We start from the raw sequence: 72,089 nt of genomic DNA, 5'->3' as shown, positions 1-72,089 counted from the left end.
CTAGGTAAGTGGATACACACCCGGGCCACCATCTTTGTGTATCGTTTGTTAAGCGAGAAAAACAATCACACAGACCAGCGTTGAGGAGGCCACTTCTTTAGCATATTACTGAATTTTGACTCCTGGAACAACGAACCCTCTAGTTCTTCTGTTCAAGCAGCTTATTATGGCTCGTTGTTATGTTATAGTGTTCAGTGACCTCTGGCAGCTGCAGCAATTATGAGGGGAGCAAACGAGGAAGATAGATGATGGAGTAGATAAAGTGATAAGTGATCAGTAAAATTGTCAAGCACATGTCTTTCTAAGGCATCCAATCCCTCCTCCTGCACTATGCTGAAGTTTGACGGCCCACACAAGAAGGGGAAATAACCTCCGCACAAAGGAAGGCATTACCTGCTTACTTTCAAATGAGCCGACTTGTAAACCTTTAGCTGTATAATACTGCTGCTGGCCTAACTGTGAGGAGGAAGACTTTAACCAAATATTTGACCTTCTCTCCATCACACTTCTGCTAGAAAGAAGGAGACATTTTGCCTGTCCAGCTAACAGTAGTAGGGACAACGTACACCCCAAGATCCTCATTCAAGTATCGGGACCAAGGAGAGAATTTATCAGATTTGCCCGACAGCCTGAAGCTCCAAAAATTAGACCCAGGGGTTTCTGCTGCAGAAGTCCCCTGCCAGGCCCATTCGGTCAGCCGCCAAAAGTTGCCCGGGAACGGAGCATGAAACACCAACGTTTCCGAAGTCTGTCTGAAGTCACATGCAGCCAGTAACATGGGGCTAAGCTCGGGCAGAGATCTCTGCGCCGGCATGAGGAAGTGGATGCCGGCTGTTGTTGCAGATATATTAACCGGAAAGCCTTTTTTCTTTCTTTTTTGCAGGGACAGTGGGGGGGGAGTCTCTTTCAGAAATCTTCAATGGATCCAGGAGAGGAAAGGTGCCTCGCTCTCCACTTCAATGTCATCAGCTTCTAAAGAGCACCAGAGAGACGGTGGTTGTTGCCAGCATGCACCGCTTGTGGAGACGCAGTGAAGTTGTCATAGTTGCACCACGAGATCTTCGGGTTCAAAAAAAATTGTTCCAACTGCTGCGGCTGATGAATTTGTAGAAACACCCCGCAGAACACGACCGCCTTCACACACCAGCCTGTTGAGGGGTGAAGCCTTTGTGAAACAGAGCTGCAATAACATCTGTGTGATTGACACGGACAATGGGCTCTCAGACATGAGAATCAAGGACAGCATTTGGTAATGTGATGTGATTATCACCGGGTGAGTTTTTTTTCTTCTCTTTAAAACGTATTACTCTATTCCTATGCTTGTAATTCATGATGAAGACAAAATGTACCCGATCTTATATTTCAAGAAGTCAGAGTTTGGAATCTCAAGCCTCGGAATAACGACATCTAATTTTTCAATTAATGTTTTATTATTACTCCATCATGAAGCTGACCTGCTGTCTCGAATTACTGCAGATGATACAGTCTGAGGCGTAATTAAAACACAATTAGGAGAATGTGGCAGGCTAGGAGCACCTTCACCTCCCCTCAACTAAACAAGGTCATTAAGCATGCTGGGTATGACTTTAAGGAAATATCCAGGTGTGTGTAGGCAGACGCAGGGACATTTAGAACTCAGTGCTGCAAAGTATAATATATATATATATATAAGTGGATTTGTGCGATTTAAAAGACTCGATAAAGGGTATAATTAAATGAATACAATGGGCTATTCTCAATTATATCTTTAATTGAATTGAAATACAGTTGGTTTGATAATAGAAATAAATAAAATCAGTCAACATCTGTTTCTATTTAAGCCAGTGTGGGATTTTATTTCTTAATGCCAATTAGTTCGGAGACAATTTATTCTCTGGAGCAGTACATCAGCATGAAATAGAAATCAAGCAATTCAAATCTATATTACAAAGGTGGAGAAATCTGAGTAGTTTTTAAGAGTTTAATTTAAAAAGTTTTTGCAGACAAAGAAAAGAAAATATCCATCACTGCGTCTGTTCTTTTTTTTTTTTTTTATTCCAACCGAGGTTGATGTTTCATCACTTCCATCTTTGCCTGGTCCTCACATTGATGATTTCAATCAGCGACTTGATTTTTTACCGCAAATTATATTTTTTACATATTAGGTTTTGGCTGTGGAACACAACTTTGTATTTGAAATCTATTGTCCCATTAACTGGGTAACATTGTATTTCTCTCAAATGAATCGCACACTTTTACCCTACAAATGATCACCTAGACACAAATCATCAAATCTACCACTGATACCTGCTGGGCTCAGTATTTTAATATCATATGCTTCTTTTTATAACTTCAGACAGTGAAGCGCAGCTAAAAATATAAAGGAGCATTCATATTACCAGTCATCCTCATCCATCGCTTGGAGGCATTTATAGGAATCTTTGGAGACTTTCTGTTGAAACCAGCTTCCTTATTGCCCTCCTTGATTTAATTTCTCAACCCAAGGAAATGAAGAGTAAAGTTTCTGTATTTTCTTTTTTTTCTATTCATCTTTTGTCTGTTCTTTTTTTGTAGCTGTCTTCATACCCTCCAGCTCCAGCAAGGTCCATAATTCCACCGGCGTATCACACAGCCTTCTCTGTTTACTGGCAGTTATTTTAAATTAAAAGTCACAATCTGCCTATCAAGCAATTGTCTCTGCCTCGTGGCAATAAAGACATGAAGTGAAGATGCACCCGCCTCCCCCTCGGCGCTTTGTATGTTTAAATGACAATTGCCTGCCAATATCACTTTGCATTAATTAGACCATTTGGTGGAGGACAATTTAACGTACATATAAACTCACACATACTCCCGACATGAACTGGCTCCTGTGCTCGCGTCCACCATGCCCAGTGCGGACCCTGTGGTTTTTCAGTGTCACACCACTTACCCACTGGATCTCTGTAATATTATACTGCACTGTCTAGCACACGCTTGTTCGACTTGGAGGAGGGTTACAGATCATAAGTTTTGTCAGTGAGCTGTCCGTGCCCTTTAAGCCCTTAGTCATTCACACGGTGTGACCTACAGTATACTGACATGACAGTGACATGGCTGGTGTCTCACAGCGGGACAACAGGTCCACAGGGAAGTCATAACATCGCTCGACTTTGAGAGTAAAACTTATCTCCCTCTAGTCCCTTTGGGTCAAGGCTTTGTTTTGTGCATTTCTCTCTATTCTGTGAAGCACGTACGCACCCTTTGCATCTGATCTCTTCAAGAATACTTGAGAATTAATCTGAAAGGTGCTTAGTATGTGTCTTGGCGGTACTAAAAAAGTATTACCAGTCGCCAACTTGTCAAGTCTATTTTTTTCTTGCTGGAGGTTTGATAATAGAAGTGCTTAATCAAACAGCACAGGGCTTTGAATAACATCACACTTCTCTTTGAAACTTCCTCCAGCAGTTCACGTGCATCAATTCCGGTAGGGGAGTCACAATGGGCAAATCGCTGCACTTGTTACTTTGGAATCCGCATAAAGGCATAAGCACCGAGGAAGTGAGTGGAATCAAGAAAGTCTCTTTTCATCTCATCTTGCCTTTACGAGGAACCTAAAGCAGTGTAAAAAAAAGAGAAAAGGTGGCCGCACTATACACCACGCACTGCTTCCCGAGGTCGCTCGTCACTTAAGTGATGCCGAGCCTGTCTGTGTTGGCGAAGGCGTGTCAACGCATACGCGATGAACGCTTTGACCCCACATGTGGACAAAGGACGCTTCCTGGGCTAATAACATGTTGTGAAACAGCAGGTCGTAATTATAAAGTCATGAGACCTAGAGTTACAGGAACACACAGGTACTTCGGCATGTTCTGCAGCCCATTATTACCTACGTTAATAGTCTGTTTCCTATTGGGAACATATTGTGCCATTACCTCTTGACGAGAGCCAATGTATTCCATTGTTCATTGTCCAGCTGCCATTCTACAAATATAAGTGTTCTAATATAAAATAGTTATGCCTTTTTATTACCGTGGCTTTATAAGCATTGCACTGCAATCGAGTGTCTCTGTATGAGAGGCCATGTTTAGCTGTGTGTGCTTTTAATTCCCAAAAAATGGACCATAGACTTATCATATTAATGTACAAATTGGGTTATCCTTCTTTCAAGGTCCTGCATCTTAAATTAATATGACATCTTTGGCAAGGAAACCAGAATGGCTTTTAAAAGAATTTAATAAAAGGCATCACTGATGAAATTAGCTAATGCCCATTGACATTTTATCCTGAGCTCTATAAGAATAACAGGATCCAGTGGTCATATTTCTCGTTGTTTCTGATGCTACCGTCCGATAGATTTCTATTTAATTTGTAAGTGAAAAGTTAGCCTTAAGGTCAGGTGTGGCACCAAGGTTTATTTGCAGTTATGCGATAATGCTTCTCTACTCCATTTGAATTAATTGTTCAAGCTGGCAGCTCTGTTCTCTCAGTTTCGCTCTATATTCCTACCAACAACAAAACATTTAGCGGTGTTATTGCCTAGCTCACACCACAGATAACAGGTTCCATATTTTCTCTCTGATACGTTGCACATGCCCTGAAAGCAGTTGCATGCATTCACGTAACTGTTCATTGCAAACGGCAATTACAAACATGGTGTTCCTGTCTTCTGCTGTATCTGAACACAATGTTTAATCTTGCCTTTTCTACGCAGTTTACAAAACTAGTTCAAATGACTCTGCTTGTTTTATATCACATGTCAGCTCTAATGATGGAGGCGCACAAAGAAGATTCCCACAGACAGAGCAGCAGAAGCCGCACGTCTCGGTAAACCCACGAGAGCAGCAGCCTGTGAAACAAAGCAGCCTTCACTTTTATGTCCTGTTTCTTTCTCTCTGGTTGTTGGTAAAGTTGCAACTAAATTTGCCATTAAAATGGCAGCAAGAACCATCGCTGTTGAGCTTCGCAATCTGTTTGAAACGTTCTAGCTGGTGCACAGTGGAGGGAGCGTCAGGCCTTTCATATGCAATGCCGTTTCTCAAGGATGGATGAAAGTACTGCATTTTTAGCACATTGTTTATTTCTCTCCTTCAAAAGCCTCTTTTTGCCTCACGTTATTTATACATAAAGAAACACGTTATATTCCTCAGCTGGTGTATTCCTCACAGCCACTGTCGTTTCATTGTGATTAAACTACATAAGGTCATGATGACAACAGTGCTAAAAGTGATACATTTACAAATGTCTCCCCATTTTTATTTATGCCAAACTTGTGTGATGAAATCTCACACAAGGGCTGTAATGAAGCACCTTTCTATGTCAGTGTTGGTTTTCTGTTTTTGAGGCAAACATTCTTTGACTCTGTTAAGTATTCCACAACAAATTGCTATCAAATGGAATACAAGTGTCTCTACTTGTTTCAGACCAATGCTGTTGTAATTTTCTCCCAGTATGTTGTAAATGGCAAAAAGCAAATGCAACTGAGCTCAATGCCGCATTGGCCCGTTGCTGTCTAGAGGCAGTGGCGAGCCACTGTTCTTTTGACGAACAAAAAACAGGTCTGAAGTCAATGGCTGGTTTATTTAGGGGCAGGTTGGGTGCATGACACAAGCACACTGTCTATTTCAAACACAGATGATCAGCTCATGCACAAAGTGTGAAGCAGAGAAGCCTTCTTTTCGTCCTAGCTGTTAAACTCACCTTTAAAATACAAATCTTCCAAGGTGCAAGGGCACCTGGAGGGAATAGGATGAGACACTCTGCTTGGTTATTGCATGTTATGCCAAACAACAGCAGGTTTGACATTTCTAACATTGAGTCTTCAAGGAGACCTTATTAGAGTACACCTCATTTGTACAGTTTGGCATCATATCAGAGGTGGTTGGAAATCTCCTCTAAACCAGAATATGCACTCATTTCCTCTCCTAGACTCCAGTTAGTAGGAGAGAAACGATATCATACAATAGCAATGGTAAGATTGAGATAAACTGAGAAGCGGAAAATTGATAACATGTCTGGATGTTGAACAGTATAAAAAGATTAAAAGAATAAATAAACTGTAGGGTTAGGGTTAGGGTTAGGGTTAGGGTTAGAGCTGCCACTCCGGCCGTGAAGCGAGTGAGGATTGAATAGCTTTTTATTATCGACTCTTTTTTCTAAACCTCATTATGAAAAACAAAGTTAATACATTGTGAAAGCAATTGTGCAAAATATAAACGAGGATGGCACTCAGTTGATCACATAACATATCTGTCTGGCTCTTATAATAGACAAAGGAAAGTAGCTTCATAATCTGCAGCAAACTCAAAACAAACTCACAGATGTCCATATAGATTTTTTTCCGTCCAGTACCACGGCTCCTTCCCTCCACCAACTTTGCTGCAGATCGGTTCAGTGATGTTTGTGCATTCCTGCCGACAGATAAAGAAACCGACACACCAGCGAACAGACATGGGTGAAAACATGCCCTCCTTGGTGGAGGTTATTTACACAGAATCTTTTTAGACAGTATTCCTTGCACATTACTTCTAGTTTACCAGGTCTTGGCAGGTGAGCCAAAAGTTATTTTTACACTCTGTGACTTGGCAAGATGATGACATTATCATTGACCTTGGCCTTCTATGCCTCAGTGTCTATAGGTTTTTAAATGTAAAACATTTGTATGCCTTAAACGCACTGAGCAGTTTTTGGGGTTTGTCTTTATCAACAAGCCAAGTGCTCCTGTTTTTTTATGTTCCAGATTAGAAATGACAAACAGAGAGCCATACTGGTTTCCTACACCAAAAAACATTGTCACGTACCATGTGGGATGCACCTATACTCATACAGAAAGCAAGCACTGTTATGTAAACTGGAAACTTTGTGGAAAGATTAGACAAGAGCCCAGAAAGAACCCATTAAATATTGGTGCCGATCCCTACAGAGAGGCAGATTCAAACTTTGCCAGATCGTTTTATTACTCATTAAATCATGGTATAAAATCAGGCATATCTAAGAGACTGGTCTTTAGAGTTTAGTTCTGCTTGATTGGACTTAAAGGTTCAGTGTGTAAAATTTAGTGAAATCTAGTGGTGAAGTTGCAGGCTGCAGTTGAGCACCCCTCACCTCACCCTTCCATTCATGCAAGAGAACCTGTGGTAGCCTTCAGTTGTCATACAAATTTAAAAGATGTTTAGGTTTGTCCAGTTTGGACTACTGTAAAAAACATGGCAGACTCCGTAGAGAGGACCTGCTCTCGATGTAATATGTATATTTAAGTATTTAAATACAAAGGGTCCATTCTAGGGTAAATAATTCAATTTTGAACAGTTTAGATGAAACAAACTAATGAAAGCATCACTAGGGGCAGTTCTCTATTTGAAGCCTCGGGGACTGGTCTGGGGTTAGCATTAGGGGCTAAGATACTTGGGTGCAGACTTCTGACACGCGACTCCCTGTGAGGAGTTTTAAGGACTTGGTTTTCTCATGCAGCTCAGGTTCACTAGTGACTGTCCATGTGTGCCTGTTGATCTATAAGCCATGTGATGGACCGGCAACCTGCTCAGTGCAAGTCTGAAGAAGTATATGGTTACCTTCGGCCTTCTGCCTGCATGCTTGAAGCCAATGTCTCCCCCTCCATCAACCTGAATAAGAATGAGCCTGGAAAGAAAATGAGGGAACATATGGGACATGAAGGTGTATTTCAGCTCTTGAAGCTCTTGTAGAAGTTTTTGAGCTTGTGACTGAAGAACCCTCTGTGAGTGATGGCATTGTTTTGACAGATGTTTCCTGTTATCCACTGCCAGTTAGTCACATGCACTCTCATATTTATATTTGTAAGGTTTCCCCCTCTCTCTCTTTCAATTTAGATATTATTCCATGCACTTCTTTTCCAATTTCTTAAACAAAACAAGACAGTAACAATAGTAACATCTATTGAAATAGATGCCCTTACATACACGTGCATTTATTAACAAGGTTACGTGTCTTGCTCACTTGTTATGGAGGAGAAAAGCTGCTGTCAAAGTCTTGATGTGGTGCCCTCCAATTAAAACATGTCAGTGATCAATAGATCATCCACCACTTGAGCTCTGTCTGGCTTTTATGTCGTACAAGACAACACATAATTAACACCAATTACAATAACCAAGGCAATCTTATAGCTGCTATTATGGCTCATGTGAGCTCAGGCACCCATCCAGCCAGATAATGTGAGATGATGTGTCACATTCACACACACACACACACACACACACACACACACACACACATACACACACAGTTGATATATTATAGAAGTAAAGAACGACTTTACCTTCAGATTAAAAGTGGATTAGCACAAAACCCTTGGTATGTTAATCCAGTTAATAGCACTTGTAGTCAAACTCTTTTTGTTCAGTATTAACTTTGGCCAGACACAAGGTTTCACTGCACTTTCACTTGTGGAACAGTCTGAGCACTTGTTACCAAAGATAACTGACAGTAAACTACAGTCAACTGCATTGTCTCATGTTCAGCAAAATCCAAGACAACTGTGATTATTATAATTAAAGTGAAATGAAGATTTATGTAATTTACAGTAAGTGCACAGTGAGGCGTTTAGGCAAAGTGAGGATCAACAGCAGGAGATACATCTAGTCAAAGTGGAAACATTTTTCTCCCCGGTTGTCTGTCATTTCTTAAATGTCACACATCTTTGTCATTTCAGGTCTTTAACCGTAGAGGAGTCATGTGTACGATCACAAGAAGCAGTTAGGATAGACTTTTGAATCAATTACACTTCTGGATTCCTCATTGGTTGTAATGGTGAAGCAGTTGCAGAACAGTAAACTAGGCTCATGCTGTACAGTCTGAACTCGTTTGTAGATGTATTATTGTTTATGCACACAAATCTTGAGGCACGGTTTACTTTCCTCTCAAAGTAGGATGCCGTTAAAGATGTGACAGGCCTCATAGTCGGATGACGTTTTTTCGGACTTGTATTTGCAGGTTGGTTCATACTTTTTATTTATTATGTTGTTTTTTTTCCTGTAGTTTTTATTCTAATTTTAGACATTTCAACTTGCAAAACGCAGAAGGCAGGGAAACTGTGGGCAGACGTACACTCCTCAGCGTCATGGAATGTGTGGTCATCCTTCATTGCACTCATCTTGCCCTGGTTTCCGACAGAGGCAGATGATTTCAGAATCTGCAGCAAGACACCAGGTGTGAAGGTGGTGGCATAAAATACACAAGAAATACCGTAAAAAAAAAGAGGAGAAGACACAAAAAGAAAAAAGCCCTCTGGGCAAATGTGTGTTTTACACAGGCTGAGCCTCTGAGACGCTGCTGGCAAGATACTCGACAAATGACAGTACTTGGTTGGTTGTTTTAAGGCTTTGAGGCCATTTTCCTTCATGTGACAGTTGTGTATCCCTCTCCCCGTTCTCGAGAATAGTTTGGCTGTGTGATTCTTTCACCAAAACCAGTGGGGGACCGGCTCCGTTTTGTAGGCTCTGCTCTTAGATCATTTTGCCTTATTTTCAATTCTTCTTCTGTTGTCTTCACGCCAGCTACACTTCAACCACTGATATGATTGATCCCCAGTCTGTCCTATGAGGGATTTTCAGCGTTTTCAACACTACGTGTCATCGTCGTCGTCAGCATGAACATATTCACCCAGAAGGATCATAATTCAGTACCCGTCAAATAAAGAGACAAGAACCTCAACCTGTCCAACTTGAAAAGGATGGCAAATGAACTGTAACGTAACTCTGCTGCAGCAAAGAAACAATTCATTTGCCTTTGACAAATCCACGCCCGAGGCCTATTTTTAATCACCAATTGAACAAAGAGCGGAACAGATGCCCGTATAAGACCATCAGATAAAACATCAAATTGCATATTTCAGTCGGTTCTTCAAACATCACAAAACCCAGCGCAACATAAACACAACGCATATGGTGCCATGAGGAACCACAAAAGATGCACCAGGCTGCATTCCCAAACAGCCAAACGCTTGAAGACTAGAAAGCCAATTGTAGCTCTTAAATGGGACACCGAGGCAGCAGCAGTGGCCATCCACCAGCGAGAAAATGGAATCAGTGAGACATTGTTCCTCAGAGAAACGCACTCTGCTTCTGTCTGTCTGTGGACAAACACTCGATTTTTATGACCTGGCAAAGTTTCCTGCAAATACCTCCCCTCCAGTGAGTTCCTAACTCCCATGCTGTCTGCAATAACCGGCATAAACAGCATCTTGTAGTATGGCAGTAGCTGTAGCAGCACAGAATGTGATTTTAGATCATTGGCTGTCATCATAAAGAGTGTGCACGTAAACAATGAATAAGTATATTTACTATCTTACTCATAATGAAACAATTTCCTGCATTTCCACAGAAAGTGTGAATATTTCAAAATGCAAAATTGGATAATATATTTGATACTTCAGATGCTAATTTTCTGATACCTCCACCAGGGAGGTTGTGTTTTCACCTGTTCCTTTGTTTGTTGGTTGGATTTGGCTCATGATTATACAAAAACTCCTGGACAAATTATCATGAAGTTTGGTGAAAGAATACATCTCATCTTTAGCTCAGGTCCAGGATCCTTTTCTTTCTTTCTTTAATATTATAAGATAGGGTGTTTTTTTAGTATTTTTCACATGTTCCCAAAGGAATAATTCACGGATCCTGATGAAATCAAGCCCATTCATGGAACTGATTCCATGAGTGTGTGCAATTTGTTGCACACACTGTTGGACCGAGGTGTTGGAGTGCACTGTAAAATGCATCTTACCTAAATTAAATGCTGTTTTCAATGAAAATTCAAGTCTGAAACGTGCCTCTGTGCTGATGAGTAACTTTAGAGCTTAAAGTGAAAGGTGAGATTAGTCAGTTCATTCAATTCTCCGACATTGTAGTCGTGTAGCTGGATTGAGAATCACCAATCAGCCGCCAGGTGCCTCTCAGCGAATCACACACTCCAGTCTCGCAGTGCGGATGACGTGCCCTCTCTATTTGCCATGCGCCTCAGATTGCTATCCACCCACGTGCACATTATGCTCATAAAGCCGAGGCTTGCATGAGCTCTCCGGGCCGGCTTCTGCACATCTGTATGTAAACCAGCAGGGACGGGCTCCGATGAGTAGATCAGGCAGACGCATTGTAGCCACTGTCACAGCTGTAGGCTGAGTCCCTGAGGGAGCGCTCCACCAGCCACCCTGTAGGAAAGTGCCAGAGCACATCTGGGTCCCAGCAGGTGCTCTGCGGTCCCATGATAGATTGTCATTCGCTGCTTAAGCCTTTGGACTGGTGTCCCAGCGCATCACTATGAAGCTTCACATTCAGCTTGGAACACTCAAGCACTGGAAATAAGGGTGAGAGAGTAGCCTGTAACATGTGCAGAATGGAACTTAAAGATGGAAAAAAACGTTTTTTGTGACAACAATGAGATGTGATTGTGATGTTGTCACATATTGTTACCAGGATACCTCAAGGCCAGATATCTGTCCTCTAACAAAAGCATTTTATCACAATGTGGTGTTTTTCCTGTCTTTTTTTTCTTTTTTCTTCCGATTAAATAATCAAATGTGGCATGCTGTCCCCTGGCATCCATCTATATAAATGATAATACTGTTGTGTCATGGGTTTTGAGCCTTTAAGGGCAGACTGTAAACATTGTTTACATTTTTATTGAAGTGAGAGAAAGGACAAAACAAGGATCGCTGAAAGTCATCCTGTCTCATCATTATTCTGCACTGCCATGTGCCAATATCATCAGAGATAAGCAAGTGCAGAGTAATTGCAAAGATAACTTTCATTTAAGGAAGCTCTAATACTCGGCCGTGGTTGTTAATTGACGATGTTCTCTGCAGAAAGCCGTGACCTTCGTATCCCTCTTTTGTTTATCAGCAAAACCATCAAAATGTTGCTTGACAGTATCCGTGAGAAGCTGTGATAAATGATTGACTCGGGAAGTCACACACTCTAATTGATTTCTATAAACATTAAAAAAGGTGCAAGAGTCACCTTTCCCCCCTGAATGTGTTAATTAGCTAAGTGTCATATGACGATAACACATAATAATCAATGTTTAATAATAAGTTTTGATTGCTCTCTGACAAACACCTTGAAAGTCAGAAATCACACAGTGGCTTTAGAGGGAGGGGTGTTTTACGCTGGCAATACTACATGTCACAGAAACGCACAAATGGAATGTTGCGGCAATGCAGCCAATTGTAGCGTATCGCAAAACACCTTATATTTGTGTGGCTGTCTTAGGTTGAGCCATCGCTTTTTGCTATTATTTAATTATCTCATGAACCTCATTGTACAGAATATCACAGTCTGTAACTTGTAACAAAAATGGATGACATTTCAGAGCTTCCCCGTAAATGTCTCCAAGAAGGATTTGAGCGGATAAGCTCCCCATCGGCCGTAATTGGAACCAACACTTTCAAGTTTTGGGACAAAGGATCAGTTAATCAAATATAAAAAAAAGTAGGCAGACATACAGCCAGAACTTCCAGCTTGCTGCATTTTAAGTGACAGATAAAGCCCAGCATAGTCTGAGCCCCTTTTCAGTTTATGCATGTGATGTCTGTCAACAAATTAATGTTTTTGTATAAACCCTCCATTGGGGGATTTGTGATCAAATAGGTCTGAAGTTGATAAGGAGAAAAAAAGAGAGGAAATAAAAGTAAAAACAAAACATTATTTTGGGAACACGCGCGTCTGACTGATAAATGTTCAACCAGGAAAGAAGAGGAACAAGTAAACAACAATACAGATGTTTGGCTTTAATAATGCAAAGGTGTTTGCGGCTGATGAAATCATGCAGGGTTTCCCATCGGGAGCTGTAGCCCAGGGCTTGACACGGGTGACAGCGCGGTGAAGGAGGGGCAAAGCAGCAATTACAGCCCAGAATGTAACAGGTTCATAACCCGTCCACACCAGGGACCAGAATTAAATCCCCTTTTCTCAAAAATAGATAATAAGACATATAAATAAAGTGAATACAAATAGAACAAAGGAGTTGCAAACAGTGTGATGCTATTTGGATTGAAAACCATGTGAAGAGGTTTGGGATTTTTTTGGGATGTAAGAAGAGAAAACAAAGTGTGTCTCCTGATGAAAACTCTTCTTTTCATCATGACTCGCCCGTTGTGATCTCAAAATTCATCTCACTCCAATATCAGTTCTGATATCTTAAACTTCAATTTGAAAGCGCGACAGGTATCTAAATAGCATCAAACTGTAGCCTGTGTGTGAAATTGGTGAGGGTCTGTGATATATTTTTTAAGTTATTTTCTATGGAGGGGGGGGGGGGGGGGGGGGTCAAATACACCTTTGGAGAACCGGTCTACGCAAGTGAGCCCCTTACACGCTGTTCCCACTTTAAGGCTGAATGATGCATGTTGTACAAAACCCTTTTACATTGAGAGCGTACCTAAGTTTGAAAATAACTAAGTGGAATTTGATTTGAGCTGCACTCTTCCACCTCCGTGTCTGAGAAAAACAGAGTATATGTGTGCATCTGAATCCTCTCCCCTTCAACTTGTCTGGGCTTTGATTTCTTGACATATTCCCTTGTTGCGTTTTTGCTTCAATGCTCCGTGCGCCGTGTTGTCTCCCATCTTCTTGTATCCGTCTCCTATCTCATCCCACATGTGCTTCCAGGCAACGCAAGGCTCACAGCCTGCTTTCCATAAAGATAACATTGCGAGTTAAACAGATGGGGTATAAATGTTCTCTCAGTGGTAAGTATTTGCTCAGATACACCAAAAGATGGGGGAAAAGAGATTGTTCGCAGTGTCTTTAATTCTCTACAAAAATGTGCAATCTTGAGTGGAGTCGGGGGGGTTTGGACGTGTGCACAATGCGTGTTGAGCCCGTTTTGAACAGAAGACTCTTATCATCATGACTCTGCCACTTCTAGAGCTAATGGCCGTAACAACATGGCTGCAAATTGTGCTGTATTTCTTCCAGTGGATTTGTGGAGCTGCATCAGTTTACTGGCAAATGATATCAGTTTGTAACCGCGGTCCTGTGTAAAGTAAAGAGGTTAAAAGAGGTTATGTATCAAAAATGTACAGTATGTCCCCGATGGGCGAAAGGCCACAAGAGCCGCTTTTCCTAAATCTCTGCTGTGGTGGCATTTTTATTCCACCTTGGTAGTTGCAACTTAATTCTTAAGTGTTACTGAACTCCTTGTCAAACATCGTGTGTTGATAAATCTTCTAGTTATACTTAAATCAATACAGGGGGCAAGGTGCTGGGTGAAAGACCTTTATAATCCTTGCCCTCAGCAATTCTCCGCACGCAGGCCAATTTCAGCCTGGTTTTATCATTTGAACCTGACAGGATGCAGTATCTCGCCTGCAACCGATCCATATAGTTTGATACCGCTCTCGGTCAACACCCATAAATTATTCCAATCAAAGTTGCTGGGATGTGATTTTAATGTCACAGGAAACCATCGTTTGTTTATGCACTCATAAGATTTCCACATAGAATATCAATGTGGGAGGCAATTGAGCAAGTGCTAATCAATTTTCCTCTCTCATGAGAAATGCTGCAGCACCTTGTTTAGTGACAGGAATATGATCACATACTTAATGTTTAATTAAATAACGTTATTGTTTAATTACTTACAAGACATAAAGCAATGCCACTGAAATGAGCATGATTTTGTTTTTCATACATCTAGTGGCTATTCTTGGGAGAGGATCTTCAAGCACCCAGTCATTGTAATTAATGGAGTAATTAAAAAGTTGGAAAGTACAGCATTTCTAATTGACGTGTTTTCACATTTCTTCATTTACATTTTCCCAGCAAGATTCATCAGAAGTGTTTGCTCCACGCAACCTCATCACCTTTAATAACAATTTCTAGATGATGAAAATAGCTTTAATTACAAAACAGTGAATTACTGATAAATAACAGTTGTCAAAGTTGTTTGTTGGATAAATGTGAATGTTTTCACGTTTGCAGAATCACAAGTGTGTCAGTTTGACATTTGAAAGTCTAAAATTGTCTTTTGAATGATGGGTTTCATGGGACACGTGGAGGTTCTGCCGCATGAAAACCAGTTGCAGGTGTTGGGCAGAATGAAAACGTTGAAGTTCTTTACATTGAGTCTGTTGACGGAGGGTCAGTAGATCAGGTACGTCATGGTGTGTCTTCAAAAGTTCAGCGCTCCTCCTTTCATGCAAGTCGTAATCATGAACATGTAAATGGAAGAAGTGAATAGAATAAGCACTTCGGAGATTCAAATCAACATTTGCTGTTTTTATTTCTCCTACCACCCATCACATTAAGTGACAAACAAGGCAACACTTTCCAGCCAGTTGTCAAAAAAAGACGAAACTCCCATCTCCTGTGTTCTCTTCCCATGTAGATTGTTTTGCAATTTTCCAGTCGGGTTTGCATGTCTTCAAAAACACTATATTGAACATCATTGGGACATCTTCTTAGTATTCCTCCAATCGAGGCACACCTCACAGGTTGCAAGAGACAGAAACAATCTTGAAGAGCTCCTCTTAGGCTCAGAGAAGCAGCGTCAAATGAGTGAAGGGTCAGCACACCAACAGTTAGAGGGAAGCCTCAGGGACATGTATAAAATTGGATCTGCCATTTTTCTGAAATATTTGCTGTTGATTTGATACTTTTCGGGTCCGGGTTTCGTTCCTGAGGATGTCCATAGTAGTTGATGAAGACAAATTACAGCTGCTTCCCTCACGATGGAAAAGAAAGGAAAAGGAAGGAAGAGAAAACAGATCTCCGGAGAGGTCTGTTTCATCATATTCTTATGCATTCAGAGAAGAATATCTATACTGTGCACTGAGCGGTAGCCCATTATAGCTGAATGGTTCAGGGAATAAAAGGTTGTTAAAAGGTAATGCCAGACATTTTAAGTATTCACCGATTATTTCACTGTCCCAGGACAGTTCGGCCGATGTCTGTGAACTTGCATCAGTCTTTCCTAAAGCTAGACTTCAGAGGCAGAACCCTTGAATTTGTGATGTCACTGGCGTGTAAAAAATAAGGGGCGGCGGATTTGCAAGTATATCCAGCAGCACCTTTGAAGAGCAAACGTGATGTTTAAGATGAAAGAAGTTCAATTTAGGGTTTGGGGTGGGGGTGGGTGTCGTTTGAACTCTGACAAATGACCGCTGCGAACGATAACAGTCGGGTATGAAGGGTCTGCAATTGAATGCTTCTGTCAGCTCGTGGACCCTGACCATAAACCATAAAGATGGACAACATGGCAAACGTGTAGCCTAAGCATCTCAATCACCACCTGGTGGCTGGCTGCAGGACATGTCATCAACCTTGCCTCCTCCATCTTAATGGATGGGACATGGGTCGAACTAAAAAGTCAAAATACATGACTATTCCAAACATTGAAAAAAAAAAAATTCTCAATATTAGTAACTGCTAAAACTGGTGCACGTTCAAGAGCTAGTTTCCTGGCTTTATTTACTGATTTAAAGCTATAAAAATAGGTTGAATAGTCATGATTGACACGATTGGTTTAGCAGATGTATTGTCTGGACCTTAATACCTCGACTGGGGCTCCATGCAGGGATACTGATTCTGGCACCAAATGACGTCACTGGCACAAGATGGCAGCATCCAGGATATTTTGGCTTAATGTGTGTATAGTGGTAGATGGAGAAAATGTTGTTCATCTTTATAAACAATCTGTGACCCTGACTATGTGCAGCCTTCAAAGCTCAGATCAAAACGTGAATCAAGATCTAGTTCTGTGAAGAAGAACACAAACCTCACATGGGTGTAAATTCGTATGCACTGAGCCGACATCCAGTTCAAAGCCAACTTCTGACTTAACTTTCAAGGACAAAAGAACAACACATTTTGTGGGATTTTACTGTGAAAACCATAACCATAAATGAGTTTGTTAGCTTCTGTGTGCAGTTGAGAAGAACTATGCCTCCCTTTAAACTAACCCATTCCAAGCCAATGGGGGTTAAATTAAAGAGTGATGATGCCCTTATGAAGTTCTAGGCCCGGGCTGAGTTATTCTTCAGAAAGGAATGCCTATACCCATGTGGAAACGCCAGAGAGAGATCACAAATAAATGCACGTTTCTCTGCTCGTGCGATGTATAATTTCCAACACTCATGTGTTCGAGTGAGAGTCTGCTGGGCTGACAGCCTTATTGGCATTTTCTATGGTGATTTCTATGAGCCCACTCTATTAGAATCACAGAGGGCTTGCATCTAGTCCGCAGCTGCCTGCATGCAAAAGAAGTGTCCCTGGAGCCTCTGTTTACCAACCAAGTCGGATTTGCTACACTCAAACGCAGCCAGGGTAAAGCTGAGCTATACCCAGAAACAACCCCTCCCCCGCACTTGCCACCAAAACCCCCACACTCACACACACACACACACTTAACACCCCCATCCTCACCCCAACCCACCAGTCCTTGAGGCTTTCATTTTGTCGCTCATCCTCAGTCTACTTTTCGCCAGAATGTGTTCGAAACTTTCCAGGCTGGAGGCTTTTTATGTAAATCTTGTGGCACAAAAAACGTGAAGTCATGGTTACAAGCCAAATCTGCATCTTAAAAAAAAAAAAAGAGGAAATAAGAGACACTTCAAACAGAATTGTTTAAGTCTTCAAATAACAAAATTGAAGGGGTGGATTGTTGCTTTGACAAAATGAAAAGGAGGGACTCCAAGAGCTTGTTAATAAACATTGAAAACAAGCCTTTTCTGGCTGAGTGAAAAGGTCTTCAGTCTGCTTCCAAATAGAAAATGTATGTTTTCGTTATTTCTTCTTACTTCCACCTTTGAAGAGTTTGAGCGTGACGGCGACTTTTGCAATGTGTTGTTATACTGTTGTTTACTTCTGATATCCCCGCACAAAATCTCTCAGAGAGCGTGTGTGTGAAATAAATAGTCGGTCCTCAAGAATTTCTCCTCTATGATAAAGGAAAAACAATCCAAAGGCGAGACAACAAGAGAATGTGTCTGTCTCGTCGACACAGCTCTTCTGGGAGGAAACTTCCAACAGTTGATGAAGTTAGTCAACAAGGCCGTACGTCAGCTGGTGATGAAGATGTCATGCGTTGCTCCTTGTTTCACCAAAGCACAGTGTGTGCCTGGACAGAGGGGATGTTCATTTTGAACAGTGTGATCTATCCTGGCTGTCTTTTCTAACTTTGTAGAGCTCCCTCCGCAGCCAGAGAAGAGTGAGAGTCCTTGAGACTAGTACACTGAACTTCATATGTGTGCGACTGCGGCTCATCAGGGAAACATCCATGCTCACTTCCTGATCATTTCATTCCTTGTTTACTGTTAGCTTTACAGTTTTGAGCACACTGTGTACTTGGAAAAATCTTTTGAAAAATATGTTATTCACATATTTATTTTTAGCGTTGTTAGTAGGTAACTTCTTATTTTCAAAAAAGGACTACTCACAGGACAGGCGCGCTTCAGGGGCCAATCAGATTCCAGCTGAAGCCAGTGCCCCCCTGGATCCGCCCCTGGTGTGAGACGTACAGTATGCTGTGATTATTAAAAAAATAGCAAACCAAATCACACCATAATGGCACAAATGAATTTGACACTTTGCAATAAGCTTCATTTATCACTTCCTTTTCTGGCAACCAATATTTAGCATTTAAATCTGGAACACCGAGTTGGCTCCGTGTTCACATGCTCCGGCCTCTCTATTTGCCCTCATTATAAAGGTCTGACCTACCAACACATTGTAAAAAGTAAACATGAGCAGTCAATAAGCAGCAGGGATGGCAGCACACCAAACATGTGAATGGGACAAAACTGATACCATCGTTTTCATTATTCTTAGCTTTTATTTTGGTTATTTCTTGGCACAAAGATGAATGTGAATTTACACAGAGCTGTTGTTCTGGCATCCATGACTGGACGGCTGCCATAAACCTGGCACAACACTGTCATTCTTCTTATCCAAAAAGAAGTCAGGAGAAATGTTATGAGTTCAGTGATGCCAACGTTAACTAGTTGGCACCCAGTGCTCGCGTGACACTGTCGAGAAGAAATTAGCTTTCTGTCTTTACAATAAACATCTGCTTGAGAGTTTTCTCGATGCACCTTCAAAGCTGTTTCTCGTTCAGCGTTTTGTCTGTCAACACAACAGAGCTGAGTCACCGACTGTCACTTCCAACTGCAGTCTGGGCTCTCCAGACATGAAATCAATACTCAACATTTTCCTCCTGATGGACACATACTGGGGACAGACAGATTCCCCTTTACCAAGACTGCACTTGATTGAGCCCCACTTAGATTGCTAATGTGACTGATGGACTGACACAGACAGCTCTGCAGGAAGATACTGTGTGATCTATCGCGACAATCTCTCCCTGACAGCAAGGGAGTGTGTTCCAACGATGCTGTGCTGTTGTCTCAAACTGTTCAATGTTCATTGCCTTAGTGCCTCCTGTTACTTCCTATTTCAGAGGTCCACATCATGCCATGACAGAGGATTCCGTTTAAAATCCGAACACACATCCTACATTATATTTGTACTTTCACCCTGAGACTGTATCATTAAAATGAAGGACAATGCTCCAACATCTGTCCGTTTCAGCCTTGTCTCAGTCCAGCAATGAAATTAGTACACAGAACAGCTTGTGACAATACCGGTGTTCATTTCAAGTGAAAAATATATCAATTTAGGATTGACAAAAAATCGTATGTTCGGAGGCATTTGCTAACTACAGCATCTGGCAGTGTGGGATGAGAGCGTGATCATGTCTTGAGGTTGTTTGCAGACCACGGCAACATTTGAAAACATTCAAATGTTTTTTCGAATATAGTGTAACTGTGGAGGTTTATGTGTTATTCTGAGGATTGTGTTATTCTGAGGATTTTGAAATACACGTGTTATTTGTTATGGTTATGCATTAACCAAAAGCAACAAAAGAAAGTGAAAAGTAGAGGCAACTACTCGATTAGATGATGCTTTTCCTCCGATAAGTTGTATAAAAACTTTGGGTGCATATTTTACATCTTTAGAGTCAAGAAATGATCAGTAAAACAAACCAAACAGCGGCAGTTTTTTTTTTTTTTTTCAAAGGTCACCCAACCATGTTTTAATTTCCTTCATTTTCCATCCGTAGAATATGTTTTCTGAGGGGAGAGAACCGAGGATTCAAATAATTTGTAGCCTCTGATGTGATGGATCAATTCACTCTTTTATTTATTCTCAAGGGCTAAAGCATTTGCTCGGAATTCAAATCAAGAACGTTTAATTTTCATTTTCATAATATTATGATTTGAAGGTCCACCTCTAATACCCTTTCAAAATGTCGGGGGCTGTGATTCACACGAGAAGTTACTAACAAAGACACAGGGGCGCCAGGATGGAGATAAACGCTGCAAGGACAAACAGAGAACCCATCCATGTTTATTTCACCAAGGCTCAGACATCTATTAGCCTCTAAGGCCCCGATCCCGCTGCTGTGTGGAGCTGCACACTGACATATGTGAGTAACTTGTAAATTACTTAGTTAATGGTTTTATAAGATTACCATGAACCAATGAGTATCGCCATTGATTTAACAACTGCAATAGCTCCAACTACTTTCATGACTTTCTTCCAATCAAGGATGATCTCATCCCAGCCTCATGATGTTTGAATCTGCCCCTTCGGTCCAGGTCTCATGATGGCATGTATGATTGAACCTGCCCTGTGGAGCTCATGTTTTTTACAGGTGCTTTCTTCAGCTGATAATTCTTTAAGAAGTGGCCTTGTGTAGGTGACTAATGCCACATATAGTCTATTAGCAGCACAATGCAGTCCGTTGACTTGTAAATATTATTCTCTGAAAAGGCTGCAAAGGGCCTGACTTGAATTTATTGATTTATTTTGGTGTAGTTAAGTTTTGTCATCGCAAATTTTACCTGACCCACATTGTGCCTCTATCAAAGTACATATTTAGATATGTACTGTTACTTCTGGTTCGTTAAGTTCACTTTTAAGTACTTTTACCTGACAACATGCAGTACCCCTTGTAGTTTCTGCTTGCAGCTTCCTACTCTGCGGCCATGTTGCTCCTCCCTCCACTCTGTCCCCCCATCAGTCTGAGCAGGAGAAGGTGAACCAGCCATTTAGTTGAAGCCCTTTCCCTCTGACACATTTTCTCAGCCGAGGCGGAGTGTTCATGCACAGACACTGCTAAACAAACATTCGTCTGCTCTTCCCAGGAGAATCTGCAGGCTGCAGAGCGACACCCCACTGGCTGTCTCACAAAGGGAGGCCACTGGGTTCCAGAGATTTTTTTGAAGCGTCCATACTCTTCTGCGGCCATCAGTAGTCAGAACAGATATGTGGCGATGTGGGTGTCCGACTCTGTAATAGGCTTCGGCTTTGTTTGGAAACTTTTTCTGGCTCCGTCTTTCTCATCCTTGGAAAGTGTTCTAAGGAATACTTGCAGTGAGTACCTTCATTGTTCCCACTGTGGAATCCTGTTTAGATTCTGTTTAGCAACCCTCTCTTCCTCCCCCTTAGCTCGAATGTGTTTGATAGCCAGGTGCCTGAGCTGTGCCTCAACAAATCTTCAGTGCAAATGATCAACTCATGTTTTATGAAGATTTCACCTCTATCCTGAACTTTGTAATGTAACATTATGTCACATGAAATATTGAAGGCCTCAGCTCAACCGCTCAACCGGAATTTGGCATGGAGTTCTTTTCGTGATCTAATCTTTGATTATTCAAAGCTGATTGGGCGTCTACCATATTGGCTGCTCAAAGAGAACATATCACCCTCATGTTCAGATTCATAATTTTAGTTTGGCTTATCACTTGAAAGCGTTTATGTACTGCTCTCATGTTCAGAAAATAAATCACTTTCTTCATAGGTCCATTGCTGCAGCTCCTCTTTTCAGCCTCTGTCTGAAAGGCTTGGTTTTAGCTCCTGTCTCCTTAAGGCCCCCCTCCCGATGAAGCCCGTTTCTGCTTAGATTGACCAGCACGCTCACTCTGCTGTGATCGTTCAGCTGCTTGCATCAGCCTGAGATCTCGCTGTACCTATCCCTACCATGTTAGGGGTCCTAACATGTCTTGCTGCCTTAGGCTCTTCCATGACATCACAATGGTTCAGAAATACTGGCAGAATAACTGAGGATTCGTGTAAGGAGCAGTGTTTTCTTTGGGGGAGGGTAACTCCCTTTACTGCACAATTTGTGATTTATCACTTTGCAAACCTTTCAGATACACAAAACAAAACACATTACACACTTATGTCTCCTTTAAAAGATAACACCCTATAAACAAAGATGAGTTCAAATAATTACGGCTTACAGGTGAGTTTTTATCTGGGCTACTGAGTCTCAAACTCATGGGAGCTGTTGTTAAATGAATGTGAACAAAATGATTGTCCGTGCTTCACTGTGTGGGGGCACACACAGGTCGACCATCTGCTTCTTTATTAGTTGGAGTGGTCAAGTGTGGGGGCACCCGACCAGGAAGGGATAGTGTTTTCTTTGAAATGGCCATGTTGGTTATCTTCCCAGGTCAGTGTTTGCTACATTGAGGCCAAAGTACTTCCACACCCCCGTGTCAATCAGACATGCTCTCATCTAGCTGCTACATATTAAAATGTCATGTTGACAGTGTCAGTCTTTTCCATTGTGTCAGTCTTTTCCATTAGAATTCACGTTGACTGTGAAACACATCAGTGTAAACGTGAGTGAAATAAGATGAAGATGACCTATTGTAACTCTACCAGCACATACTGGGACTGGACTAAGACTGGTGTCGAGAGAGAGGATTAGGCAGATATGGAGGTTTAACGTATAAGACTATCGTCGATGGAACCAGTGTGCAGGATGCGAGAGCAGTCTTGTCACATACACCAGTGGAGCTGGTGTAGACATTTTTCCAGTCAGTGACTCCCTTGTGTCTAAGAAATTTCAGGAGGATTAAATAATTTCAGCACATAGTTTTACTTCATATTTCACCTTGGACAGTTTATTTACCAATGCAAGTGCATTTGACTTTCGCAAACAGAGAGAGCAAATAAAACCCTTCCTCTCATTATGGAAACATAAGTCAATTTGATGCTGTCGTTGAATAGGTTACACATGCAAATCTTATGGGCAATTTGAAACATTTTACAATCTCTATACCTGTAAAACACAGATGACTCGTGTATTACTTCTCCCTCGCCGTTACCCTCCACCTTGAATTTAAGATTAATTGGATACAAATTCTGAATTTTTTTTTACGGGAGTGGCCTCAATCCCTTGCAAACAAAACAATGAAACACCTCTCCCTCCTGCTGCACCCAAAAAAATGTTGAACAGTGGGTAAGACTGATGATTAAACATGCTGATTCCCGCTCTGCCTGTCAGCCCCGCTCGGCTGTCACTTAGCCTTTCTGCTCCAGCCGTGCTCTGTGTGAACTGTCTCAGACGTGAGAGGGGGATTGTTCCAGTGAACAGACCTACATGCTCATGGTGCTGCTAACTGGAATGTGGGCAGCTGGGGGGGGGGGTTCTGCAATCTCAGTTTTATTATCAATCGTGAGCTACATTGAACTTTTAATGCAACCGTGATCACTCAATCAAGATTAGACCAAAGTTAATCATGTGAGCAGTGAAAACCTGAAATGTGACCAAAAGCGGTCAGTTGTTTATGGACAGGCATCACTGTGGAAACAGGCGGAGTGTCCTCCATCATCTGTGTGGACATGTTCTGTCGTCATTCAACACAGCCCCAGGGCGAGCCAGAGGGACAGTATCTGCCACCTACTGGGGGACAGTAATTGGGAAAGTAATGTCTGGATTGTATTGCTGGCTCCCAATCCGACCGTGCTGCAGACAAAGAAAAGAATGGACGGACGGGTGGAAGGATTGAAGTTAAATATTCAGAAGTTAGAAACAGTTGTTATTGTATTGATGCTGCTTTTGCTGTATGTTTATCTGGTCTTCCTGAAAGCACTTGTCTCAGTCAGACGACTAAAACAAATTATAAATAAAACTGAGGAAATATGAAAGATTTCCTCTGTACTGAGAGGGGCAGAAATGACAGCTCTCTGTTCTCTATCAAATACGGATGATCATTTGTGCACTGCAACTTTTTGCAGAGAGTTACGGATAAACAACAACGCCACTAAATCTGTTCTTTTATCGAGGTAGAATATCATAAAACCATTGTGATATGTGTCTTATACCGTATTGAAGCTTTACATAGCATGTAAAGGATGTGAGGTATTTTCTCTTTAAGTAAAACCATCTGCTTTCTCTCCCACGTGGTATCATGGGACGGCAAATAAATAGCACCACAACGTATAAGGACATTGCACCTGCAAAGTCATTTACTAATGCAATAAATGAATTCTTGCTTTACCGACATTTAAGTCAGCATCAGGGTTATGGTTGAGGGCTGGCCAGTAGAGAAATGACGTGCTTTGAAATAACACATGAAAGTGCCCAGTGATCTCACGCAAACCGACTTGAGAATTTGGTGTTTTATTCATAGGCCATTTGGTGAAACCAGGCTGTCCCCTCTCAAGCCGCAAGCTAAGGAGCATGAAGTCTCCAGAGTGCAACAGACATGTCTGCACACTGTCTTTTCCGTGCCAGGTCTTTGGCAAGGGGGGCATCCATAGTTTACAAGCCTTGCCTTCAATTTTACTCATCAAACAATGGTTGTGTGCACAGCCCGTTGGAGGCAGGAAAAATGCAACGCAACGTGACAAGAACATCAAGCGTTCGGCCATCTGGGGAGGAAGAGTGCCAAATAATGAGTCTTTAGTGATTATGGAAGTGCTATTCTTTTTCCCTCTCCTGTCAATTCCCAAAACCTAGTGGATGAAGGAGAAATGGGTGTTAACATTGATTTGACTACGTGTTTCTGTGCCCCATCTGATTTGAACATTTTAACATTTTCACCTGCAGGGAAAAAAGGCGGCCAGTTCGCAGATGCTGATTGATTTAAAATGCCTCCTCCCACCCTCCCACTGACTTCCATGCAATTTATTTCCCACTTGCTTTTGTTGCCGCCATGGCCAGTCCAGTGCTTGACCTCACAAAGGCCCGTCATTAAGATTGAAATCTTCACCACATAAAATTTTATTTGAAATCAATTCGGTGACCTTCACCGCACAAAGGCAAACACATTGTCAAACCCTTTGTAGCTCGAGACACTGTGTTAAACAAGTGTTGCATATCTTGTATTATTCTGCCCTCTGAAGTTAGAAATATTAAAGAGGTTAAATCTTCATCATGTTAATTTTTCACATTCAAGGGCACATAGTAACCTCTGTAAAGGGGAAGTTTGATTAAAGATTATTTTAATTGTGAGAATGGATGCATGAACGTGCAACTGCGCTTGACTATAGGATGGGACTTTATTTGACTGAATGTACAGTACACAGCGAGGCGAACCATTCCCGCCTCACATAGTTGCCCCAGGCTCCGTTTCACAGTAGACAGATGGAAGGAAACATCACCACAGCATGTTCAATCGCCTTCATCAAACAACACACAAAAGCTTTTTTAACAGTCAGTTACATCTTGAGAAAATAGAAAGCTGTCCAAGAAAGCCGAATGGAAATTGTTTAGGTATCCATCTTGGAAAAAAACAAGGGAAGCCTGTCATGTTGATATCTGTTGATGTTCGGCGCCTGTTTGGGAGCATTTGTGTTATTTGTGTTTATTTCGAGCAGAAAGTGACAGATAAACGTGAGGAGGTGAAACATTTGTTCTTCTTTTGCACTACAAATTGATCCCTCACTGTGTGCTTACAGGAAGCAGATGTGTGATGTACATGAAACAGAGCAGAACAACAACACACTACCACTGTCAGACAGGTACGCTATCATCAAACACTTTTCCACCTGTGATTTATCACACAATTAACACTTTTTTCTTGCTCTATTTATGACAAAACATGTCAGACATTTAAAGACATGTCAGAAATGATTGATTAACATACTGCTTTCACATTTAAAGGTTTGACCTCGTTATAAAGAAAAAGGAAACAACAAATTCAGATCAAATTCCATTTTGCTAAGATTTTAAAGGCAACTCTTTTATACAAAACCGCACTACAGTCAAATTAATGTAACCTTACTTGGTAGCTTACAACAAACAATTAGCAATTATCTGTCAAGGACAAGCTGATCAGCCAAAGTCACAGAGAAGTCAACCAAATCTGCAAAATTCTCGAATAAGCAATTAGTAGTTTACTGTCTGCAAGAAAAACACACACAATAATTCTCCGGAGGAACATTAGATGAGAACATGTCAAATGACAATAATGGTGATTCAGAGGACTGGCTCCAGCCTAATTGGCGTCAGGTAGATGCATGTCAGTCAACGTTAGACCTTTCATTAGTCTCAAGATCTCTGTGTTTTGTAATGAATTTCACCTCGTTCTGCTTTAGCCATGCTTCAACCTCACAGGATAATATTGACACCGGTCATCTCAGCAACAGAAGAAAAATGACCTGAGATCTGTGATCGTTTTTTTCTTTTTACATTTCGATTTTTTTAAATATTGCATCAGGCATCCCATTAGGTCCAAGATGTGGGCTTGACTGTGTAGGCTTGATGTTGTACTCGTTTGAGTCACACAATCAGGTACCGCAGATTTCTCTTGTAGTTTCAAACTGGAAAAAATTGCAGTTTCTGGAAATATCTGCAGCGAAAGCACAGTAAAGGAAATTCAAATTAATGGTGGGTTCAAGTAACTTTCAGTTTCCTGACAAATCCAGTTTATTTATAAAGCACAACGATCAAATAAAACGTTGACACCTTGCATGTTGTTATGTTCATTGCTGATAAGATTCAAAATCCTCAAAGCAATAGTCAGATACTCATCACCCTCTGATGCCTTGTGATTTGTGTCTCTCTTGTTTTGAGTCTTTTTGTCCCAGACATCACAGACTGTGATCCGCTGGCCTAAAGCCCTCTTGCTCCTCTATGTACGGCTGAGGAAGACACCAGAGCTGGGCATGTTGAATATTCAAACTGGACACGGAAGTTCACGGTGCATTTTTGTCTGTCTTGGGTTTCTATGAAATTCCACCTCTGTTGTCAATAAGGTAAAAGCTAATATTGAGTTGTCCTCGCTCTGTCCACTCCATCTTTCTTGAACCGTTTCCTTTCTCCAGAGATGCTCGACAAAGTGCGACTGAAAGAGACACAAAGAAAAGATTGAGGCAAAGAGACGGTTTTGAGTCATTGTGGCAATTTCAATGGTTTGTGAAAGTTTCCATGGATACAAACCCAGCCTGTATGGATAAAAAAAAAAAAAAAAAGCTTTTGTTGAGATGTTTCCAACTCTTCAGATGGCCAATGTATTTCTTATAGCATATGATTTGTACATAGTTACACTGCTCTCTGTGGATGACAATGGGAAACGTGAAGATCCAATTAAAACAATTTAGCCTCAAATGCCAAAATATAAAATTAATTAAGAGTCCATACTGGCATTTAACTAAGCGGTGAACAAAGACAATGGCGCAGCAGCTACTGTAGTGGTCTCTTTGGACAAGTCATGCTGTTTAAGCTGAACGGATGATACAGAATGGCATTGGATTGAATATGGTCCGCAAGGAATCTATTCTTCAGGAAAACCTCTGGATGTTAATACATGGTGACCTTAAAATGTAGCTCTGCAACCTCTTCCTTCCCATCCCCTTGTCCGGCTGTGCCTGACTGATAAGGTATATTAGTGAGTGTCCTCCTTCTTCCAATTATTTCTCTTACATGTGTGAATAACAAGTAGTGGATTTAGTAGGTGGGGCAGCAGCATGGATGATTAAAGGCAATGTTGAGGAAAAGGACTATTTGATCATATCTTTAAATAAAAAGCAGAAAAAAATCTTAAGCAAGCTTCGTTTTCTACGCTTTTTTGTGACTAATTTTTCCAGCAGGGCACAGTTTAATATTGTTGGAAACACTTGTTGGAATTGACTGTTCAGAGTCGGAACAGACAACCCAGTCAAAACTTAAATAAAAAGGTGACAATACAGTTTCAGGGTCCCTTGAAAAAGAAAGATAATTGTATTTTCCCTGATTTTGATTTTTCCTAAGATGCAGCATGTGATTACGCTGTCACATCATTCGTTCCCCCAGTGAAATTGTCAGGTTTTTGAAAAGCCAACACTGAACCGTGTTGATTTTCAGAAATAGAATTTCATACAATTGGATATGGATTTGGCTGAAAAACTCTTTACCCCTGAAACAGCAAAAATGTTTTGTGGACTCAAACACTTCACCCACTACCTCCATCTACATAGCGGTGAGTAGATAATGAGCGCACTTTCATGTTTGGTGAACTATCTCTTTAAGGTATCCTCAGAGACTAAAAGCAAAAAATTAAGAACGCAAAATCCTGTGGCGTGCTGTGTTTTTCTCACTGGGAAAGAGGTCATTTTGCCTACGGAAAAAAACATGTCGTTACAATTACCTAGCAGTTGCCTTTAGGCCAGAGGTGGGGAACCTTTTACCTAGTCAGGGGTATTTAAATATTTAAATCGTCCGTTGAGGGCCATATTAAATGATTCAACACATATATTTCACTAACCTCTTATGTTATGGCTGGACATTTTTGTCAGGTTTCTGATGTCAGATGACAGTGATGATGATGATGCCACTCACAGCTGGCTCTACCCAAAACAGCAAGCTAAAACAAATATTTGCTAGTGCCAAGTAAATCTTGCCAAGACAGTGATTCCTCCGATTGTGAAAAAAAATAAAAAAAATTCCAACAAACAATAATGGCGTATTTTGTGGAATATGTTATAGTTTCAATGGAGGCCAGAAATGTATTACGTTTTTTCTCCTGTCTTCTGTATCCTCTGTTTTATGGGATATGTGTAATCTGCTGAGAAGATTCTCGGGGAGACAATCAAATACTTTGGAACTATTTTACTTCGTCTGATTCCAGAAGCAGCAAGTCTCCTCCACAAATGATCTATCCGATAATATCTAACCTAAGGCTTCAGTTACGTAGTTATTAAACAATATTTGACTGCATAACATTATCTTAGTCCAACTTTGTCAGAACAGAGTCTTGAGAAAGCTGTGGCTGGGCTGGGCTCCCAAACTCAGCCAGGGATTGTGAGATGTACCCAAGTGCCCTGTCCTCCCCACTCATCAAGTGCGTCTGCATCTTTCCGGCTGTAATGACGCCTAAGATTGGCCCTTTTTTTTTTATCACTCAGAACGCAAACTAGGCACAATCTCCTGGAAAGTGCAACACTCTGCATCTACTTTTCTTACCCCCGACAGCCACCATGATGCTTCTCAGCGAGGACAAGCATCATCTATGTGTGTTTCCTTAAGCCTGCCTGTGACCTGACTCTCAGAGATGGAAGGGACCTCCCTGACATGTAAGTCTATGTCACTTCATTTTAAAGCAACAAAAAAATGTCTGTCATGAGACTATTTTTGAATTTCTGACTTGCTTTTTTAATATTTACAAATTGTCCTGTGGGCTGTGAATGGCCTGAAGGCTGCATGTGCCCCACCCCTTGTTAAGACTTAGGTATAATTTGGCGTTTAAACACAAACAGCCATCTGACCAAATCCTCTTATCTTCAGGGATGAGTAGTGTGATGTGAAATAGATCGAAAGGGACATGGTGACCAGGTGAGAGATGTTGTTTATGAAACATTGCCAGGGGCTAAACTTGTTAAGATGCGGAGTTGCAGCTATTGGTTGTATGAGGTGACAGCAAAGGGACAAGGGTAATTAGCTGTAACACAACCGGGGTCACGATTTGACCTTTGAGTGACCATAACCTTTTATGACCCCCGTAAAAGCACCTGTTAAAATCTACCTCAGGGTATTTGGGGGCAGAACCGCAGCGGGAAAGTGACAAGGTAAAGATTTGTGGTCAGTGTTTTTTTTTTTTTTTGAACCAATCAATATATTGCTCAGATTCCTGTGTGACATTGGGCCCTACGACCAGATCTATAGTGTCCCTTCAATAGGTTTTATGGTCTGAGATACACACTGTTACCCAAGATTCAGCACTTTGCTGATCCTGAATGTCTCATTCACACCTCGGTATCATTTTAATGAGGCATTTGAGTTACCCTGTCACTTTTAATACCGCAACGTTTTCCACCAATTTCCCAGGTAATCTCTTGTTAACATTTCACCATATCCTTGCATTTCAAGTGCTCAAAGTGTTCACGGCAATAAGGGGAACCGTGATTGGCTCATACATAACAGGGGATATTTGACACCCTTTCATACATGGGAACTATGGAAACTGTGAACAAACCCATTATCGGGCTAATTCATCCTCTCCTCCCCGAGATGAGCTCTGCCGTGGCCTGTTGACACTCTCGGGAATGTCTGAAAAAATGTATTTGAACCTCAATATTATTAAGAGGCGCCGAGGAGACAGGACAGCTCCATTGGAAATGAAAAAGAAGCAGACAGCGAGGCTCGGCATCAAAAGTGAACAGTGCCCCCCTCTTGCTTTCAGGCGCATTTGTGGAGCCGTGTGGCTGTACTGTAAACAGCAGAGGCATCTGTGGTCCGCGCACACACCCGCCGTCCACCTCCATCCCCGCGCAAGCATCTCTCCAACGCAGTGCGGCTTTAAGAGGACCGGGGCTCTTAAATCAGCGCTTGGCTCCTCCTTCCGCCATGATGTCAGCGTGAGGGAGAGCGAGAGGGAGAGAGGTGGGCTGTGTTCAAGAACTGAGTTCATACAATACTACTGAGAAATCTACAGCTTAGCAGACAGATACGGTGAACCGCCTATCCCAGCTCCTGTAAGTGATGCTGCACTGAGGCACACTTTGATCCAACTCCACTGGGGGGGCGATGCTCTCTCTACATCCCTCCATCAAGAGTTATTTTTTTCTTCTTTTTTGGGGAGCGTGCACCTCCTCGAATGAGTCCGAACAAGTGATTTCAGAATAACTTAGGTTTAACTTTCCGTTTTTTCCACAGATGTCCATTTTTTCGCTCTTGGATTGAAGTTTTACGCGCGGCTCCGGACGCGTTTTGACGCACACGCGTAACTCCGGTGCCAGCGATTTTCATTTGGAAAAATAAAGCGGAAATTTTCGAACGTAGGCTACAGATGCAAAGTTTATAAAAAAACAAAACAACAACATCAAAAAAAGACACACGCTTGGATCAATGCGTATCTTCGCCGGTGGGACTGCGACCCCAATACATCCGAAGAGGAATAACAGCGTCTCCTTTTCAAAGTTGCCCAATGTGCACGATTTGTTTTTTCTCCCTTGCACATGAGGATGCCGATTTTTTAGCGCATGGATAAGTTTTTGTAGTGGATAAGATTTGATTTTCGCTCCCCTGCCTGCTCCGCATTGTGCTGCTCCTGGCGAGGATCCTCTCTCTTCAGTTTAATTCATGGCACATCTTTTTTAGTAAATCAGTGATGTCCCTACGCGACGGTGCCCGGGGTTGATTTTTCCATCCCGTACGAGAGGAAAAGGTAAGCTCTGCTCTTCATCACGACTTCACTGTTCCCATCCGAATATGTTTTACTTGACCGGTCTCTTGGCACATGTGTGCACGCGAGTGGCGTGTCTCCGGAGCGCACTCGGAAACATTGGAGTTCGCCCGACAACCTAATATATGTGGTTCGTCTAAAATCAAATTGATGTCCCGCTGTATTTCCATCCGCTGAGCGCAACATACTGTAACATGTATGCTGGATGGAAATGTTGGTGCCGCTCTATGAGGTACTTGGGTAAATCTGCGTCTTGCCATAGTGGATCATTTTCATGTTCCGTGTTTTTTTTCTTCCTGGAGCTTATTCAAAGATATATCAGGCGGCCCCCGTGCACCTGATGTAAATACAAATTCTCCACGGACACGGTGCGTTTGGGGAGAATCTAAACCCGGGTAGTCGCATTACGAGCATCCTATGTACCGCGTGGCTGGTCACGACTTCGGGCATTAATCAGTCTTGCTCCACACTGATCGCTGGATAGATAGGCCCACTTTCCAGGAGCACCCGGCCGACTGCAGGGACTTTAAAGTGCGGCTCTCTCCGCAGCCTGCGGCCGCCGATGGGCTCAGTGCGCGGCAGCAGCAGCAGCGCGCTCCGGCGTGGTCAAGCGGTCCACTGTCACAGACCACAACCTCTGGGGCCACGAGCATGTTCCCACTCAGACAAGACCCATCCATGTGTTCGCGACGGGGACTCTCAGCTCAGATAGTCACGACGAAAAAAGCCCAGTTGGCCCGAGGAGTAACCGCCAGCTGGTCGTTTGGGCTCCTAATATTCAATACCTGCTGAAAAGGCAATAGATTCATATTGTGCCCGTTTAAGACTCCCACAAGGCCTCGCTTATCAGCTCCATATTAAATCAAACGGGGATGTGAACCTTCCCAAGGTAAGAAGCAGATTATTTTTTTGGGCTGCACAATGAGGTATTTTGTACTAAAAGATGAATCAGCGAGTAAATGGGTGCAGCCCGACTATTTGTCTGATTTGAAAAGAGCAATAAAACCATCTGCTCTCGCACACATTTCCATTTCGCCAGGAGGTGCAGAGCGATTGATCAGAGTCTGCAATATCCTTCCATTCTGTATAGCCTACTCCCTATAACAGTATTTGCAATTGTCTTTATACCTCTGATAAATTCAACTGGGTATGAGCGATGAGTTTGGGATTCAGAAGTTGACTAAAGAGGTCCTGGTGTAACTAACCTGTAGCCTCAGAGAAGCGTCCCAGGTGTCAAAGATGTTCTCTCTGAGGTCTGCTTTTAATTTTCGTGCCACTGTGTGAGTCTGGTCGAGCCACTGGAACCTGTCCAAGCTTCTAGAAATTACTGCTTCCCAAGTCACCTTTATTTTATATGGAATTATTCACGAGTTTGGTTATCGTTTTAGTTATTAATCCTCTCCTGAATAGCTTTCTAATGTTCAGTTGTCCCCCCCCCCCCCACGGATATTACATTGGATGTGACAACCCACATTGAAGTTTCCTTATTTCAAAACCCACGATGGTGCCTGCAAAAACTTGAACTATGTGGCCAGTTTGATACATGTATAAATGTACTGCCGCAAGTATTTTTCAGTACTATGCTGCTATTAAATTCTACTTGGGCAGTAACTTTTAATATTTTTGCTTTCAGACGTTTTTAATTTGTCTGCTTTGACTGATTTGTCTTGTTTTAATTAATGGCACAGTTTCTCTGAAAATGTTACCCCTTGTCTGATTTAGTCCCATTTTCTATAAAAAAAAAAGTTAAACTTAATATTCAAGATGACATAAGCTACACCCAGAAATATGATACGTATATTTAGTATTGGGATTGCACTTGCATGTATGGACTGCCCTCTTGAGGTCTACGGTTACAGCGTTGTAAATTAGTTCTACTGCATTGGGCAGGAGAAATATTACCGAGCAACAACGTTATTACCCAACCAGTCCAATAATCTGGCCATACTCACTACTCTGTTTGAGAATTATGAAATGAAAGTGACACTGATGTATAATGCAGTGTTCGAATCCCAGTGAGATTCCAACTTGAATACACCTATTTATTTCAGTATTAAATAAATTATAAACATTGTCATCGCAGCCTGCATTTATGTCAAACATCATTTTCTCTTTCACTTTCCGGCTTTCCAGCATGAGTTGTGTAGTCATTGTTGAAGTTTCCCGAGAGAAAAGAACTGTTATATCTCCACCTTTTAAGGAAAACTGCTCTGACTGTTTGTACTGAAAAAGCACTGAGCGATCTTGACAGAAACCTGGTCTGTCAGGCTGTCAGCGAACCTTAAAGCTGTTAAAAGAGGGAAAAGCCCAAGACAATCAAAAGTATTGTATTTGCCGATGCCCTCTTTTGAAAAAAATCTCGTCAGCTCCACAGGCGATCTTAAAAGGTACGGCAGTAGCTGAAAACCTGGTTTTGACGGGTAAAGGACTCCGACTTACTCGGGTCCGAGGCTGTGTCCCAGTGTAGGGTATCTTAATGGGCGAGGGGAGGGGGGGCTGGGGGTGACCTGTGCTGTATGGCTCTCCCTCTGGCTGCTCCCCTCCAGCCGATGCAAACACCAGGAAGGCCTGTCCATCACATTGTCGTGTAAAGTGATCCAGGGCCGGGCCCACTGCTCCTCACTCTGGGTCTCTCAATAGGGAGGCTTGAGTTTGCCTACTGGATTCAACCTGCTGTCTGGGGCTCAAAATAGCATTTTAGGAGACTGGTGAAATGTAAGCAAAGGAGACACTCTGACTGACACCTAGGATTTCTGTCTCCCTCCCTCTTACCTTTTTTCCCCCTCCAGCATAATTCCTGCTCTCACCTATTCTACTCCTCCTGGACAGGTTTATAAAGACGCTTGACACGTGAAAAGCTGTGCTAATATTGGAAAATCACTGTTCAGCGGAAAAAAAGGACACGTTCATTTAATAGAAAAAGAGGAGTAAACATGTTTGTCCGTAATATGTTGAAGGTCAACCTATCGAAGATCACGTTTTGCCTTCTAATTCCATAGGAAGAGAAAGACCTCTCCATAACTGCATATACATTTAGTGTATGTACATGTATTATATGTATATACCTATAGTAGTAAAATGTTAGCACTACAGGTGTCCTTTTTGTGAGTACATTGGGTCCTACTCCTGCACATACTTAGAGTCAAAAGACATACAGCACCCCTTCATCCTGAGCAACATTATTGTCACTTACGCGGAAGAGAAAATCTGGATCATGCTTTGATCTTTTCTGTCCTTTTTTTTTTTTTACTTCGGCGAATCACATCCCATTTAGGGATGTAATTTAAACTTCATTATGCGTTGTGTGAGCTCAGCCTTGGAGAGCGTGGCGATCATCACAGAAAGCCAATTGCTGCTCGCTCTCAGAAAGATGCACACTTCAAAGTAAAGTGTGTCACAGTCACTAATGGGATATATCTCGTCAATATTTTGACTTGACAGTGGAAAAAAGCGCGTTCTATACGTGCAGAGTGACTAACCCTCACACCGATCAATGTCAGCTGTTGCTTTCTCTTTTCTGTCCATCTGTCTTTAATGAGTCTCATGTGACTGCTTTATGAAATGTGTGAGACGGAATCTGTCTTTTACAGGCTGCATGAATGCCTTGCAATTGTTGCTGATTCAAAAACCCGCTTAATTAAATTCTTATTTTTAATCAATTCCCTTTTGTCGGTAGGCCCAGTGCTTCAATGGCTATGAACGCTGTTGCCTTGCCAATTTAGAGGACCCCTGTGGTGCAGTTTAGGTGGTCATACCTTTTTTTCGGCAGGATATTATACGACTCATGTAAATGGATGGAAATTTCATAAAGTAGGAAATATTACGGTTCCCAAAGAGGCATTTATGGTCCCTTGTTACCGCCTTTTCAGCTCCAGCTGCACATTGTTTGTCTGATCGCTGTCACACACTTTTGCCATCCTTCTAAAGGAAATGGACGTTTGATATCAAGCCAGCTGCCTTATGAATACAAACCAATATCTTGAGGAAAATCAAATAAGGTTAATAAACACTCAGGGGGTTGGGCGGATGTAAACACAAGGTGGGATATGAGCAATGAAATTATATTAGTCGTTAAATATATTGCACTAGAACACACTCTGGGAGCCGGTGTTATTACAAAGAGTGGCCATGGCATTGGTGGGTTTGTCTGGATATGTCATTGCACACCAGAATCAATGTAAAGAGTTTATTTCATTTTAAAGTGAAACTCCTAACATATACTTATCCGGATATACTAATTACGCTGCTCTACCACCATTCTGTCAAAAGCCCATTACAGCCTGTGTGGCCAACCATTGAGAGAGACCATTGAGAGTGTGGTGGAAATAATGGAACTTCTATTTATTTACTATTTCCAAGAATGGATTAAATGAACAAATAAGCCAAAAAGTGAGCTAACCACATGAAGCAAGTACCCTTGAATGACTAAGCAACCTGCTAATCAACTGGTTGAAAACAGTCAATATGTCATGCTAGCGTATACTGGCAGCGAAGACATTGCACAGTGGGACTCCTTCATCGTCTTCCAATGACCTATTTGGGTTTTGGCAATTGGGGCTCCTGCCCTTTGGCAAGCTTTGGCACATAGAGAACAGTTCAATATTTTGTAGAACAGCAGCCTCAAATGAATTGACACCAATTAAAGAATAATATTCAGTGATGTTTTATTCATATGCACTGGATTTACTGGTAAGAGTTTATCCTAGGCAGAAGTGGGTGCTGTTTAAATTTGTTGTTGGAAAGAGGCTCATTTGTCAGGATGTAATGAAGTTGATGATTCAATTTCACTAATTTGATTGATGGCAGCTTGCACAATAAATAATTCCGCATCATCCTCTCCTTCCACCAGACACTTCAAACAGTGCTCTTATCAAACTGTTTATGTTTACACACGTGGGCGTTCATGACAACATTTGCCAGCTCAATTGTTTACATTGAGCGCAAATGAGGTGGCCCATTAATAGTTGCTGTCAAGCGGTTACGACTGCATGTGTGTGTGTGCTCATGCATGGCGGCACCAGCGCTCAGGGCTCGGTTAAACCGTCTCCAGATCAGCTCTGGATGTGATGTGCAGTTTATGAAGACACCATCGCACCACATAGACTCATTTAGAGTTGAATCAAGTTTTTTTGTGTCCCATTATTCCCCTCAATGCGCAGTAGTTTGTGAACCAGATCTCAAATCCGACTATTTTATCGCAACACTGAACTCAACTGCGTTCATACTTCTCAATAATAATAAAAAAAAATGGTTCATGCAGCGATGAAATTGATTGATGGAATATGTGAACTGCCAACCTTCACTTGTCCACCTGCTCAGTGGAGGTCATCAGAGGTTAATTGTGTAAAACTAACGTTAATTTGCTCTCAAAGACATTGGAAGATGTGGGCTCATGGCTAGTTAGGATGAATAGGTCAAGTTGAAAAACTCTCTGTCGAGGAAAGGTACAACTAACAGCAGAACTTGAATGCCGTGTAATCTTCCCGCGCTGACATTGTGTGTTCTCTCTTTTTCTATCTCTTGCGACAGAATCGCTGCCGTAAAAGTGAAGCTCCCATCCGCTCTCGAGTATGGACTTAGCAAGTCAGGCTCAGGTGCTGGGGGTCTTGCTCGCCTGTGGGGTCTTGCTATGCTGGGCCCAGGAGAAGGACTATACGGTGAAGGAGGAGCAGCCGGAGAACGTCCGCATCGGCAACCTGCGCAAGGACCTGGACCTCAACTTAGACCCCAACATCAGGCTCTCCTCGCCGCTGCAGTTCAAGCCTGTGTACAAGACAGGTGACGTTCCTTTGGTGAGAGTGGAGGCCAACACAGGGGAGATCTTTACCACCAACCACAGAATCGACCGGGAGAAGCTTTGCTCGGGGGTCTTCGCTGAGAAACGCTGCTACTATGAGATTGAGGTCGCCGTGCTGCCGGACGAGATCTTCAGATTGGTCAAGATCCGCTTCCTGATCGAGGATGTGAATGACAACGCGCCCCTCTTCCAGTCCACTGTAATAAACATCTCAATTCCGGAGAACACCGCTATCAACACCCGATACCCAGTGCCCTCGGCATTTGACCCTGATGTAGGGATCAATGGGATCCAACACTACGAACTGGTCAAGGTGAGGATCACTTCTTCTTAATCTTTATCGTATATAAAATGAAATGCAGAGGTGCTGTTGTTTTTGTTAGGAGTAATAACTGTTATCTTATTCAGGGGTTTATTTTTTTATATAAACAGATACAATGGTTTGAAATTAATTGGAAAAACTAGGGTTTTTAGTGTGGGCATTCATGACGACTGCAATTGATTGGAAGAAAATAAGCAGTATTTTAAAGGTGTATGGTTCAGAGTAGATTTAGTTATTACCTTTTTGATCAGGTTTGTTTAAAGAGGCTTAAAAAAACACATAACAAAAGACATAAAACTGACGAAAGTGTTTCATCTGCCCATTTCCAAATTAGCTCTCCTTAGTTCTCATATAAACACAAATGTGGCTTATCCAACATCCCTCCTGCTACAGGGTCTGAGTGCTTAACAATAAATACTCTTTTATATACCTGTTTCTTTAATTAATTATTTGCTCATTTCTCAGCTGCCACCACTAAATAAATAAAAACATCTATGAAACTGAAGCAGAATTTCTATGTAAAGTCTGTTAAATGCTCATTCCGATAAAATGGAAGCTGATAAGAGGCTATTACTGTAGGTCTGCAATCTCATGTCTAAATTAAAAGCCATCTTGTGCAAATTAATTTAGTTCAATAGTGACGAGTGATAGATTTTGATAGTGAAAGATAAAGCCTGAGGCTTTCTAACACTGGAACAGGCCTCATCTTACTGGTATGCTTTTTTTCTACTTAATAGATTAAAGAGTTGTTTTTTTTTTCAGTGAATAAATTGTCTTTTTTCGAAATTCCAAGGGAGGAATACATTTAAAACAAACTCTAGTTTAGCTATCTATGTCTTGGAGAAACAATTAGAAAGATATAAAATGGGACAGATAGTAGAGCATTTCTTTTTTTCAAACAGATGCCTGTCTCCAATGCAAGCAGTATTTTAGTCTGCACGCTGCCATCTGTTTACAACAGGTCTGAATAGTTGGCTTTTTTGAGTTTGTACATCATGTTTTCTTTTGCCATTTCTTTTCATCCCATATGGTCTTAAATAGAATTCACCTTTCTGCATTATAGCTTCCTCTATACACCTGCTCTTAGTGCTGTTCATTTTCAATCTGGATTGAAGATATGACCTACTTTTTCATGGCGTGGAATATGCTTACATTATTTTATTCCGGCTAGTGATATTTTCCATATGCTTTCTGTCTGAAAAGGGGGCTTTTCACCAAGGGGGCTTTTCACCAAGTACAATTTCATCAAGTACAATAATATCAGAAAACACACAGTGGAAAGTGCAGACACAGCACACACTCCATGTCCAATTTCCAGCAACAGGTTGAATGTGCTGAACATTGTAGATTAAAGCAAAAGAGAACGAATGCACTATATTATGCTAATAGCCATCTCATGCAGCACTAGCGAAAGCTTTTCTTCATCATCTAATTGATGCACTATTAAACTGCAGTGCAATATTCTCTGTTGCCTAATGGAGTCAGTCCTAAACCCAGAAATGTAGGATAATATCATGCGTTCCTCATTTATAGTCTAGACAACACTCTTTGCTTTGTGGATAGACGAGTATTAGAGGTGACACGGGCCCTTACAAATGAACTGTAATTAAAGAGGGAGATGCAAGTACTCTGGGGGAAATCCTAAACATAATAAATAAAGGAAGGTTGCTGGAACCGAGCGCACAGTGCAAGACAGAGATGACAAATCCATCCTGTAGTCTCAGATGAAGTTAACATGGGGTTGGAACGAGCAGAATCGCTGCCGTGTGCCTTGAATACTGATTTGCATTTTTAAAGAGTCGCTCCACTACCGAGGCCTCTCCAGCGCCATGTCCTGAATTGTTCACACCGGGAAAATCACCAACCAAATGCTCTGCTCATTATGATGATCATCCGCAATCATTTTTCCCTGCCCTTTTCACAACACACAGCTTTCCAAACCCCTTGCAGAGGCGGCGGTTGTATTATCTTTTGCAGGAAATTCCTCTAAGAGCGTCCTTGGCACTGTGTCTCTGATTCACTTCTTCTCATTATATTCTCATTGTGCTCGAGATTAATTTCCTTGTGTTCCAGGCTCCATATGAGTAAAACACAGGGAGAAACATTATGGGAGCCAGCAACATTTTCAACCTTTGGTGTCTTTTATTTTCAAAAGTGCAGTAGAAAGCGGAGGGTTTAGAGGGGAGGGAATTTGCAAGCATTTCCTAGAATAACTCTCGGCCCTTAAGCCACCCTTAGACTATCTTTGTTTGGTCCTGGGAGATTTCTCTCAGAAGCTCCCTGACAATGAGAGTTTGCCCAGTTTTCTTGTGTTACACAGGGCACTTTGCTGAAATCGCTACCACAGCTTCTCAAAGTGAGCCACTCCATATGTAGCATGGCTGAGTTGTCAACATACAGAACAAGTAAAAGAAACGCAGTAGCCTCGTTTTGTTCAACTTTGTCCTTTTCCAACGCAAAGAGGGACAACAGGTAATCTCATCCTACACACGGCGCCGCACGTAATGGCTGGTAATTACACTTTCAGTGAAACTTTGCCATCAGTGCTGTGCAGCGATGTGTTACGTCATCTGAACTGCAGAGAAGGCACCTAAGAAATGGTCAAGGTCAGAGAAAGCAATCACATGCATGGATGGAGGAGGATCTCCCTGGAAAGCAGATCTGATCACTTTACATATTCACAGGATATCACAGAAACATGCACACAGGACTAAAGGAGAGTTCGCCATTGGTTTTATTGGCTGCCCCCCTTTCTTATTTCAGTGATGTATGAGTTATGAAACATCAAAAACTACAGAAATCCAAATCATGTCACTCTTTTCGGACACGAGGGTAGTGGGCATCTTGTTCAAATTTGTAGGGAACTGTGGTCTGCTGCTGGCCTGGCCATGTCTCCTTGATAAAGTGGATGATGAAGTGGATGTATGCAATTTGGTCGGGCAGTTGAAGGCTTTTCCTTTCAAACTTTCAAACAGACCTTTTGTCTTACTCTGGTATTTTGCAACCAACTCGGTTGCTACGTGTCTATCGCAAAATGTACCTAAATTTCTCGAGTGGGTGAAGTGGTCTTCGCTGGTACTCAAAGACTGAGCTTGAAGTTTATTCAGAAACTTATTCTAACTTTCTATCTGCAAAATTTATTCAAGCACCATTGCCAAGTAGCACATAAATTTGATTAATGCACTGCATGCTGCCTATAGGCTGTGAATAGGATTTTTGGGCCAGTGAGCTCGCTGTCAAGCATTTCCAGCTTTCATTAGCATCTTATTTTGACACATTATCCTCTTTTAGGGTTTGACAAAAAAGACAATTCCTAGCTTCTTTTGTCTTAATTCTATGCATGAGATCATGGCCAGGGGCAAAAGTGAATATGGTTTGGAAGGAAAAAAATGGGGAAGGAAAAACACAGGGAGAGGGTGAGTCTCTATCAGCATTATAAAGAGCCGCTATTGCTTGTGATGAATAGCTGTCCCCAGTTAGCCCCATCCATGGGCATCACCGTGACTACAGTCTTCCTGATATATTCACAGCCCAATCTCAGTCTCCTCTGAGTTTTAATAAGGTCGTCAACTTGACTGAAAGATGCATCCACTGATAATCTGAGGCACTGTCTGCAGAATGAGGTTGAGAGTCGTCTCTCTCTCTCTCTCATCAGCAACCACCCCTGCTTCTGTCAGTGTCCCTCAGTCATTTTCATATCCAGCTCTGATTAGATCGTGTACCACACACATCCCACGTACAGTCACCTGCTCCCACTCTGATCACCAAGGAGACCTTTGGCCCTGTAATGTGAAATGAATGGTGAGTCATAGAAGTTCTAGAAAACGTACCTGTGCAGTGCAAATGTGCTGAATGAGTGAGGCATGGTAAAATGCACACTTAGCCGTTTAGAGAACTTTGCTAAGCCTTAGGGTCTCCACTGAGTGATTCATGCTAGTATTTGGACTTTTCTTAGCTTGCCCTAGATTTGATCACAATCCACCAGACTAATTCTGCATTCAGGAGGATGCACAGCCTGAGAGATAGCTCTCTGCAACTTATTGAAATGCACTGAGCGCTGTCTTGTCAGTTGTAAAATTGTGTGAAACCCAGAAAAAAGCATAGAAGAAATCCAGGCTCATAAATCATTGTGCAGCATTCCCTCTGACACATCCGAACTCAACATCCTGCTATTAACATCAGGCTTTGCCAAATATCAGTGTTCAGCTACTCAGCTACTGTGCTGAATCTGTGAGCTAATCAAACAACCACGGATTGAGCAGCTCTGTGCAGATGGAGCCGTGCCTCGTAATAGATCCCCCAGACTGTTGCCTTGGACCTTTCAGTTATGACAAGATAGTTCGGCATGGGATCGAGGACTGTTCATCCGTGAGGCATTTTATTTTTGTTTTCACACATAGCTTTATATAACATATCTGCTTATCCCTACGTGACTTATGCTTGCCATAAGGATCACAAAATAGGGTCTGAAAGATCAGTGCTGCAGTGTTTGCCGTTTCAAGTAGTTCTGTCAATCACCGACACGTTGACAACATTCCCTCGGCAAGCAATTTTTCAGAGTACACAATAATTTACATGCTGCAGCTGCACGTTTGCTTCTGTCGGCTACAACACTGTGTTGGCACCCGGGCGGCTCTGGATTTTGAAACCTACCGAGGACTCTTGTGCTCACAATTTGGTTGAAATGTTCCTCCCTTGAACATGGAGAATGTATATATCTTAATCTCATTTGATAGCTGTGCCTAGACAGAGTAATCTTTTCCAACATTATGTGCAGCATGGAGCTTATCGCTTTAAATAGGATGCTTTTTCTTGTTTTACCATGAAACTGCTTCTGACTGAAAGAGCTTCAAAGGGCTTCTTTGTTTCATAATGTGCATGCAGCTCATTCATGGGCTTGATCTTCTTCTTATTCCCTCCCCCCTCTCTTTCTTTCTCTCCGTTTCTGCCGCTTGTGTCTCTTTCCCTCTCTCCTCCTTCGTTTACTTCCCCTCTCTTCTAATTTGAAAACTTCTATGGATCCATGCCATACTCTATCTGCAATTGTAAATATTAGTGCTACTTTTTTTTGCGTGGAAGGCAATTACTCATAAAAGCCACTGCCAGTGCCCCTGGCTTCTCATGGGGATTACTTAGGCATTTGTTTTCATTTTCCTTCGGCTTTACTTTTGCCTAGATTTAGCACTTCTCAAGCAAAAATCCCTCTAATAGGCAGGATTTTTCACTCTCCTACTCTTAATCTGTGGTGATCTGGTCTTGTAGTGTATATAAATGGGAGCTTATTGGTGTGTCTCCATTTCCAACTGTCTCTCTCTCTATACTGAGTTAAAATGTTACAAAGCTGCCTGCTCTATTCTAACTTGATGCAAGGAAGGAAGGTAGTGAGAATGTACAAGTGAATTATATTCTAGTTAAGGTATGATGAAGAGACTATAGGAGCAAATATACCCGGAGGGCAATCGTAAGATATGCAATATACAATTTATTCAGAGCATGGTTATTTGCCCATTTTTTTAGAAAGATCAATTTACTGATTCATTTTTTGGTCCATGTGCTTTGTAGTGTATGTAAGACATATACACTTTAAAACTAGCTGAGGATAAGTAGTTTTGAAAATGCTTTACATTAGTATAGGAACCCAGCTGGGATGAGCACAGCAAAGCCAAGAACCAGCTGCCTTGTTCAAGAATGTCCTGGGCTGTTTAATTTGCTCTTGACATTCATCACTGCCTAAAAGCCTGATCCGAAGAAGGACTACAAATGAACACGAGTAGCCTGAGGAAATATCTCAACAGGCTGTTCGGCTTTCGAAAAACAGCTGAAAAGAAATCCACACTCAAAGAACAAACATATCACCAAGAACAAAGAAGTTATCACTGTACCTTCCTCTGTTATTACCTGGGAGAAAATATAGTCTTCTTACTTACTTGGAATTGATATGTCAGTCTGTTTATATAGAGGGCTTTATTATTTGCTCATCTTATGACACTATCTATCTTTAAACACTGGATATATGAGTTAAATCTAATAGGTTATTTAATGATCATAAGTTTGTTAATAAAAACATTTCTTGAGTTCAGATATTGGTATTATGTTTACAAAAAAAATCAAGCTAAGTCAAAATGTTTTTTTGTTTTTTTTGCAGAGTGTCAGCGAGTTTGGCTTGGACATCATTGAGACCCCCGAAGGTGACAAGTGGCCACAGCTCATTGTTCAGCAGAACCTTGACCGGGAGCAGAAGGACACGTTCGTCATGAAAATAAAGGTAGAAGATGGTGGAAATCCTCCCAAGTCCAGCACTGCCATTCTCCAAGTCACCATCTCTGATGTCAATGACAATCGGCCCATCTTCAAGGACACTGAGCTGGAGGTCACGGTACCAGAGAATGCCCCCATGGGAACGTCGGTTGCTCAGCTCCACGCCACAGATGCCGACCTGGGTTCTAATGCACAGATCCACTTTTCCTTCAGCAACCAGATCTCTGCCTCCACCAAACGTCATTTTGCTATTGACGGCTCGACAGGGCTGATCACTGTGAAGCAGCCACTGGACCGGGAGGTGACTCCTGTTCATAAACTCATTGTTCTGGCCAGCGATGGCAGCTCTACCCCCTCCAGAGCCACAGTGACTGTCAATGTTACAGACGTTAATGACAATGTTCCCTCCATAGACACTCGCTACATTATCAACCTGGTTAATGGGACTGTTCTGTTGTCTGAGAATGCTCCTCTCAACACCAAAATAGCCCTAATTACTGTAACAGACAAGGATGCAGATCTGTATGGCAAAGTAGCTTGCTACACTGACCATGATGTTCCATTCCGGTTGAAGCCTGTCTTTAATGATCAGTTCCTACTAGAGACAGCTGCCCCCCTAGATTACGAGACGACACGAGAATATGCAATTAAGATAGTGGCCTCGGATAGGGGAACGCCCCCTTTGAACACTTCAGCTATGGTTTTAATTAAAATCAAGGATGAGAACGACAATGCACCCATCTTCCCCCAGCCGGAAATCCAACTTTCCATACCGGAGAACAATGACCCCTCCACACAGTTAATAAAAATAAGTGCCACAGATGCAGACAGCGGACGCAATGCCGAGATTATTTATACTCTTGGCCCTGACACACCTGATGGGTTTAACATAGACAGACGGTCAGGAATCCTCTCTGTTGGCAAACGACTGGACAGAGAGAAGCAGGAGAGGTACTCATTCTCTGTCATAGCGAGGGATAATGGATCCACTTTCCTACAGAACAATGTCACAGTCAGGCTAATCGTCCAGGACCTTAATGACAACAGTCCAGCTTTCACACACCCAGAGTACAACTTCTATGTGCCTGAGAACCTGCCTCTCTTTGGAACTGTGGGCTTGATCACAGTGACGGATTCAGATGCAGGAGATAATGCTGTTATAACCCTGTCCATTTTGAACGGCAAAGATAATTTCATCATCGACCCTCAAACCGGTGTGATCAAGCCCAATATCACCTTTGATAGGGAGCAGCAAAGCTCCTACACATTTATGGTCAAGGCAGTAGATGGAGGCCACCCTCCAAGCTCCTCCTATGCCAAGGTCACTATCAATGTGGTGGACGTGAATGACAATCGCCCTGTGTTCGTCATCCCATCCTCCAATTACTCATATGACCTAGTGCGAACCACCGTAACCCCTGGCGCTGTGGTCACCAGGGTGTTTGCCATTGACAATGACACAGGTATGAATGCTGAGCTGCAGTACAGTATTATCAGCAGCATCATCATCACATCTAGGGTCTCTCCTCGAGGTCTCTTTGCCATCGACAAAACAACCGGTAACATAACACTACAGGAGAAAATACTGACAGCCGATCAGGGGCTGCATAGGCTTGTTGTCAAGGTGAAAGATCTAGGCCAGCCTGAGTCATTACAGGCCATCGCACTAATTCACTTATTTGTCAATGACACTGTGTCAAATGCCACCTTCATTCAAGAGCAGCTGCGAAAAAGTATGGAGACACCCTTGGACCGTAACATTGGGGACAGTGAGGTAACACCTCAAGCCAGTGGATATGTGATTGTTGTCATAGCTATCATAGCAGGGACCATGACTGTTATCTTGGTGATTTTTGTGACTGCCTTGGTGCGCTGCCGGCAGACCCCCAGACACAAGGTGGTGCAGAAGGGCAAGCAGAGTGGTGAGTGGGTGTCGCCCAACCAAGACAACCGTCAGATCAAGAAGAAGAAGAAGAGAAAGAAGCGATCCCCCAAGAGCCTCCTCCTGAACTTTGTGACCATAGATGAATCCAAGCACGACGACCCTAGCCATGAGCATGTAAATGGTACACTGGATCTCCCTGTGGAGCTAGAGGAGCAGACCATGGGGAAGTACAACTGGGCCACCACGCCCACCACCTTCAAACCCGACAGTCCAGACTTAGCCAAGCATTACAAGTCAGCGTCCCCCCAACCTACATTTCAAATCAAACCGGAGACTCCAGTGGCCCCAAAGAAACACCACGTGATCCAGGAGCTCCCCTTGGACAACACGTTCGTAGTGGGCTGCGACTCACTCTCCAAGTGCTCATCGACTAGCTCCGACCCATACAGTGTCTCAGAGTGCAGCTGTCAGGGGGGATTCAAGACTGCGGGGCAAATCACCACCCGACAGGTAATTCACGACTTCCTTTTTAAACCCACCCACACTAGTCCCCACTCACACTTCCCTTGCTGTCCCATGGTAGGCGATGTGAAAGGGGGAGGGTGGCAGCATGGAGCCAGGGGCTATTCCCACACTGACCATGACCACGTCTACATGAATGTCATTTGCACTTAAAAGTCAGTGAGTTCAAAACTTGCAACGAAACAAAAGAAACATTATTTGTCGAAATTAGAGGATAGAACATTTCTCTGTCCTGATTATTTTTTTATTCATGTGTTCACCCTCTTTTATAAGCAACTTAAATCTCATAATCTTTCACAAAACTACTTTTCCAGGTTAATTTCTTATTCAAAAGCTTGGTTATCGCAGCAAAGCAACTATGATGGCAAGCTCTTTTAAATATCAGTATGAGTGGTTGGTGGCCATGTAGTGTGATTTAGAGGAACCAGGGATCAGCAGCAGTGTTTGAACTCCACTGCTGTATTCAAGGTCAAGGGCGAATGAACCCGTGTGGTACTATATTTGACTGACACATTAAACAAGGCATGAAAAAAAAAAAGAATGTGGCAGCCGGAGTGACAAAGGCTACTCACTTTATCAGGTATGCATTAAGGCAAAAAAAAAGTGTGCAGGCTGTAGCACAAAAAAACAACAAAAAAATTGCTTTTGATATGGTAAAACATGTCGATAAACAATTCCACTTTTTATGGCTTCTGTCCTCCCAACATTAACTTGCTTCCATGGGCCTGAGAGGCTTTGTGGGAGAGAGGCCCATGCGAATGCCAAGGTACAGCTAAGGACTTATGATTCCCTAAGAGATATGTGCCAAATGCGAAGTGCCCCAATAAATAAAAGCTGGCGAGGGAAATAAATGTAAATCAGAGGTAAGGAGAGGTGGCCTTGCTCGGTGCTGACAGCCAGAGCAGAGCGCCATGGGGAAGACTGAGTACTGCTTTGGGCGGGGAGGGGGTCACAGGGATCAAGGTGATGCAGAGCCTTGAGACCAATATACTTAAACACCAAGGGAGCAGTAGTCCATAAAAAATCCTGCCAGGGCGACGTTGCATTTAGCCCATAAATGCTCCACTTTAATGACTCCAATTATTGTTATAAACGACACACGTAGATACACATTCTTTAGATTCTGTGAATTAGCTCACAAAGGAGAGGGTGCGATGACATCACAACACCAGTTTGCGTCTGTGGTGTGTGGCAGTTTGTGTTAGAGAGGACATAGAGGCAATAATTGTATCCCCAGTGCATGACAGAGTACATACATGTTGATATTTTATATGCTTTCTCCAGAACAATGGATTGAATCATGGCTGACTAGTCAGCGCACACAATTGCAATTTATTCCCACTGATATGTGTTCTGCTGTAGTTTTCACTCAGTGTCAAACATTCAGTTGATTTTGCAACAATTTCTGTTTTTTTTCTCCATTTTGTTTCTTTTATGATTTGGGGACATTTGGTTGTTGCTTGGTTGCACTGGCTTTCATTTGTGTTACACTTTTGATCATAATTATCACAACTGCCATTCATTCGATTCTGGGTCAATTTCATGATATTGCATCAATTATTGATTTTCTTTGATGAGGTGCTTGCTTTTGTTTGCGTCTAGCCTCATATTGCACGCAGCTGTCAGATCTTTGCTTCATTTCTGCCTCTTTGCTCCCAGTGCACTTCTGTGTGACATCTAGCAAGAAATTCCTCATGGCACCGTTTCGTTAAATGGCTGTTGATCCCATGTAGTATTGTGCTTGTGGATAATTTATGAGGACACCCACACAGAGTTGATAGTCATCCCCTTCATCCACCTTTTATTTGAAACCCTGGTTAAAAGCTATGCTCTGCCACGGTACTTTATGCATAAGCCTACTACATGTCTTTGGTACCAAAGATTTAATTCATAATGTGTTTGTACGACACACTGACGACTTGTCAGAATGATTTTCCCCTCGTACTGGTAGTGACTGCCCTGGAATATGCAGAAATATTCAGTCTGCTCTCTACCATTCTGAATTATTATCCGTCATAAATTTTATGCATCAGGGACTCAAATTGATTTTCGCTTATGTTGCTAATCAGAGTGGAGTATTTTTGAGCGAAGAATTTAAAATCAATGAATATATGATTAGTAAACATCAGGCTATGTTTGTATCTGATCGTATTTTACGTATTTTTTATTCATTGCTCGGAGAGAGAGGTCAGGCTTAACATTCGTAATCTTCTCGTAGTTTTGTGTCGCACACTCGCAGCGTTATCGAGAACAATCTGTCCTCATTGGTTCTACTCACTAACCATATCTTCAGCTAGCTGATAATACATCAAAAATGTTCTGTCCCCTCGAGCAACTGACAAAGTGATGCCTCCCACTTTAGACATTAGATTTCCCACTAGCTTTAAGTGTGCTTATTTAAAGCATGTGTCATGGAAAAAAATAGCATGAAGCTTTGCCTGGTGAGAGTTGGTGGCTGCAAAGGTTAATTAAATGCACTAAAGGGTTAATCACTCGTACTACAGTATGATTAAAATCACTGTAATTAGGTTTCGAATGAGGCTGATAAGGAAGAATAAAAAAGGCAGCCGTCCTTTAAGATTATCAGTGATGTCCCGTAGAATCCTCGGGTTAGTGGTGTTCTCAGGTTCCAAAGTGATGTGACAATAGTTGACCGGTAGTCTAGTATATCTTTTTTTTTACTATCCCTGATTTGATCTTCATGCCTCCTTGAAGAAATACTATTTTCAAAGCCCTAAAGAACAACAATTGATTGTTGCTTTTATCTGACAAGGTGGGAGAATATCTGAGCACTCCAGATCTTGTTCAGATCATTTCAAGTGTGGCTGTTAAAACAAAAGCTGCATTTAGTCTTGTCAGTGGCAGCGATTCAGTCTCTCTTGAGCCCCAAACCTAATACCAGTAGTCCAGAATCCAAGATCATAGGCAGGTGCCTCCTTTTCCTTTTTGATCTTCAAAGTGACAGACAGTGCTTTAGTGCCTTTGCCATGATCTCTCGTTGCCCCACACCCTCCCATACAAGTATGGCAGTTTAAAAAATGGAAAAAAAGGGACGACAAAACGCCCACCCATGGAAAATAATCGGGGGAGGGCCGCTCAGGAGGAGATGATTAAGGCTGAAGGTCACGGAAAAATGTTTTCAGGGACTCTACAGATGTAGCTGATAAAGAGTAAAGCTTGTAAAATGACTTCAGAGACTACAGATTTGTGCCGCCATATGGCATCATTATACAGCGAGAGCCATATTCGCACATGCGAACCTCCTCCCTCCACTCCCCTCTCTTCTCCGTTTTTTTTACGCATATCATCATTTTCTTTTAACCCCCCACCCCGTGATATAAGAGGTCAATCTGCCTCCGGTGATGCGGAGCTCTTGTGAGAGTGTGTGTTTTAGCAGAGCCAGATCAAACGAGTATCACCCTGCTTGAGTGATCCCAGACATCACCATGAATATGCAAGGCTGGAAAAGGCTAATACATTCTTTTGTTTGGCTCATAATTCGGTAGCCGCGGAGCAGGACGGATCGCTGCTTAACGAAGCTAACCGCCGATGACTCAGTGCTGGGGACGCTGCTGTATGTGGTTGTGTAAAATCACATAGGCATACACTTACAGTTTGATTAAATACCCGTTAGACCATATGTGTTGTTCTTTTACCTTATGTATTACGCAATTTATGGTATTATCTCGGTAAAATATGCGTTGGAATAAGAGGGCAGCAGTGAACAAACTTTTTACCTATCGTCATTTATTCATGTAGGTGAAGGCACGGGCCTTTCCCACTCGCCACCCGTGGTCAGAGGGCTTCTGCTGACTCAAAGTGGGCTACTATCCAGGGGGGTGATGATTATTTTAAAAGGCTAACCGGGGCTTATGCCAGTATTAAATCCAGTAACTTTTTTTTATTGTCATTGTTTTCGAATTTGGTTTCATTTTCTTATGATTTGATTCTTTTACTTTTTCTGTCGAGTCATTGCATCTGTAATCACTATGCCTTGCTGATGTACGCGCTACTAGTTCAGGTTCTTCCTGATACGGGCAGATGTGTTGCAAACTTTTCTGAGGAGCAGCCAAATATGATATTCTGTACATATCAGAGGACCCACTGGCAAGGGTCCGAAAGAAAGAGCGGGCCTAAATTGATCCAAATGGCTTTTTGAAGGGACACAAAGAGTGTTGCACTAGTGTGGTGGGAGACAAACAACAAATTGGGAGTGATAATTGGATGAGATTGCATGCTCTGATAAGTACAGGAGAAAATGCACAAACATGGGACACCTGTAGCATTCTTCAAGGAAACCTGACAAGATAATGACGTGATTGCCAGCCGTGCCTTGAAGAATGCTCTTTTTCCTTCTTGCTTTATCTTCTACACTCTCTTCGGAGATTTCTCTTATTCAGTGTTTAGGGTAGCCTCGCACTGATAAGACTGAGGCTCAGGCTGCTCAGAGCTCGATGATATTGTAACTACAATCTCCCTATATCTGTCTGTCTCTCTATATTTCAGGAGACGGCACTGAAACCACCACACTATGGCACACTCTGTGGCACAGGTACAGCTCGCTCCCACAGGATTAAAATCAATCTCTAGCTCCCACTACCTTAAGAGAGAAAGAAGGTGAAGAGAGAGTGTTTTTGTGTGTGTGTGAGAGAGAGAGAGAGAAAGAGAGGAAGAGAGGGCAGAGGAAGGAAAAGGAGGAAGGCGAGAACTGAAGAGGTGAAACAAGTACTTTACTGTCTACAGCCTCAAACCCAGCCTCTTCGTGCAATCGAGAGAAAAAGATGGAGTTGAAGGGGGAAAAAAATCTCAGAAAAAAGAGAGACGCTTCATGTTGCCTGTCTGAAACTTGACAAAGCTCCTCCTGTGAATCTGTTGGAAGTTTGAAATGCTTTGAGTCCTATGCTACCACTTACCTGTGTTGGTGAGGATGAAACTGTATGCCCCTGAACCCTCCTCGGAAAAATGTCCCACTCCGGCAGCCACTCTGTAAAATAGGTGTCAAATACAGTCAGTAGATCTGTAAAGTATGTTTATATGTATGTATGTATATCTATCACAGAGTTGATGGTGTTTATATTTATTGATTCCATTCCTTTGCCTTGTTTTCTTAAAAACTGCCTGGTGGCCATTTTATTTTCTTACTTTCTGACTTTTGTATGGTTTGACGTTGCTCTCTCTGGGCTTGCTCGTGGAACTAATGACTTCTAATGTGTTTTATGCTGCAAGGTCTACAACCTGTAGGCTTACATTAGTACAGTGAACCCTGTTCTGTCAACCTTCGCCTCTTTCTGCCCTACTTTCTTCACGGCCACTTACGGCGTTGTTAGTGACGAGTGTGGCTAATGTTACAGAAAAAAATGCGTGGGCCCCACAATGGGACCACGCTAGTAGTGCTTTACAGTTGTGCTGCCGATCGCCATGCTGTTATTACACTGGGAGGAATGGTAGGACAAGTTTAATACTTTGAGCTAAGCCACAATCACAAGGGACTAACTCCTGGGGTTATAATCAAAAGCTGTTTATGTAGGGCAGATTTGAAGAGCACTAAGCCTAACCTTTTGTGTGTCGCCTTCAATTCCTAAGTCGGAAATGATTTAACCTGTGAGATCCATATTAAAATGACTCCAGATGGTAGAAAAAGAGCAGTAATAATCCTCAGGCAGTCTTTAATATGGGTTGGTGGGCTTAAGCAAAAATGACTAGACTTATTTACGCTGACAAAAATAATTTTTCGGATGAGAAGAAAATTGAACACTAAAATGAAAAAAAAAGAAGGTAATCCAGGCTTCGGTTTAAAAAACTGTGATAAGTTAACATTTGACAGACACTACTTATTCTCAGCCCTTTTAGTTCAGAGCATCATTTTGCCCTCACTACTTCCACATCAGTGGGTTCACTATGGTTTCAGTGTGTTCCGATTTGAGTATATATTCCACAGCATACACCAGTAACTGGCTCGATGGGTTAGCAGCGTTGTTGTCCTATAGTCTTGTTAACTGGTGAGCTACAGACTGCTTTGATAGGTAAGGCCTAACCGGCATTTACAGTACATACATATAACCATAGAATTAGAGTCATTAAAATGGACATAGCGTGTGTAGTCAATTTGAAATGTACCGATGGGCTGGACCAGAGGTTGTTCCTCCTCTTGTGAGAGACAATGTACACTGTATTTAAACAAAATTACTGCACAGACCAAAAGCCTTTTTTTTAATTGTTATTTTGTTCCAGTCTCTACATGTCACGGTTCTACAGACTATGTCTATTTTAAAGCTTTTAATTCTATGTATGTTGCCTCTTTGTGAGACAGGTTGTTATTATTGAAGGAGGTATATTAATGTAATTATGGTATCAAATGTATTCAATACTGCGTAGGAGCCACAGTATTAAATATACATAGCATCCTAGCACTGTGTAATGATTAGATTTGCCTGATCTTTGGGGAAAAGAGAAAAAAAAAAAACACTCATACTTGGGGAAAGCTTTTTTTGTCCTTGTAAAGAGACACGACAACCTCACTTTTATTCAATGTGAATTACAATATGCACCTTACATGATCTTTGTAATTGACTTTGATTTGCCAGTGTGGAGAAATACTGTAAATGTTTTGTTTATGTATGTGTGCGCTTCTGAAATTTATTAAAGTCTTTTGCATTGTATTGAATATTTTGATGACTCTTCTTATTCATTACCTTGAGCTTTCAATGCTGTTACTCAAGTCGGCTCAGTTTTTTCCGCCCATTGTACCGGATCTTCTCGGCGAGAAGAGCAGGAGAGCTAAAACGGGGAAAAACACGTTATAGAATAATAATTTGTTTTTCTTATATATAGATATAGCGCAGGTCAAAGAAACTCTAGCCTGTAGAAGCATATGCGGCTGTGTAGGGCCGGACACAATTAATTGGCTCCTCTCTGCCACAGGAGAAGAATAAACTGCCCCTTCCTCCTTTCCTTCTTCAATACAACCCTTGACTAGTAGAAAGAAATGAAGAAATGGTTTGGATATACATTGCTCATTAGGAACAGATTACACATAAAAAGTTATGGAAATTTGGTGGGCGCAAAATCCTTTGAAGTTCACAGACAGAAAACAGCAGGAAGGAAGCTTTTTTTGGCACAACACAACTTCTTTCCTCCCCCCCCCTCTACTCCACGAGAGCCGATAATGATCATTTGATAACAATAACCCTGCTCTGATGATGTACAACAGTGCACAAACACGTGGCGTGAACACATCTGAGAGGGTGATTGATTCTGGGAGGTAGAAAGACTGCCGCTCTAACACCGCGCTGCGCCGTGGTTATGTGGATTTGATCCAAAAATACAGACTTGAAAGGCATAAAACAAAGCCAGAGTGGAGACAACAGAAAATGTTTAATTGCTTATCAAAGTTACTTCGGATTTTAAAACAGAGGAAGAGCTAATCAGTTCCCTCGGGGAAAGTGTCCTTGGTGATTTGAGGAAACGGTGCACGCTCAAGTGGAGCGCTCTTATATAGCGGGTGCAGAAATGTCAGCGTTCTATTAATAGATAAATGTAAACTTACTAAATGCTTCGTTCCTACTTGAAAACAGAGAGCCTGGGTAGATCATAAGGTAGTTTTTTTATCCCTTTGAGCTCGATAAATTATGGTTTGATTTCTCATGTTATGCATAATTAGGAAATGGAATGGATTTAAATGAGCAATAAATAAATAAATAATAAGAAACCTCTAACAAAAAGACACCAATAATGAGTCTTAACATTTGCCTGAGAAGGAAGAGTAGGCGATAAATGGATTTTTTTTCTGCTTCGCGGTGTAAAAGGAGGATAGAAAAGAAGGGATGGGGAAAAAAAGAGTTGCCGTTCAGGGTTTGCAACAGAAGATGTCTGTGGTATGTCTTTGTACCAGTTTCATTATTGCTCCTCTGCTCCAGTTGAAATAAGCAGTTGTGATGTTGGTCCGCTCACACCCTGTGCGTTTCCTCTGATTTTTATCATCTATAAAATGACTCTTAAAGGTTGTGTTACAATACGTCACCGGGGGACGAGTTTCCTCTCTTTCTTAGCTGACATATTGATTCGTGATTTATGAGGATGCAGCATCGCTTTCAACGAACAGGCCAGGAAGCTAGTTACATGTAGCTACTTTGATAATGCAGTGATAAGACTGCAGATGGAAAATTATACAGACCCACACACATGAACTTACGCTATCACACAGGCAGCGATTCATTCTGCTCATTCTGGGGAGGCTATCCATATGGTCTTCATTAATTGTATTTCTTTCTTCCTTTTTTTTCCCCGGTTTCTCCGTCTTATCATTCTTAGTGCGCCGGGAGGCTTCTTCAGTAAAGCTTGCCGTTTCCTGTAACACAAAACCTTTGGGTGCACTGCAATTATCGAGCATCTACGGTTATCCCTTCCAAAAGAAGAATCCGAGACCACATCTAAAGTTTACCATTCTGGAAAAAGAAGTGGACACAGCCGGTCCAGTGACCTTCCATAACCTTGAGAATGAAGTCAGTTCACTCAGTGCCACCTCCCCCCTGTTATCAGTTCATTCCCTCTGACCAATGTAACATAAAACTAAAACATATTTGTCACCCGTGCGAATAACATGACGAGGTGAGCTTTGGAAACGGAAGAACCCTTCTTTTTTGTTTTAAATCACATTACATTGAATTTACAAGTCAGCCCTGATTCTCTGCAGCACAGAATGACGCTTCGGGAGCACGGATCGTTTGAACTAAATGATAAACGCCGCAGTTGCTGTCTCAGTGAACTTTTAAAAAGCGATGTGCATTGAGCAATCCGAGCACCACTTGGAAATGTTTGATTTCTCTAAACGTGTATAAAATCACTTATTGAAGGCCTGTATGGATTTGTTTTGCCCTGTTTTTATGAATTGGGAATGGGGATTTCGGCAGCTGCTTATACAATCATACATGTTTACCTTATATCTATCTTTAAGAGGCGATTTTAAGTATAGAAAAAAAGGGAATTTGTATTTTGCGGGTTTGGACTTCTGGCCACTAAAAAAGCCTGCCTTTTTTTTTTAAATGTATAACTATTGATGATGCAAATGCTTGGATTCAAGCCATTTAATGTGCAGACAGTCTATGGGGAGGTGTGGGTCAATTAGCCAAGCAGCAAGCGTGTTCGGTTTACGATGTGAAGTTGTCCTGGAGCGATGCTGACTGTTTATGCGGGGCCGATTTATGCATGTGCTGTGCAGTGGTGCAGGAAACAAGAAGATGCTGTCTTTCTTTTGCACTCCACTCAAGGCAACACTCCGCACAATTGATGCCAAATCTCTGCCAAACTGAATAATTCAATCATCCCCCATAGCAGCGGCGGTCTTTCTACCTTTGTGTGAGCAACAATCAAATCAGTGTGGAAGCCCGCCGAGTGGTTCTTTCTGAGACACTGAGTAGCTCCACAGCCCGGAGATTGTTTTCATTGAAAACAATTCTGTTGATTAAACGAGGTGTGACTGTGGCGCGCGGATCTGAGGAGCATCGATTGCTTGTACAATTGTTTGTTCCTTGTTAAAAGTGTGATCTAAAGCAGTAGTTGCCGATAGTGTGCTAAAGCGCATGTTGGTTCACCCGTGTGCCTTTCGAGACGGCCGCGGTGTGCTTCGGTCTAACTTAAAATATCTCAGGTGGAGACCGTGAATCTCTCGTGCAGGATTAATAATGCCCTCAATCACACAACATGTTTGGAGATACAGTTGCCGGTGCTTCAGCGTGGCTCTGTTAGCGCTTGATTGTTTCGTTGAATGTTTGTTACTCCAGTTGTTACAACAGGGATAAGGCAGCTTTACAAGCATTCTTTAGGAGCCTTCCCCCCCCCCCCCCCCCCTCCCGCCACCGCATCCCTCTTGTTAGTAATCACAAGGTTCCGACCTTTGTTCTGATTTAACACTAATCCCCAATGAAGACAACTACTGCAAAGAGAAGGCAAACAAGGTTTTTATTTGCACTTTTTTCTTTCTTTTGTGTGTGACCTCGCGGGTCATCGGTGGAGCATCTGCATTCTGCGGACATCTGCTGCTCAGGTGAAGCCCCCTCAGAGGTTGTTTGCATTGAAACTCGTTCCTCATTGGACCTGCTTTCAGGCATACAGTGGAAAACCTGAGCAGCAATCTATCATTCTGTTCTACCTAAAAGCAAGCCGTTTTCAAACCTTGCCACGTCCCACTGTGGGTCACTGTTCCACACTGTGTGATGCTGTCAGTGTTGTGTGAGGGAAGCGGTGTTTTTCTGTAGTGTAACTCAGCTGCAGGCTTAAAAGAATTTGGTTCCCAACAGTCAAAATGCGATGCATCTAAACACTGTTTTGCTGTACTTACCATTACTACATAAAACTGCGAGAACAAGCCATTCCTGGAAGAATCCTTTTCACCAAAACAAATAAACCCTTGTCGAGGACAATGTCATGACTGGATGCAGCTGTTGCGTGTTTTGCATGCTGAAGGTAGCCAGACTGAAAGGCATCAAGTTAAGACGTTGGCCAAGGAGAGCCACGTCTGTGTCCTCCTTAATCCTGATAATCCCCGTACTGGATTCTTGATTTGCTTTTGTAAAAGAGATTGGGAGACGATAAGACGCACGTTCGCCTCCTTAGAATAGCTGATAATCTGGTTTGAACAGAGGACTCAGGGGGTATTTAGCCTGCCTTAACATTTGCCCAAGCAGATGGCGCTGACAGGGGAAGGCGCAACCTCAGCCTCCAACTACCCCCCCTTTTTCCTGCAAGGTCCACTTTGGAAAAAAAAAAAAGAACAGTGGGATGATAATCAATGTTGTTTATTTTCCTGCTTGACTCTTTAAGTACTTTCAGCCAGATTATAGGCTTTTCCAGGGGATAATCGGGAGGCCGCAGACAATTGCCTTTTTCTATCCTGACAGTATTCCCCGACGAACGCGCAAAGAAAGCGATTTAAAGTAGATGTCGACTCTTAATTCCCGATTAGGCCCGTTGAAAACCCTGTTCAAATTAACTGGACACTGCACTAATCAGTGCATTTCAAACACCCCGTGTTCTGGCACAGTGGACAAACCACATCCAGCTGTGAGAAGACGTCCCGTGGGCGATATCTCCATGTTGTAAGTACTTATGTCTGAAGCAGCCTGTTCCTCGATGTGATGACACACACAAACACGATGAACCCGGAAATCTACTCCAGGGTAATTGTAATACTTCAGCACCGGGCAGTGAGTGTGCTGAGATAGAGGCCAGCCCCTTCTCTTTGTAAAGTGTGGAAAGTAAAGTGTCCAATGGGGCATCGCCCATACTGCTGTCAACGTATATATTCTTTTGCTAGATTTGAACGATTATCATTTCAACATGACAATGAGATGCAGTAATTGTCTTTCTTAGGTCGTAACCGTGAAAAGGCAATACCTCTGATTACATGCGGCGTCTAAGCATGGCTGCATATAAGCCATTAAGTCGTTTAGATTGGTTTCCTAAGCCCCGCCCTCTAACCTGAGGCCGCCGGCAATCTCCTCATCTCGGACTGGACACCTGCAACAAAAGCATTTGACTAATGAGATCAGCCCAATGACTAATTAGAGTTCCGCATGACATAAGTGGGATGACTGGGTAAAGGTTTGCACGTATAGGAAGGTCTGTTAAAACCAACGCTCTCCATGCCCCCCCCCCCCCCCCCTTCTCTCTCTGTGCAGCTGTGTGTTCTGTAACAAGATATTGTACGTGGCTGTCAGGCTCAATCTGGGTTAGAAACACGAAAGACAAGCACAGGCCCCAAACGCATCTCGCTCAAACATGCACACTCGGAGAAGTTAATCCACACATACACAATAACATATTGATTTTTCTTTGTGTGCTCTCACTTCATCCAGTGACAAGCAACAGAGTTCAAAGTGAATTCATAGAGAAGGGGAAAAAAAAGACTGAGGCAAGCATTTGAAGGAAAATTGAATATCAGGTTACATTCAGAGCAATTTGTACGAGAGCCAGGGACGTTGCATGTTGTGGCTGCAGCTACAATCACAGCATGGCGTCTTTGTGTCATTACTGCAGTAATCACATATCTTTTTCCTGCAGTTCGTGCTCGGCTTTTAAGATGATGGTTCGATAAAAATGTACGGCGTGCCATGTGCTTGAGATGTGTATGAAAACTGGTCACATATAAACGACAGGTAAAGAAGGCATAGCCATTAGCGGGGAATAATAAATGGTGAACCACAAGAGAGCTAATGCTAGTCGGCGGTAACCTAGTGCGCGACTCATTCTAATGGCTTGCATCTTTACCCGTATTAAGAGGCTGTCGACTACTTGAGTCAAAACCACAGCGTCAACTTGCACAGCAGCAAAAAGCAAACATCTCTAAGCCTTTAACAAGGCTCGACCTAATCGCTTTCCTCCATCAGGAGCCGCTCCGCTTTCTTTACCTGAATAACACATTGCTGTGAACATACAGTAGGTAGTAGTTCGAAATATAACTGTTTGCATAGTGTCAGAGATCATACTCTGCAATAAACTGGAGGGATGATTCGAGCAAGGAACATGCCAGTATAATAGAATGAGGGTTGTTTTTGAAGAGTCTTCTTAAATAATGCGTAATACTCAGCGTTGGCCATAAAGAATTAATGTGCATGCAGTCCTCTCAACTCCTTCTCAAGATCAGTCAGGCAGATTATCACGTGTCATTTGGACATTTTCTTGTGGCAGTGGTCCGTGCTGCTTGACTGGTCAGACAGTCGTTATGGAGTGAGAAGGCTTCACGACATGCTGCGCCATGAATTCGGAGGGAAATTGGTTCTTTTCACACACCTCTTGTGATGCCTCATTTTAATACCCCGTTGCATGTTTGACTTGATCATATCAGTGACTCAATTCACGATATTCCAGTCCCTCCAGTGCCTTGTCCGGATAGAATCAAAAAGACTAGAATTCAACTGCTTCCATAATAACTTTAAGAGCTCATGACTACATCAAGACATTTCCACAATTTCTCTCCAATTCAGTTCCTCTCTGCTTCTGTTTTGTGGTGATTGGGGGTAGATTCTCTCTTTTCATCAGAAGAGAAAAAGCCAGGCATCTAGGAGAATTGCTCATGTATTACTGAGATATTCTCTATATATTACCCCAGCCCCACGCACACAGACATGCTCAGCTCGTGATGGAGCACACATGTGTTCAAGCCCAGAGGTAATGGACAACACTTCAGCGAATTGCGCCGACCTTATGGTATTGTGTGGATGATTGTGTTATGCTCCCTCAGATAATGACTGTGCCCTACTTTGACTTTGAGGCAGTGACCTGAAATAAGGCACACAAGTGAAATCCGAGCTCGGATGAACCTGGAAGTGATTAAGGTCACCCAGACACACCACATTTGTGTGACCCCCCGGCGACTCACATCGACAAAAGTCTCGGAATCCTTTGGGTGTTTTTTGTGGGATTCCTCCTCAATGGAAACACTGGCCATTGATAAGATGTTTGGGAAGAGTGTCAGGATGATTAAATACACCTACAAGGATAGATCCTGATTTCTTTTGCATCGTATTGTCCTCAGAGATGCAAGAAAACACGCTGTTCCCTAATACAGGACACAAGGTCTTCCTGCTAGATTTCTATAAACCAATCAGTTTGACTCCTCCAATAAGGAAGTGTATTTCTTCCATCAATTCATGGATGCAACCAGCTCTCGTGCTAGAAGATGCATTCTTACTCTTCAGTCACCCTCTTTTGTTTTAGGCTGGACAACAATGTGATATACAATGTAATCAATGGCTGGTGCACGGTATGCCGGTACTCATGTGTCCTGTATTGCTCTGTGCTCGCCGTGCGGGTGCTGACTCCACAAAGGGGGAGCCACTGAGGTCACAAGTAGTTCAATGGCACCTATAAATGAAAGTGCACAGTAATGCAGTGCAATGGCAGCAACCCAGTGCAATATGATGAATAAAGAATTATGCATACACAGTTTCTTTGGGAATATGCAAATGTGTTGCTTAAGTATGCATCACATACAGGGAAAATAAAAGATCAAGTGTGATGCTGAAAGCATGAGAAAAGATGACGCCACAGCGAATACTGGATTCGTCTCAGAATTAACTCTACTCGGGCCCTAGCTTTATACATTATTTAACATGGTGGCGGCGTAGATACGCTGAGTTGGGACGTCCAGGTTCCATTGACGTGATGCACACATGCTGTAATGCTTGGAAGGGAAACAGGGATAACATGAGATCATGTCTGCCTCTTGAGGGCGGGATGCAGTGAGTGGATAGCTGGCTTGTTTGTGTCTCTCGCTATTCTGCTGGGGATCAGCACACATCTCCTCGCCACAGCCATGGCGCTCAGTTAGAAATTACTCCTCCTCCGGTGTGCATGTAAATCAGAGTGGAGGGATATAATGAAATAATGAAGTGTGCCTCCGCTTTTTTTCCAAGTGAGGCCGCTGGGACCCACTATTTTTAGAAACAACAAAGAGATTGCCAGGGGTGTCCAGTCTCTCTGGTTAAGTTATGGAGTTTTTTCCACTTGTCAATGTACAACTGCTTGTCTCACGGCCGAGACACACGCTGGGATGAAATGGAGGCCAGTGCCTCCGCCCAGGCAACGTCAATTAAGCCTCTGTGGGATTCAGTGGATGGACATGTTCATGGATAGTCATAATAGATCATCAATGAGATCAAGGGAGTTGATTTTGAATTATGTTTAGTGCCTACTCAATGGCCACTTGCAAGGTGACCCCCCCCCCCCCCCCCAGCATGATCCTGTGGTACTTGCTATCTGGTGTTCTCTTTCTAATAGGTTTACTGCTGATGAGCCAGGTCAGACAAGGACAAAGTGCTCCACACCAGAAGTTAAAGGCAGTTTTTTAGGAGGGATCCCAAGCCAGATCAGAACCTCTCAACCTTCTACATCTAAGACTCTAAATTGTATTATTATTATTGCTGAACCTTTGACCTCAACTCCTACAGAATCTTATGCCTCTTTGTCTCTGATGCTCCGTCTGAATCACGTCAAGGCTGCTGCCGTCCGTAGCGGAGCAGTCGCCAGGTTGCTTTCCCTTTTTATCTCAGAGGACTGTTCAGCCATCGATTTATTCAGCTGGAACTCTGTTAGAAATGTATTCCCATAATTTATTGTAACAACATTATCTCCCCCGTATACTCTATACAACATTTGACCTTGAAAATGTGAATTTTGCAGATGCAGCAAGACTGGATCTTTGCAAAGTCAGATATTTTCTGGCATCCTTGGCAAGAAGGAGGGGGGGGGGGGGGGCAGTAATGCTGCCATGTTTGACTTTTGGAGATAACGCCTCAGAGGTCATTTGAACGACTTGGTGTAATGTGGGTCATGTGGCCGTATAGCATCAGACGCATTGAGCAACTGACTTTACTGGCATGTGAGATATTTCCTCTCCAGCAGTTTTTTATTATATGACTGTGGTTGGCTGCTTACGTGCGGATGATCACTCTCCCGACTTTTTCTGGGGTGCAGGGCCGCACATATGGAGCCGGGCGATAACACGAGGGCTCACCTGTACACATCGGTTTGGTTTAGTGTGGAAGTCACAGCAATGTCAGTTATCCTTCTATTCGATGGCTCATTAAAAAGTATTTCTCTGTCACAGAAATCGAAACCCGTGAATTCCACTTTAACGTTCGAGATTAGAATACCTCCAAAACTAACTGTCCTTGACGACTTTAAAAGGGAAAAACATAAAAGGCAGTGTATGCCAAGACACACATTCCTCAGCAAAGTGAAAATTCCTGCCTCTTATCTGTTTGATTTTGCACTTAGGGATTTTTTCTTTTTTACTTCATCTTTTTTCTTCAAACATCAAGTGCCAAAGTCATTTACATGTGCTCGGGGCAACTCGAGTTAAAAGACAGACATGCGACTTGCTGCTGTCTGGAGGCAGTCTGTGAAGAAAATAAGGCTGGGGTAAGGGTAAAACAAGGAAGGAGGACGAGCAAATGAGAGGAAATGAGGGGAGGATGGGAGGAGGAGAGGGAGGAGCGAAATTAGGATGCCAGGGGGTGAGACCGGTGAGACACAGAGGGGGTAATTCAATTTGACTAAAAAACTCTCTCGTCGTTTGCACAACTGGGGGATTGACCTCACCACCGAAATGAATTAAAATTCATGAACTATTGAAGAGTGAGCCGCCAGTAAGTGGAAAGTGGGGAGTTTCACATCATGATATTATTATTTATTTTGTTCTAATTGCAAATAAATGAAGCTATTAGTTTACCTTGAATTAAAAGCAGGAGGGTTCCCACAGAGATATCTGATCCCATGTGTAACTCATTTAAGAGTGAGTAGGGCCCCCATCGAGCTGCCAGGCAAACCAGAACTAGGGTAGCGGAGTATTGTCTAACTCCTCCTGGCTTGGTGCCCTTCCTTTAACTTGGAAACGCAGCTGAGGTTTCTGCACTGGGAAACCATATCCACAAGGTACAATTAGGTAATAAAAAGAAAACATACTTTCTTCGCCATGCTACAATTTATGCACTTCAATTTGTAATGTGATACAGATTCCTGAAGGTCTACGCAGTGGAGTCTGGCGCGCCCCGCCGCTGTGCCTAATGCCTCCCCGAACCAGATGAATCACAAGAAAATCCTGTGCTTGACTTTTATCCATCCACAATATAAATAGCTAATTTATCAATTGTGCTTAAAGAGACATACAATGGGCAGAACAGAGAACATTGTGTAGCTGGGATAATCCCTTGGAAGATTTAGCCTGACGTTGCCTGGAGGGGAATAGTTGGAGCAAGACGCGGATCTCCTTCCCTCCGTCTCTGTCTCTCTATCTCCTCGCAGGACACGTAGCCACGTTATCGGCTCCTGATCAGCCCTGTTCAGTTATTTTTGCATTGTGTTCTTGGATATTCCAGTTAATCCGTCAAGTGAAGAGATTTAGCTTGAGATTACCGCCATACAGTGAACTTTTGTTGATACACTACACATGCTTGTAGCCCTAAGGCAGTTTTCTTGACGCACTTTACAGTAGGTGCATTTGTACTGTGTGTGTGTGTGTGTGTGTGTGTGTGTGTGTGTGTTTGTTTGTGTGTGTTGAGCAAGGTGCTTGTCTCCATCTCATGTGTGGGCGACTTTGACTAGATAGTGAGCACAGTCACTGATGGGTCTGACAGCCCCACAGCTTCCCCCGAGCTACTCGGGAGCGACTGGAGGCGGTTTGTGTTTTAAACATGAATGACAAAACGTAGACATAATCCCAGAGAGCATAATTTCCCTTAATGCTGTTTTAAACTAAAACAAAACACATCTGCCCTCCAGCGTTGGGAGACAGGAAGAAAGTTCCACGACGCCTGACACAGGGTGTTCAGCCCGAATTGCAGATTCAAGTCGTGAATAGTTTTTTCCCCGCAGTCTGGGTCGTGAGCCGGGTGACTTGATGAAAATAGACCACGGAAGTGCAATTGCCCTTTAGGATCGCCCATGTCCATCTTACACAATAACTTTGCATGTTTTAACCCAAGGTGAGCTGCGTTGCCTGGCAACAAAGCAAACATGCCCAGCATACATATAGATAACATCTGGTTTCCGTTCATAAATTCTATCACTGGGAGCGCTCGGTGTGGGCAATTACTTGAGCCAATCACATGCAAAAGCTTTTTCACTGTGGCTCCTTGAGTGCTGTCACTAGTTATTACAGTGTGTGCTATTTAGCAAAAGTGCATTTGCAGTTTGAAGAGCATCCCAAGATATTAGTGGCATCTAATTGCATTACCTGGAGGAGACTGATGGCGCCAGTTAAAACGGCTGGCCCCAGTTCAGACTGTGTTGAAGGCAAGTGCTTCTTTACAGGTTGTACGTCATGTTTCTGACTGGAAACTTTTGTCGACTAAGTGATTTTCTGACAGCTTTAAGCTTCCCCTCGCCTCAACAAATACCCCTATTCCCCAGGCAATCGTACATCTTACCATTAATCCACTTTTGTCCATGTGAAACTAAAACAGTGACAGTATGATAATGGCAGCTAATGCAGCCAGATTTTGATTGCACACGTCAAAATTCGTTCCCATTAACTTGTTCTGAATTGATTCATGCAATCGTGCTTGTTTACCTAGCAATAGTGTAAAATGTCCCAGCAGTGAAATCCATAATCATGCAGGCTAGCTGTGAGGCTCACTGCGGCCCTTGTCCATTCAAGCCCTGAAGAAGCCAGATTTAACTTACACTCTTTCATCTGGTTAATGATCCTAAATAACCACCGATCTTATTTACATCTCTTCAAAAATGCATTCCCCTACAAATGTTGTATCGGACCTCCATGTCCTGTAGCTCCCATTTTGCAAGGATACAAAAAAAAATGTAATGTACAGACAAATATACAGTGTCTATAAGAATAAGAAGTCACCTCATGGGCAGCCAAAGGCAAATCTCTAGACTGAGACAATAAGGCTGGGGAAAAAAATGCCAAGTGACCCTCATTGGATATCTCTAGGACCTCCTGTCTCCCACTTCTCGATTTAGTAGGCACTGGAGGGGTTTTCACCTCCCAGTCCCCACGTACTCCAGTGGGACTCTCGTCTGGGGAATTGCATGCCAGGTTTATTGAGCAAGGAGTGGCAGGGGCCCTCAGAGACGCCTCACTGTTGTCCATGGTAAACTGCAGAAAACAGAAAGCGAGAGAGAGAGAGAGGTTGAAGATATCACTGCTGAAATGACTTTCTTTTCCACTCTCAAAATTCCACTTCATGCAGCATAATTATGGAGATTTGACATATCTATCTGTGTTGTTGGTCTGCGATTTTTATTCCACTCTCCCACTCCTTCCCCGCTCCTCATTTCACTTCTACCCCACGTACACTCGTCCTCTTCCACCCTCCCTCTTTCCCTCTCTCCACTCCCTGGCACCAGTTTCCTCCGCACTAATTCCCCAACCTCTAACTCCTCTTTTTCTGCCTCACTTCCTACCGAGAGTATAATGTCTATGGGCATTTATAGTCGCATTAATATGAGCAAAGGGTGTGGGGTAATAAATCGCTTTCTTTCTCCCAATGAGCCATAAGAAGTGGTGATAAAAACAACTTTTCTGTTGTTGTGCGCTTTTGCCTCGTGAAGCAGACGAGGGAAAAAAAGGAAAAGAGTCTGTGTTTGAAGTTCAGATTAGTCTTCAGGGAGTCCCACCTATTGGGACTGTTAACCTTTAGCCATTCAGCTATAAAGCGAGTGAGTTCCATTAAAATACATAATGCATGAAGTGCCCGGGATTGCATGTCATTGATCAGCACTTGAATAAATTGGGTTGAAATCCTATTAACATAACCAGTTACACATAAAGTGAGATGGATAAAGTGCAGTATAACACCTGCAAAAATTAGCCACCACCAGCCCTGCGGTTTTGTGATGGTTGAAGTGGCCCTGGCTTGCTGAAGGCAATTTAGAAATAAACAGTAATGAACCATAATTCCTGCTATTCGTGCAACGTGGTGTCCCTTGTTTACCCTTTTGTTGTATTTCTCCTGCCGTGTACAAGCATTTTTCTTTTTTCACCACGTTAAACAACGTTGCAAATTTTCCATTCTCAACACTAAATCTATTTGTGAAACATATCCACTCACAGATCTCATCATGACCATGTGATTGATTGATTTTGCAGCAGACGTGAACTAATAAGTGCTTCGGAGTCGGTCAGTGTTTGTCACGACGGCAAAAGTTCGGCGCCTCAAATCAGCAGTAGTGTTGTTTTCACCTTTTACTCTGTTGCGCGACCACATCTCCGTCACTTTCATGTGGTTTTCGACTAGCTTCTGTTTGTCCATTTGGTTAAGTATGAAAAATGGCTCAGAGAGACACGTAAGAGCTGTATGTCCGATGCAATGTGGCCTCCAAGGCAGCTCCTTGACTCGTGGCGCCTGTCTGCTTCAAAGGGTTGTGTGCGTGTGTGTCTGTGGTAACCCCCCCCACCCCCTCTAACCCAACAACCACACACTCCACTCTCCAGCATAAAGAAGGAGCATGTTCCCCCCTCTTAAAGCAATTAAGAGCTCCCCTATCATCTTGACAGGTAGCCTCCGTCTTCCGCGATGCATTTGTGCCACGGCAATCAGTCTTTGCGGCTCTGATGTGCAGGCCGTTTTTTGCAAAAGATGCTTTTACATTGCTATAACCCCCACCTTCTTGTATCAGGAATAATTAGGCCAATTACTTCAGGTGGCTACCCAGTACAACATATGTGTTTTCAGATTAGGCGCAGAGGAGGCTCTGTCACCCGACCCCTGTGCAGACTGGGAGATGACCCAAATTAAAGCGTGTTTCCTCCCCAGCCATCGCCCCCCCACTCCTTCCTCAGACCCCCCCCCCACCCCCCCTCTAAACCCTTGTGTCCCCCGCCGATTGCCGTGCCAGCCTCCTCGCAACAATGCCACAGAACGCCTGCCAATGGCAGCAGCTCCTTAATGAAATAGTAATTGTGACTGGCATGCATCACTTGCTTTCCTGTCCTGTTCTGTTTCACTGCACAATACAGAGAGGCGTCGACTGAGCTCCGGCTCTGTGTTTTTATTAATGCTCCGTGTTGCACCTCTGGTTACACTTTGTTTTCATTACAGCTGTACATTATCAGTGATCGGTCCAGCAGATACGTTGCCTTTTTGTTCAAATTCTTAATGTCCTAAGAAGCGTGTTGTATTCGTAAGGCATTCAACCAGGCTCATGTAGAATTTCTTTTTGCTGGATGCAGTGAGTGAGATGCTCGACGTACATCGAATATTCCCCGAAGAAGATGTGCAATAAGGTTTGGTGTGTGTGGGGCGGCACGCAGCTGTTCACAGACACGAGAATGTGGAATATTTAGGGTCAATATATCATTTATTTCACTGGGAGTCTATAATGGGCCCGCGATGTGCGCTCCATTACTGGACACAAGGGCTTAGACTGCTGACCAATCCCCTCTAATGAAAACAAATGTACTGGCGGGCGGAAGAAAAGAAATACACTACACTGCAGTTCATGCTCCCATGTCATTTGGTGCGAGGACTGTGGCCCCCGGTTTATGCAGAAAGGCAGGCTTAACAACTAAAGTGTGTCATTATGTGTTGGCAGGGAGAGGAAAAATATATAAATCCAGTAGTAATTTCATAGACATGTAAAGTGCAGCACGGCAACTGTATTACAATGAACATGGGTGAAATACAAAATCTGTGGAATTCCATATTTATCTATATCTCTCTATCTATCTATGTATCTATCTATCTATCTATCTCTCTTTCTATCTATCTATCTATCTATCTATCTATCTATCTATCTATCTATCTATCTATCTATCTATGTATCTTTGTATCAATCTATCTATCTATCTATCTATCTATCTATCTATCTATCTATCCATCTGTCTATCTGTCTATTTATGTATCTATCTATCTATCTATCTATCTATCTATCTATCTATCTATCTATCTATCTATCTATCTATCTATCTATCTATCTATCTATCTATCTATCTATCTATCTATCTATCTATCTATCTATCTATCTATCTATCTATCTATCTATCTATCTATCTGTCTGTCTATCTAATTTTTGGATTCACATTTAACTATAACATTAAACCTTCATATATCATGTTGAGATGTTCATGGGTTGAGTCTTTCTCTCTCATCAGAGCACAAATGAGATCAGGACTATTATTTCCAAAGTGCCCATGCTGATCCAACATCACTCTCACTCTTCAGATCACGCCGAAAATGGAGGAAAAACAAGGACATATTGAGTGATCCCAGATCAGCTCACCTCCTCTGAGACGAGTTTGATGAACGCAGCTCCAGATTAGATTAGAGGCCTCACACTGATGAATGTAATCCATCATCTTGTAAGCACCGGATATTTATGACAATTTAGTTTCGGTAACTCTGTCACAAGCCCTTAGCTTTTAGTTTTCAGAGTTGCATAACTACAAAGAGAATGCAGAAGTGAGAGTGAAGGCTCGTGGGGCGCCACGTCTCGTGAAACTTGGGGGATTTTTTTTTTTCACAATCGGGACCATGATAGAGATTGAAAATACCCTGTCTCTCCATGCTGAACGTGCCTCTTTTCTATTTCCTGCTTTTTGTTTCTTCGTTTCACCTTTTGCCTCCCCACTGCAGGCAAAACAAAATGTGTGGCAGTTCCATTTCATCAACTAAACTCGGAGATGAAACACGTATGAAACCGAATGTTTTAAGACTCCATTTCAGTTTGTGAGACGACAACTTCTTTGAACTCGTTTTTTTTTTCTTCCCCCACGGTGCAGCTACTGTGTTGCCCATGAAGCACGTCTTCTTACGGGCACCGAGGGAACGAGCTGATCAGCCTCTCAACACAAATCTTTAGTTTTTGTTTTTCACGTCATATTTCTGTCAGGTGTGGCAGCTCATCAAGCTGAAATAATGAGGCCATGTTCCGTGATTAGTGACGCAACTCTTTAGATATTTATGTGATGATAAACTGTTACTTTTTCTCAAAAGAAATATTTGCTCTCCTCCATCTCTATTTCTTTGTATTTCTTTGATATCATTTAGAATGAAGTATGAGTATAAAAAAGAGCTTTATATTCAAAATGTCACCTTCTGGTACTAACATGGGCTAAAACACAGTGGATTAGAACCAAATAAAGCCAAATGTAATCACAAGAAATGGTTTATGCGCAACCCACAAGTTAAAACCAGTCGCTAAGTGGGCGTGTTAATTTAATTGAGGCAGAATCTGTTGGGTGACATGATAGAGGGATGTGGGTGGGAAGATTTAGCGGCTAATGATGTTTATGCCTTTTTTGGTTATAGAATTCCTAATACCCATTAAGTGACATGAAATGTAATTTGACAGTTTAAGTATTCCAATATCCAGTCTTAGTTTCCCCGCAGTCTAATTATGCTGTATAAATAATATGAATAACAATATCCCATGAAGCCGTGCCATGAAGCATAATTCGGGTTCACATTATGATGTCTGGAATTAGTCTGAGCACAACACTGATGAACGTAACGTGTTGTCTCGAACGTCTCACAGAGGGTTTGATGAGAGGAGCCGCGCCACACATCCACTCAAGCGCCACGGAACTCGGAGTGCCGATTTTCGGATGAACCCTCTGTATGCTGCCTGCACAGACAACAGCTTGACAGTCGGTTTCAAAAGAACCTCTCAGCACCTGAAGGGAGGTGTGCCAGGATGGAGTGAATCGCAAACGTGTTTCAGTCGTGCGTATCACATTGTTCTAGTTCTTTAATAATCCCCACTGTACGTCTCCGCAGCACTTAAAACAGACTCCCGCTCGCACCCCGCGACTCGCATCAAAGTCGGGACTTGTTTGTTGTGTCATCTTCGGGAAATAGACATTTGCCCAAACAAATGACAGTAGCACGTTTTATTATGCAAATGGCGCAGGTAGGAGTTTGCGTTGTTCTCGGCACAGGGTAGAACAAGTTTCACGTCGGGTTACAGGTGGAGGTGTAGTGATGGAGCGCAGAGCCGAAAAACTAAACTGTTGTCATCGTTGTGTCAGTTTGTGCTGTCTGAAATCAGACTAGCTTGGCTTCATGATTTTACGCTATATTTATATTCTGTCTATATTCTCTTTACACAGTTTATATTTGTATTTCTTTATTGTTTTGTGATTTTATACCTTTTCTGACGTCTATCTTTTGTCTATTTATCTTATTTTATCTTGTCATATCGTATCTTATCGTATCTTACCTAGCTACCCATCACCTTGTTCAGCTGCACTGTATATAGTGTTTATCTTTTCATTTTACAAGGGGTGATTTGTGTTAATGTACTATAACTCTTTGTGTCATCTCCCGCTAAACGAAAATAAGTTCATGTGAATCACGTCCGTTCACTTTGGCGCACACTTCACTTTAAAGCTTAATTAACGCTCCATCCACCGCTAGGCGGGAGCGACGTGAGCCGAATTCCCAAACAAAAAAAATAAAATTAAAAAAAAGAACGCAGGAAGGAGAGGGTTGCCGAGCACATCATGCTAAAATCACACAAATTTAAATAATTAGCATTCGACGTGCTGTGTTGAATAAAATACAAAATAAATAAATAACACCTCCGGATCATAGCTGGGGTTTCTCATTAGGAGGCAAGCTGTGCGACTCCGTGCTCGGGAATGAAAGTCAAGTGAGGCAATTGCAATAATTATAGCAGCAAGAGAAGCCCGTGCCTGTGTGTAAGGGAGGGGGGGGGGCTTAACGGAAGGCAACGAGGAGGGAGGGGCCGGCTGTCTACAGGTGCCTCTGATTAAGGGTAATCTGAGCAGCCCTCCCCTTTCTTATCTCCGCACAGAGGCCCCGCTGCCTCCGGGTGCCCGGGGCTCGGCGGCTGCCTGGCGTAATGAGCTCCAGAGCCGCACGGTGGATGCCCTGCAGGACGGTCCCCACAGAGACGTAATGAGCATTCCAGTGTACTAACTCGTGCTCCCCACCAATGGGTCCCCCCAAGCCTGCTCCCCCCCCTCCAACGTGGGTGGGCCCCGGCTTATTGGCCGAACCGTCCGCGGCCTACCTCCACTTGAACTCCCCCTTTTGCGAGGTAATGGCATCCTCCCTCCGGGTTCATCGCGATGTCTCCGCACGTGTGAGCGGCCGGGAGGGATGGCCCAGAGCCCGAGCTCGCTATCAATCACTTTACATCGAGAGCGAGGCGGGAGGCAGCGGCGGTGATAGGGATTGAGTTGCAGCGAAGATAGAGGGGAGGCACGGGGCAAGCGGGATGGAGTGGCTGGTGAAGAGCGACGGGCAGATGAAGTAGCCGGAGATGGGAAAAGGTGAATGACGGCGGAGGGATGGAGAGGGTGAGGTAACTGACAGATGGAGCGAGGGTGGGAGAGGGAGAACCAAAAGATAAATGGGGGAGCTGCACAGTTAGATCAGGAGAGCGAGAGAGATAGAGGGAGTAGTATCTGGGTATAACAAGGACTGTGCGGGGGAGTGGGTAATGAGAGAGGGAGGAGGGGGTGTCCAAGGTGAGGAGAGAGAGAGAGAGAGAGAGAGAGAGGGGGGGGGGGGGACTCTTTTGCCACACAGCGGTCCCTCTGTTGGTGCTGGGGTGGATCTGTGTGTTTAAGAAACTGCACTGCTGTGCTTTTGCTCTCTTAAACAACCAGGAGGTGGGTGAGAGGATCGGCGGGCCTGACCACGGAGCAGAGCTTTGAAGCTGCCTCATGCTGAGAGAAACTGTATTGGATTTAGAAAGACTGCCTCTCAACAGGGTGGGGGGAAAAAAGGGGTCGGTGAAAGGGAGAGAATGAAAGACAAAAAGAAACAGAATAGGAATCAAAAAGAAGGCATACATAAGCTGGACATGCCTCAAACACAAGCCTTTTTTCCTCATCTTTATTTATCACCGTTCCAAAGATTAGAATAATAATTAACATTTTCCATGAGACCCTATACAAATGCAAATCAAGGACATGGTGTAGCATTCATTAGGATTATTCACCGTCATTAGCTGAACAATTCTCATGGTTAGGGATGGTTCCATCTGCTTCTCAAATAGGTTTTGCTTTAGCACTGAAAAGGGAAAAAACATGAGGCAGCATGTGTGCTCGCCTGTGTGGTTTTGCATATGTTGGTGCGCCTCTCCCCTGCACATGCGAGTGGTCTCAAACTCTTGTGAAATTCAATGCGTAAAAAAAAAAAAAAAGAGGCTCTCATCATCTTTCATCTGTGCTGCATTTATTCCGCGCCGGCACTGCAGCAGCTGTTGTGGCCATTTTTCTCTTTTCGCCTTTTTTCTCCAAAATGTTGTAAACTGGGTTCTTTGAAGCTGAGCTCTTCAGTGACATGCAGGCGCGTCACCGGTTGCACCTATTGCCATCTGAAAAGAATACATTTTCATTTTTCCACATAAATACCCGGGGGATACAGTACGAGTGCAACATAATGTATTGATACAGTAAAATGGGAAACTTTTTTGCAGTACAATAGCGACA

The 72,089-nt window shown here is 42.7% G+C and overlaps 1 protein-coding gene across 1 annotated transcript; it reads left to right on the top strand.

Moving 5' to 3' along the window:
- The first annotated feature begins 36,933 nt into the window (after positions 1-36,933).
- On the top strand, positions 36,934-52,795 carry pcdh11 (protocadherin 11). Its single transcript, XM_062394490.1, has 3 exons — positions 36,934-37,494; positions 43,649-46,156; positions 50,675-52,795. The coding sequence occupies exons 1-3, from the start codon at positions 36,955-36,957 to the stop codon at positions 50,756-50,758; spliced, it is 3,132 nt and encodes a 1,043-aa protein (XP_062250474.1). The 5' UTR covers positions 36,934-36,954; the 3' UTR covers positions 50,759-52,795.
- The last annotated feature ends 19,294 nt before the right edge of the window (positions 52,796-72,089 follow it).

The sequence above is a fragment of the Platichthys flesus genome, chromosome 8 (genome assembly GCF_949316205.1).
Source record: "Platichthys flesus chromosome 8, fPlaFle2.1, whole genome shotgun sequence".
NCBI lineage: Eukaryota > Metazoa > Chordata > Actinopteri > Pleuronectiformes > Pleuronectidae > Platichthys > Platichthys flesus.
The sequence above is the reverse complement of the archived record's forward strand: the minus strand, read 5'-3'. Positions and strand labels throughout refer to the sequence as shown.

What these genes read in the sequence shown, in the direction of transcription:
- pcdh11 (XM_062394490.1), top strand. Translation starts at nt 36,955, where the DNA reads ATGGACTTAGCAAGTCAGGCTCAGGTGCTGGGGGTCTTGCTCGCCTGT. An exon ending in AACACTACGAACTGGTCAAG is followed by an intron (nt 37,495 to 43,648) that starts GTGAGGATCACT and finishes TTTTTTTTGCAG; the next exon opens with AGTGTCAGCGAGTTTGGCTT. An exon ending in GGCAAATCACCACCCGACAG is followed by an intron (nt 46,157 to 50,674) that starts GTAATTCACGAC and finishes TCTATATTTCAG; the next exon opens with GAGACGGCACTGAAACCACC.